Source organism: Pipistrellus kuhlii, unplaced genomic scaffold (assembly GCF_014108245.1).
Source record: "Pipistrellus kuhlii isolate mPipKuh1 unplaced genomic scaffold, mPipKuh1.p scaffold_m20_p_33, whole genome shotgun sequence".
Lineage (NCBI taxonomy): Eukaryota > Metazoa > Chordata > Mammalia > Chiroptera > Vespertilionidae > Pipistrellus > Pipistrellus kuhlii.
In genome coordinates this window covers 239,605-311,693 of record NW_023425533.1, presented here as the reverse complement: position 1 = coordinate 311,693, position 72,089 = coordinate 239,605, and the positions used below count along the sequence as shown (strand labels likewise).

General features: G+C 42.6%; 3 protein-coding genes and 1 pseudogene across 3 annotated transcripts; 2 read left to right on the top strand and 2 right to left on the bottom strand.

Moving 5' to 3' along the window:
- Window positions 1–20,777: 20,777 nt before the first annotated feature.
- Window positions 20,778–22,954, bottom strand: LOC118731887 (tyrosine-protein phosphatase non-receptor type 3-like). The gene is made up of 2 exons (XM_045570463.1): window positions 21,813–22,954; window positions 20,778–21,777 (listed from the first exon to the last, which is right to left on the bottom strand). Exons 1-2 carry the CDS (start codon window positions 22,713–22,715, stop codon window positions 20,989–20,991), a joined length of 1,692 nt encoding a protein of 563 aa, XP_045426419.1. The 5' UTR covers window positions 22,716–22,954; the 3' UTR covers window positions 20,778–20,988.
- A 12,259-nt stretch (window positions 22,955–35,213) lies between these two features.
- ZCCHC18 (zinc finger CCHC-type containing 18) lies at window positions 35,214–36,475 on the bottom strand. The gene is given in 3 exon segments (XM_036460759.1): window positions 35,214–35,454; window positions 35,457–35,608; window positions 35,610–36,475. Coding segments are annotated over 3 exon segments (1,176 nt in total). The 3' UTR covers window positions 35,214–35,296.
- A 7,341-nt stretch (window positions 36,476–43,816) lies between these two features.
- Window positions 43,817–46,321, top strand: SLC25A53 (solute carrier family 25 member 53). The gene has a single exon (XM_036460793.2). It carries the CDS (start codon window positions 43,829–43,831, stop codon window positions 44,825–44,827), a length of 999 nt encoding a protein of 332 aa, XP_036316686.2. The 5' UTR covers window positions 43,817–43,828; the 3' UTR covers window positions 44,828–46,321.
- A 20,728-nt stretch (window positions 46,322–67,049) lies between these two features.
- LOC118731886 lies at window positions 67,050–69,339 on the top strand (annotated as a pseudogene).
- Window positions 69,340–72,089: the final 2,750 nt, after the last annotated feature.

Below are 72,089 nucleotides of genomic sequence, written 5' to 3'. Positions count from 1 at the left end.
TTTTAAAAATTTTATTTTGCTCCAAATATTATATTCTAGAAGATTTTCTACCTAGAAAGTAGAGATTCTATGTTTAATCAAAATACAATAGTTTTCTATTGCCTTGATCAGGCCCTTGATTACTTAAGAAAATAATCACCTGAATCCTAAGAACTAAAGTTTTTTTCAACATGTATTTTAAAAATACTTTTATTGATTTCAAAGAGGATGGAGAGGGAGAGACAGAAACATCAATGACGCGAGAGAATCATGAATCGGTTGCCTCCTGCATGCCCCAAACTGGGGATCTAGCCTGCAACCCAGGCACGTGCCCTGACCTGGAATTGAAACATGGCCTTCTGGCTCATAGATTAAAGCTCAACCACTGAGCCATACCAACTAGACAACCTCTATTTTTATTTGATAGCTTTTTATTGTCACCTTAGGTAAATGACTAATTTAATTTTGTTTCATAATGATATATGATCCAAATGTCCAAACTTCTTGATATATTTTGACAAATTTAAATTATAGAGACTTGACCCAGGAATAACTTTTGGGCTCTGGAAGGACACCTGGAACACCTGAAAATATTGGTTTTCTTTCCTTACAAAACAGAAATATTAAACTAATTAGGCTTATTTGGGGGTGTTGAAATTACATAGGAAGCATTGTAAAAAAAAAAAAAAAATGGCAATGAGCCTTCTTTATGCTGTATTTACACACTGAGTGGCCAGATTATTATGATCTATGAATGCATAATAATCTGGCCACTCCATATATATATATTAGAGGCCCAGTGCATGAATTTGTGTGCATGGGTGGGATCTGGTCAGCCTGGCGGAGGGGGGTGGGGGCCATGGGCAGTTGGCCAGCCTGCCTGCTGGTTGAACTCCACTCCTGATTAAGGGGACAATTTACATATTAGCCTTTTATTATATAGGATATACACTGAGTGGCCAGATTATTATGCATTAAGAGATCATAATAATCTGGCAACTCAGTGTATATGTTATACACGTTCTAGAAATATATGCAAAATGGTGGAAATCTGAGATGTCCTGGCATTAAGATATCTATCATAAAAATTGAGGGACACGCAGAAACTGGTTTGGCTCAATGGATAGAGCGTCAGCCTGTGGACTGAAGGGTCCCAGTTTCTATTCCAGTCAAGGGCATGTACCTTGGTTATGGGCACATCCCCAGTAGGAGGTGTGCAGGAGGCAGCTGATCGATCACTCTCTCTCATCGATGTTTCTAACTCTATCCCACTCTTTTTCTCTCTGTAAAAAATCAATAAAATATATTTTAAAAAATAAAAAGTAAAAAAAAAATTGAGGGACACAAGGAGAAACCAAGATGGTGGCATAGGGTAGCCACCTGAATGAAGCCTACCACAACAAATTTGAATTTAGAACTGGAAAACAGGGGAGGCATTGCCCTGAAGCACCGGACGGCTAGCTGAGAGGAGGCTCTGCCATCTGGGAAGGAGAGAGAAGGCGCGCCGACTCTCAGAAACTGTGAAGGTATGGAGAACTGTGCACACAAAAACGCGCTGGCTTAATCCCGACGTTTGGAGAGGAAGGGCCAAGATTGATGTTGGCGTACTCCTAGTGGGAAAAGAGGCCAGGCCAGGCTGAGTTCTCTATTGGCTTACTCCCGGTGCGTGAAGAGGGCGGGCTGGGCCGAGATTGCTGCTGGCCGACTCCCGGCACTCCCGGTGCAAGAAGAGGCCAGGCCAGGCTGAGTTCACTACTGGCTCACTCCTGGTGCGCGGTGAGGGCGGACAGCTAACGCGCGGCTGGCTTTCTTATTTGAGAGGAAAACAGAATCACTCTATTGCTCTGATAGACGGCCCCAGTCAGGGAGAGGCCAGACTGTCAGGCAGCGGGCAGAGATCTCTCGGAGGTGTGTGAAGCCAGAAGTCATTACTGCAGGACTTGGGGAGGAGCCACTTGGGAAGGAAAACAAAGTTTGTCTGCACCACCCTGAGACTCCGCCCCATCCAAGCTGAGCACAGAAGCCTTCCTAGCTGAGACACTGCTGATCCTCACAGCCAATTGGCTTGGAGATCGATGTTTCCCAATGATAAGCAAGGCTTAACAACAAAACTTCACACATAGCCCACAAAAGGCTACACCAAGACTGTCCGCCGCAGGTAACTGGGAAGGCTGTGCTACTGGGCTCTACCAGAACACCTAATACACAAAACTATTCCATCAAATCAGGAAAACAACTAAAATGCAGACAAAAGGCAGGACACAAAGGAAGGAGATAGTGGAAAAGAAAAGAATGGACATTGAGTTCAAAACCACTGTTATAAGGCTTTTCAATAATATCCTAAAAACAGCCCATAAAATAAATGAGACCTATGAGGATATGAAAAGGGATCAACTAGAAATAATAAGGGATCAACTAGAAATAAAAAGGGATAAACTAGAAATAAAGAAAACATTGTCTGAAATAGAAAATATTATACAGAGTCCTAAAAACAGAATGGAAGATTGCAAGAATCAAGTCAAATATTTAGAACACAAAGAGCCAGAGGACACTCCTCCACAGAAGCAAGAAGATAAGAGAATCCAGAAAGTTGAAGATAGTGTAAGAAACCTCTGGGACAATTTCAAAGGAACCAACATCAGAATTATGGGAGTCCCAGAAGAAGAGAGAGAGCAAAATACCAAGAACATACTGGAAGAAATAGTGACAGAAAACTTCCCCCACCTGGGGAAAGAAATAGACTTAGAAGTCCAGGAAGTCTGCAGAACCCCAAACAAAAGTAATCCAAAGAGGAGCACACGAATACACATCATAATTAGAATCCCAAGAGCAAAAGACAAAGAGAGAATATTAAAAGCAGCAAGAGAAAAGCAGGTAGTTACCTATAAAGGAGCACCCATACATTTTTCAGCTGATTTCTCAACAGAAACCATGCAGGCCAGACGGGAATGGCAAGAAATATTCAAGATGATGAATAGCAAGAACCTACAGCCAAAAATACTCTACCCAGCAAAGCTATCACTCAGAATCGAAGGCCAGATAAAGAGCTTCACAAAAAAAAAAAAAAAAAAAAAAAAAAAAAAAAAAAAAAAAAAAAGCTAAAGGAGTTCATCACCACCAAACCAGAATTATATGAATTTCTAAAGGGGGTTCTTTAGGAAGAGGAAGAAGATAAAGATAAAAATTATGAACAACAAATACGTAACTATCAACAAGTGAAACTAAAAACCAAGGGAATTAAAAAACCTGATGAACAATATTAACTGGTGAATATAATAGAATCAGAGGTATGGAAGGGGAGTGGACTGACAATTCTCGGGGAAAAAAGGAGTGGGGGTGCAGGAAGAGCCTGAACAAAAACTGCACCTATGGATGAGGACAATGGGCGATGGGGAAAGGACAGAGGGTGGGGTGGGAACCTGGTGGAGGGGTGCAGTTGAGGGGGGCGGGGAAGAGGAACACATTTGTAATAATATGAACAATAAAGATTTATTTAAAAAGAAAAAAATTGGGGGACACTGTTAAAACAACTGAATCTAGATAGAGTGTCAGCCTGTGGACTGAAGGGTCCAGAGTTCGATTCCAGTCAAGGGCATATGCCTGGGGTACAGGCTTGATCCCCAGTAGGAGGCTTGCAGAAGGCAGCCAATCAATGATTTTTCTCACCATTAGTGTTTCTATCTCTTCATTTCCCTTCCTCTCTGAAATCAATAAAAATATATGTTACAAATAAAACAACTGAATGTGAATATCAGATTGTGGTACCTGTGTATGATCCCTCATTGCCAAACTTTTGCTATCTTGGTGTCCTTGTATCATGAAAACAGTCTACACCTGAATCAGAAAAATTAAGATGGCTGTAAATTAATGAATAGATGGGGCTATGGAAAGTCCAAGATAGCTGCTTGGTTCCTTGGCATTTCTTCAGTTTTTTTTAATGCTTTCATCCACTATAGTACATTTAAGCTCTACTTCATTCAACTGCCACTTAGTATAGGTTATAAGTATATTCCTGTTGTTGTATGTTTTCCTGGATGAGTTAAAGCTTTCCCCCTGCCACAGGATGATGTCCTCACGATGGCCAAGGAATTGTTAGAAAATGTGTTTCCCACTTGGGATGTGCCTTTCAAAATCTCTAGTGATTTGAGCACCCACTTCACTGTGAAAATCATATGAACCTTAATGAATAGCTTTGCAAACTTCTCGGAATTATGACCAACCTATCACCCTCAGTTATCAAGCAAGGTTGAGAGAACTTATGGAAAAACTAGATTCAGGCAGAACAAGTTGACTATACAGAACTTAATGAGCTGATGAGAAGGGCTTTAATTTTATGACTTCTTATTTGAAATATTGGTGATTTTAAAAATATTTTGTTTTCTAAATATAAGAAATTCCCTCTTTTACACCTTTGTAAGTAGTAATGAGGTGTTTATTTTTTCTCTAATTGACCCCTCCAGACCTTAAAAACTCTTAATGAATGAGTATTATTACTTCATGGAAATATGTTGGCATAGGTTTAAAAAGAATATGTCCTTTTGGAAACTGATTTATTACCAAGACTTTGACTGGAATGTCATGTGTTTTTGTTTGTTTGTTTTGTTTTATTTTTTTATTTCAGAGAAAGGAAGGGAGAGGGAGACAGAAACACCACTGATTAGAGAGAATCATCAATTGGCTGCCTCCTGCATGCCCCCCCTCCCCCCACTAGGGATTGAGCCCACAACCCAGTCATGTGCCCTGACCAGGAATTGAACCATAGCCTCCTGGTTCATAGGTCAGCGCTAAACCATTGAGCCACACTGTCCAGGTTGGAATGTCTTGTTTGAGGAAGGCATACATATGGACTCTAGATGTCACCAGAAAGTTTTAAGGAATTAAGATAGACTTTGGAAGCCAATAAAAGCCCCTTGGAGAAACTGCCTGGTACCTTAGTTACTTGGTTCACAGCAATATTTCCAGGTAAAGAAAGAAGGTTGCTTTACTGAGAGATAGCAAAGGAATAACCTAAAGACAATGTAGGGAACCTATAGAAGTGGAGGAATTCACCCAAACTGATAGGTATTGCAGGCAAATGCTGATGGCAACGATGAAGCTTGGCTCCTTAGTTCTGAGAGGCTAATTAGAGTTCAACCTGGAGATTCCTGCAAAGCAGATTTAAAAGGATCCTATATGATTAATTACTGTTGTCATACTTATGCAAATAACAGGCCAAATTTATTAAAACTAGACTTATACAATGAATTAGTCTTAACTTGTCTATCTTTGGTAAAATGATTTTGGAGTGAAAAAGTTGTTTCAATAGAAACTATAATACATACTTGTAGATATTAGATTCTGGTCTGGTTGTCTTCAAAGGTTTTTGTTGTTGTTGTTTTTTTCCCATGTGGACTAGACTGGATCCTGATTTTTTCTAAAGAAAGTATATGGCTTCAGCCTTCTGAGCTAGTGTTTTATTTTTCTCCCATTCTTTGCCTTGTTTTATTTTTTTAGCCTTCCAATTACAGACTATAGCTAGACAACATAATTTAGGCTTTGGGAAACTCATCGGAACAGGCTACTGGTTGGAAGGAATGTTCTCTGGCAACATAGTAGAATGTGGGAGGCTATTAAAGAAACACAGGAAGATGCTGAGGAAGAGGATCCCCTGTACTCCTGGGAGCCAGTCCAGGATTTCAGACTCCTCTTCAAAAAGCAAGAGCCTCACCAAAGATAAGTAAATGGTAGTAAGGCTGTTGTAGCTCTGGGCCTTGTGCTTCTTTTCTGGTTCACAAAATGTGCCCTCCCACCCCCAGGAAAGCCCAACAGCAGACTTTGGAATCACCTTCCATTGCATTTCAAATCACCTAACCATGGGTGAATGCATCTTAGCCCAGCTTACTTCACTGGGAATACTTGTTAACATAATTCAACCATCCTGCAGTAAGAGGGAACTAAGACTACTACTCCTGGCAGTTATTGGGACAGCCATAGTGCTTTCCGCTTCATGAGGAGTGTTTGCCTACCATTAGACCACTCTCAGAAACCTCATTAAAGGCCTAGAACATCTTGCCACTACTTATGGAGAAGTCTTACAGGAGATTCAAAAGTCACTTGACTCTTTGGCTAATGTAATTCTAGATAACTATCTTCTAATTGAACAGAATGGAGTCGGCACTGTCACTGATAAGACATGATGTCAATAATTCAGGTAAGGTTGAGATCAATATCCAAAAGATATATGAACAAGCCTCATGGCTATGTAGGTCAAGTTTATATCCTCCAGGTTTCAGCAGTTTCACATAAAGCTTATAATCAGGCAAGGCTTTTAATCAGTCCTCTACCCCTCTCCCTCCCTGGCCACTGAACTGTAAAAGGCTGGCCTTTATAGGCCCCTTGACTTAGCATCAAGAGATTTCTTTTCCTTGCTGATTTAGGATTATCTGCACTCCTCAGCAGGAAGTAATTTTAGAAGAGACTTTTGGCCCTTATCTTTTAATATTAAGGTGGATAAAAGTCTATCAGGGAGGACTGAGACAGATTGACCCTCTCTTAAATGGATGGGAATGTTCTTCAATTATTTTTTTAAATATATTTTTATTGATTTCAGAGAGGAAGGGAGAGGTAGAGAGGGACAGAAACATCATTGATGACAGGGAATCATTGATTGGCTGACCCTTGCACACCCCCTACTGGGGATCAAGCTCACAACCCAGGCATGTGATTGGAATTGAACCTGTGACCCTTCAGTCTGCAGGCCGACGCTATCCACTGAGCCAAACCAGCTAGGGCTTCGGTCATTTTTTAAGCCTCTGCTAGATAAGTTTAAAGTTTCTCTTCAGACACTACCCAAAGAGCTCAACTTTGCATTTGTGCTGTTTGGTAGCAGCCCATCACAGGAACCTGGAAAGCAAAGGGCTACACCAGGGGTCGGCAACCTTTAAGACATAAAGAGCCACTTGGACCCGTTTTTGAAGGAAAAAAAAAAACCTGGGAGCCACAAAACCATTGCGACATTTAAAACAAATATAACACTGCATATATTGTTTCTTACCTTAATGCTATATACCGGATCGTGCAGTTAGCTGTCAATCTGAAGAAAAAAAGGATTTTTTCACTTAACAATGTAAAATATATTTTTGCAAATTAATAGCTAATTAAAATATTTAATTTACCTGGTTAATGGGATTTTTGCTCCTGAACCTCAGTGCACAGTGTCTGCACATCAGGGCTGTAAGACGTTACCTTCATTTTCACACAGGCTTGCAAGTTGTCATCTGTGAGGCGTAATCAATGTTTGTTTTTAATATAGTTCATGTTGGAGAAGACCTGCTCACATACATATGTGGAGCCGAAGATCGACAGGACTCCAAATGCATACTTTTTCATGTTTATATAAGTGTTGGGGATGGCATTCCATGTTTCAAACACAAGTTTGTCCTGTTTGGAAGGTTTTCAATATCACTCCATTTATGATTCTGAGCCAGAATGGCCTTCTGACGGGCAACATCCTCAAGAGTAGCGGCCAAGCATTTGAACTTGGACACCCATATATCTTTGTCGGCTATATCGGCCAGTTCCATCTCAAGATCAGGTAGACTTACACCTGCAAATGCAGTTATATTCAATAGGGATGGATCAATCGCCAGGGGAGTGACAGGGAAGGATAATGTGTTTTTTTCCTCTCTGAACTCACAGAAACGTTTCCCAAACGAACTTTGCATTATGGTGATTGCAGACTTCAAATATTCCAAATTTATCGTATCATGACTTTGTTTAAACTCTCTCAAAGAGGGAAAGTGAGACAGTGTACCTCTCTGTAAATCTTTGACAAACACTGTCAACTTGCTCTCGAATGCCAAAACCTCCTCCAGCATGTGCAGGGCTGTGCTTCCTTTCCCCTGAAGGGTTGTATTTAGTGTGTTTAGATGTGCTGTCATGTCTACCATAAAATGTAATTTTTCCAGCCACTCTGGTTGTTCCAAAGGTGAACTCTGCTGGCCAGGAAAGTTTTTACTTCTTCCAAACATGTGACAAAGCGTTTTAGCACCTCGCCTCTGGACAGCCACTGGACCTTGTTGTGGAGCAGGAGGTCAGAATATATGCTTTCCACCTCATCCAATAGCAAACGGAACTGGCAGTGGTTTAAACCCTCTGCCATTATCTTATTAACAATCTGAATGACCACATCCATCACTTTTGTACATTCCGGGGGAAATGTTTGAGCACACAATGCCTCTTGGTGCAGGATGCAATGCAATGAGAGCAGCGTTCTACCCAGAGCCTTCTGCAGTAGAGCCACAAAGCCCTTCTGTGCTCCTCTCATGCTCGGTGCCCCATCAGAAGCCACTGAGACCAGGTGGTTGGTGTTTATTTTTTTGGCACTTAAATAGTCCAGGACAGCCTTACAGATATCCTCACCCCTTGTTTGGCTGTAGTCCGGGGAGGAGGCGGTGCTGCCACAGGCGCTGTAGAGCAAGTCCCTGTGCAGCGCCGAGGGGAAGACGAGAGGGGCGGCGGGGTTGGGAGCCACTAGCAGCACCGCATCCTTGCAGCGTGGCCGCGAAGCCAGGATGTTGTCCATGCTGAACATGCTGGTGGGCATCCCGGAACCCCACGCGGGGCTGGGACTGAGACAGGACCCGGGGTGCTCGGAGGAGGAGGAGGAGAAGCGCCTCAGCTCAGCGTGTGGGGGGTTCGGAGCCGGAGCAAACCAAAAGAGAGCGCCAGTGAGCGCGGCTGCTCCCTCCCCACCCCGCCCCTGCGCCCGCCTCAACAAGTCACCTTTTTAAAAAAAAAAAAAACAATTCATCAGGCCCCCAATATTTAGTAAATTATTTAGTGAGCCATGCATGCCATAAAAATAATTCATCAGGCCTCCCAATATTCCGTAAATTAAATTAAGTAAATTAAATTTAAAAATGTAAATAATAATTTAATTAATTTATTTATTTTTAAAAAATTTTATATATTAGCCACAAATTTCCTACAGTGTACATCTTACAAAAGGACCTGTCTCCCATGCTTAACCAACAACAAAAATTAGTATTAGAGGTAAGTGATACAGCTCCCCGCCCGCCCCCTGCTGTCGGCCCTGCTGGGAGCCGCAGCAAAGGTTCAAAAGAGCCGCATGCGGCTCTGAGCCACACGTTGCCGACCTCTGGGCTACACTCTTTCCTTGCACGGTGGATAGCAGCCCATGGCAGGAACCTGGAAAGCCAAGAAATCTCTGCACTTGCACGAAGAACCCAGCCCTATGTAAGCCAGACACCAGCAGCAGTTCAGATAGCCATATTCTTCATTAGTGTGTGCTTCCTTGATGCATCAAGCTTCCTCCCCTTCTCTATTCCCTCTACCTTATTTTCAGTAAACCTCTTCTTGGGATCTGTTTTGCTTTCTCTCTTGATGTATAGCTTGAAGTGAGGTGGGGCAAGAACCCCTTCACCAGTGACAACACTTGAAACTTCTTTTGCCTGAATTAGAGCTAGGTGCTAGATTTGATTATTAAATAGACTTGACTTATTCCAGCTGTTTTTCCCATACCTGTCTCATGACTAAAGGAATTTTAAAATGAAAACTTCAGGTGTCTGGTTTTGTCTGTATGTATGTGTGTGTGTTTATCTACCTCTAGAGGAAATTATTAAAAGTGTGTGTGTGTGTGTGTGTGTGTGTGTGTGTGTGTGTGTGTTTAAATAAAAAGAGCTGTGTTTATTTGACTTAAAGAAATTAAGCATTTACATAAATTAAGAAATATAGTCCTAGTGAGTTTGGCTCAGTGGCTACAGCGTGGGCCCATAGACTGAAGGGTCCCAGGTTCAGTTCTGTTCAAGGGTACATACCTCAGTTTCAGGCTCAATACCAGGCTCTGGTCAGGGCACGTGCAGGAGGCAGCCAATCAATGTGTCTTTTTCACATCGATGTTTCTCTTTCTGTGTCTCTCCCCTCCCTTCCACTCTCTCTAAAAATCAATGGAAAAATATCTTCAGGTGAGGATTAATAAAACAAAACAAACAGAAAGAAATATAACAGCCGAAACCGGTTTGGCTCAGTGGTAGAGCGTCGGTCTGCGGACTGAAGGGTCCCAGGTTCGATTCCGGTCAGGGGCATGTACGTTGGTTGCAGGCACATCCCCAGTAGTGGGTGTGCAGGAGGCAGCTGGTCGATGTTTCTCTCTCATTGACGTTTCTAGCTCTCTGTCTCTCTCCCTTCCTCTCTGTAAAAAATCAATAAAATATATTTAAAAAAAGAAAGAAAGAAATATAACAAATGTTTTTCAGGATCACATGGTCTAGGGAATTAGTTAATATGAAAACTGACTTATACAAAGGATGGTCTGAAATTAAAACATTAATTAAAAAATAGTTTATGGTGAGTAGTCATGTCCTAGGCTGGTATTTACCCTGACAAAGGTCCATTTTTACTTTTGAATTGCCCTTCAAATACCCTTTTAGGTAATTATCCCACAGCACAGGCAAAAACATAGTCTATTGTCCTTTTGCATCTACAATAATATTGTTGGAATGTCAAAGTAATTTTCCTTTTCCCAGACCTCTCAAAACACAGACACCACTCTGCAGAGACCACAAATCCCCTCATTAGTACTGGCTAGTTGTTGACTGTTAGATATCCTGTACCCACATAAATAAAAGAAGTATGTTATAATTTCACTTTTTATCCAATCCAAGAGGTTTCCCCACTTTGCTTTCTCCAGCCTCCCTAATCTATCATCAATGGATTTTGTGTAACCCACTTAAGTCTCCTCTTTTGGTTGTAATCCATTAAAACAAGGTGCAAATCTGCCATTCTCTTCAATCCATTATTATTCTGGTTCCTGACAATTGTTGACAAACCATTACTTTAGATGTTAGACAAGTTTTAAATTCACCTGCTCTTAACTTTTTTAAAAAAATAAATGTTTATTGTTCAGATTATTACAAATGTTCCTCCTCCCCCCCAATAGGGTTCCCACCCCACCCTCTGTCCTTTCCCCATCGCCCATTGTCCTCATCCATAGGTGCACAGTTTTTGTTCAGGCTCTTCCCGCACCCCCACTCCCCTTTTCCCCCGAGAATCCTCAGACCACTCCCCTTCCATACCTCTGATTCTATTATATTCGCCAGTTAATATTGTTCATCAGGTTTTTTAATTCCCTTGGCTTTTAGTTTCACTTCTTGATAGTTATGTATTTGTTGATCATAATTTTTATCTTTATCTTCTTCCTCTTCCTAAAGAACCCCCTTTAGAAATTCATATAATTCTGGTTTGGCGGTGATGAACTCCTTTAGCTTTTTTTATTTGTGAAGCTCTTTATCTGGCCTTCGATTCTGAGTGATAGCTTTGCTGGGTAGAGTATTTTTGGCTGTAGGTTCTTGCTATTCATCATCTAGATTATTTCTTGCCATTCCCATTTGGCCTGCGTGGTTTCTGTTGAGAAATCAGCTGAAAAATGTATGGGTGCTCCTTTATAGGTAACTACATGCTTTTCTCTTGCTGATTTTAATATTCTCTCTTTGTCTTTTGCTCTTGGGATTCTACTTATGGTGTGTATTGGTGTGCTCCTCTTTGGATTACTTTTGTTTGGGGTTCTGCAGACTTCCTGGACTTCTAAGTCTATTTCTTTCCCCAGGTGGGGGAAGTTTTCTGTCACTATTTCTTCCAGTATGTTCTTGGTATTTTGCTCTCTCTCTTCTTCTGGGACTCCCATAATTCTGATGTTGGTTCCTTTGAAATTGTCCCAGAGGTTTCTTACACTATCTTCAACTTTCTGGATTCTCTTATCTTCTTGCTTCTGTGGAGGAGTGTCCTCTGGCTCTTTGTGTTCTAAATATTTGACTTGATTCTTGCGATCTTCCATTCTGTTTTTAGGACTCTGTGTAATATTTTTTATTTCAGACAATGTATTCTTTATTTCTAATTGATCCCTTTTCATATCCTCATAGGTCTCATTTATTTTATCAGCCATTTCTAGGAAATTCTTGCAAAACCTTATAACTGTGGTTTTGAACTCTATATTCAGTCACTTCTTGTCCTCCATTTCTTTTGTTTGTGATCTTATTTCCTTGTCTCAGCATTTTCACAGCTTCCCTGAGTTGGGAGGATGGCTTTGTGTATGTACTAAGGTATCCTATATGGTTTCAGTGGGTCAGCCTCCCAGTTACCTGAGGTGGACAGTCTTGGTGTAGCCCTTTGTGGGCTGTGTGCAGTCTTGTTGTTATGCCTTGCTTGTTGTTGGTATCACTGGGAAGTGATGATCTCCAAGCCAATTGGCTATGAGGATCAGAAGTGTCTCAGCTAGGAAGGTTTCTGTATTCTGCTTGGATGGGGTGGAGTCTCAGGTGGCCCAGACAAGCTTTGTTGAATCCCGCAAGATTGGTTGCAGGCGCGTGCACCTCTTTGGTATTGGGCAGACAAGCTTTGGATTCCTGTCTGTTCCTCTCTAGGAGAGTCCTATTCACAGCAAATGAGAAAGTTAGCCACTGGAAGGGCTTCTATGCCCTGCTTCGATGGGGCGGAGTCTCAGGGTGGTGCAGACAAACTTTGGTCAGCCCCTCACTACAAGGGTCTGGTTTCTGAGTCCTGCAGTAATGGCCGCTGGCTTCACACACCTCCAGAGATCCCTGCCCACTGCCTGACAGTCTGGCCTCTCCCTGCCTGGGGCTGTCTATCAGAGCAATAGGGTGCTTCTGTTTTCCTCCCGAACCAGAAAGCCAGCCGTGCATTAGCTGTCCGCCCTCTCCGCAAGCAAGCCAGCAGCAAAGTCTGGCGGCCGCCTTTTCGCATGCGCAGTTCACGGCACCTTCACAGCTCCTGAAGCTCTGCGTGCCTTCTCTCTCCTTCCCAGATGGCAGAGCCTCCTCTCAGCCAGCTGTCCAGAGCTTCAGGGCGCTATTTCCCCTGTTTTCCAGTTCTAAATTCAAATTTGTTGTAGTAGGCTGCATTCGAGTGTCTATGCCACCATCTTAGTTTCTCCCAAGACCTGCTCTTAACTTTTATTACAGAAGATCTCTTGTACTTTGTTGAGACCTTCTATAATAAATACTCTCTATATTTTTTGAGCCTGACCATAGTGAAATCTTCAGTTAGGTTTGTTTTTTTGGTTTGTTTTGTTTTTTGCATTTTTTCTTTATTTATTAAGGTGTTATATATGTATCCTTAACCCCTCATTGCCCCCGACTCTCCACTCATGCCTTCACCCCCTGCTGTCTGTGTCCATTGGTTAGGCTTATATGCATTGCATACAAGTTCTTTGGTTGATCTCTCCTTCTTATTCCCACCCTCCCCTACCTTCCCTCTGAGGTTTGATGGTCTGATGCTTGCTTCTCTGTCTCTGGATCTATTTTTGTACATCAGTTTATGTTGTTCATTATATTCCATGAAGGAGTGATATCATGTGATATTTATCTCTCTCTGACTGACTTATTTTGCTTAGCATAATGCTCTCCAGGTCCATCCATGCTAATGAAAATGGTAGGAGTTCCGTCCATTTTACAGCAGCATGGTATTGCGTTGTGTAGATGTACCACAGTTTTTTAATCCACTCTTCTGCTGATGGGAACTTAGGCTGTTTCCAAATATTAATTATTGTAGATTTTGCTGTTATGAACATAAGGGTGCATAAATCCTTTCTAATTGGTGTTCCCAGTTTCTTGAGATAACTCCCATTTGACCCAGAGATCCCACTACTTTATATTTTTTGAAGATAAGATTGTGTTTAAAATGTGTTCATAAATGTCAATCTAAGAAATGCTGGTTATTTATTTTTAGCTAAAGCTGGAATTGTCAGGAAGCATAATAGCAATGGATTGAAGAGAATGGCAATTTTGCACCTTGTTTTATAGATTACAAACAAAAGAGGAGACTTAAGTGTGTTACACAAAATCCATTGATGATAGATTAGGGAAGCAGGGGAAAGCTGGTTGTTTGTGGGTGGGTAGAAAGGTGTGTGAAAGTTGTGGAAAAGTTTGTCCAGTGAGAAAGAACCTGATCACCCCTGATGACTGAAAGGACCCCTCTCTCCTAGTAAGCCATAACCTGCCCAGGCTCTCCCCTGTTGCTTTCATCTTTAGATTGTAGTCTAGACTTTTCTTGATTTCCACCCCTCATTTACATTCCTTGACCTTATCATTGAAAGCTTTAACAGGTCTTCCTGCTTAGTATTTAAGAACTTCTCTCCCTATTTCTAGCCTTCTTAAAAGTCATACAGTGCACAGGGCCCCAAGTCTGGGTGATCCTGTAATATAGGGAAATAACAAAGCAGACCAAATGACCAAGACAGTGGCTCAGAGGAAGCCTTTGTCCCCCCAACTTTTAGCCACACCTCACATAACACCCAAATACACTTCAGGGGAACTTCAGTCCCCATTAGCTCTTGCGGCTTCTCAGGGAGATCCATGGTTAAAATTTCAGGGAAAATACATCCTTCCCCAGGGACAGGTCCGTGATATCTTATGGGGTATTCACAATTCCCTACATATAGGATACATTTACAACTCCTAAACCCCCTCATCCTAGCCTAACCTCCCTACTGCAAGATATCACCAAAACCTATTCGACTTTTGACACAGTATCTCCCCAAGGACAAGTTAGATTAGACTTCCTTCTTTCCCCACTCATTAGTCAAGGGGCCAAATCCCTGGCCAAGACTGGCAGATTGACTTCACTCATCTGTCCCCCATTAAAAAAGTAAAATAATTCTTAACCTTAGTAAATACCTTCTCAGGCTGTGTAGAAGCATTCCCCACTAGGTCTGAAAATCCTCCCAGGTCACTCAATCCCTCATTCAGCATATCATTTCCAGATTCGGCCTACCCACCCCATTGCAATCAGATAATGGACCTGCTTTCATTTCAAATAGCTCAACAGGTCTCCTCCACTCTGAATATCATGTGGAACTTATACCCCCTACCAGTTTCAATCTTCAGGAAAGGTAGAGAAGGCAAATTCCTTAAGTCTCATCTAACTAAATTAAGTCTTGAAACTAAAGAACCTTAAACTACACTCCTACCTCTAGTGCTTCAAACACCCTTCTAGGTAATTATCCCACAGCACAGGCAAACCAAGCCTCCCTTCTTTTCAGTTTATATTTATTGTTAGTAAGGGAGCTCCATCCTCCATTCCCATCACAGTGTCTATCACTCTCCACACACCCCACTAATCATCTAAGCCCCTTTATGTTTTTCACAGTTATGGGGCAATATAAGAATAAGCCATCTCCCATCATCAGCTTGCAACACCACAGTTAACCTAGAACTACTGAACTGTCATTGGTCTCAACTGGTTGGCTACTGGGTCTCCCTAGAAGCCATTGGTTATTTCCTACAACTAGTCCGTTTTACTTCTTATCCAACCATCCAGGCCCAAGGCTTCAACTGCTCCTTTCCTTCCTATTTGCTTTACCCTTGGATAACAGCCCATTCTAGCATTTCCCCACCACCCACTTTCATTGAAATGGAATTTCAGCCACTCATCTATCACCCCTTATTGGTAGTGCCATGGTGACTACCCTCTCAGCTTGGTTCCTAGAACCGGGAAAAGGAACCTCATACCTGTTAGTCCACCTCTTCTCTCTACACCTTTCAGCTTGTCTCTGTGATCAGGGATTTTTCTTCCTCTGTGGGGAAAACACATACATATGCCTCCCAACCAACTAGACAGGAATCTGTACTCTCTTCTATCTTTCACCCAATGTAGATATAGCCTCCCATAATTAGTCTTTACCTGTTCCTGTAATCCATCATATACAACACAAAAGGCAGTCCAGATAATCTCTCTCCACAGCAAGGATTAGAATTTGTACATAGTGGGCTTAACCACTGCTCAATCATATTTTGAAATCTTGTCTCAGGACCTACAAGAAAGCCTAAATGGCATTGCCAAAAGTTTAGTTCAAATTCAGGATCAGACAGACTCACTAGCAGCTGTCACCCTTCATAATTGAAAGGACTAGTTACACTTCCTAACGGTGAAGAAAGGGGGTCCATGCTTCTTTTTATTCTGAAAGAAGAAGATTGTTTTTATGTCTATCAGTCTGGCCTAGTCAGGGATGCTGCCCAAAAATTAACAGAAAAGGCTGCAAAGATTAGAGAATGTTAATCAAATTCATGGGACTACTGGCTAAATGTAAATTGGTATACCTGGCTACTTCCCTTCATAGGACCATTCTGATTCCTCATCCTCATTTTTGGCCCATGTATTCTGAGCTATTTTTTATCTTCCCTTCACAGCCAGTCTCTCAGGGAAATCATGCTGCTGCAACCCTTCACTCTAACCATGAGGAATCTATACAGTATTCCAGCCTACTGCAATCAAAGTTCACCCCCTATGATCTCAATGTCCCCCTCAGCAGGATGTAACTATAGAAGATAAGACCTTTGTCCCTATTCCATAAAACAAAAAGGCTGGAATGTTAGGTCTGATCAAATAATTAAATCAATAGCACCTCCCTTGGGAACTGACCTTTAGATCACTTCACAACGGACATTCCCTTTCACTTAGATCACATTCCACTTGCTAAGACTATTATCCTTCCCCTCAGACCTTCCTAGGATCTGGACTCATGCAGAGAATTCTCATCCAGAAAAAGCCTGCCTAAAATCCTTTAAAATTTCTGACTTCTCATCCCTGGGTGCCGGTGCCATTTTTGGGCTCAGCCCATCTGATATCCAGATGACCTAATAAATTTATAATCCCTTACCACTTTGGCCTCTGAAACTTTCATTTGGTGCTGAACACCCAGGGAAGTCTAATAAGGGGTCTGGTAAGAGCCAGTGCATTCCTCCTTCAGCGACCCTAACACAGATAAACTCACAAAAAATTCTTCACAGATTTGAATGTTTCTTATATTAACAAACCTTAAGTGAAAGCTTTAAATCTTTATTGACAATACCACATGTTTCTGAGGAGGTGGAACAACAGGACCACTTGATGGCAGAAGTGGCAGTTGAGTGAAACTTTGGTAGACAGTTTGGTAGTATCTAGTAAAGTTTCAAAAATCCATGCTCTATGAACCAGCAATTCTACTCCTATATACATATTCTATGTGTGCATATGTACAGCAGGAGACAAAATGTTTATTTAATTTTTTAAAATATATTTTTATTGATTTTAGAGAGAAAGGGAGAGGAATAGAGAGATAGAAACTTCAGTGATGAGAGAGAATCATTGATTGGTTGCCTCCTGCATGCCCCACACTGGGGATTGAGCCTGCAACCAGGGCATATGCTCTGCCCAGGAAGTGAACCTACTGGTTCATAGGTCGATGCTCAACCATTTAGCCACACAGGCTGGGGGGGGAAAAAAAAGATGTTATAATAACATTTTTCATAATTTCCCCAAACCGGAAATGACGCAAATGTGCATCAGCAGTAGGAATGAATAAATAATTTCTTGTAAATTCATAGAATTAAATGCTGTTACTTAACACTGAAAATGATGAACTAATGCTACACACAAAGTTGAACCTCAGAAATATAAGGGAAATGAGCCAGATACAGAAGGATGCATGCACAGTATTTCTATTTATATAAAATTAAAAAACAAAAATAGTGTTTGGGGCTGAAACCGGTTTGGCTCAGGGGATAGAGCGTCGGCCTGCGGACTGAAAGGTCCCGGGTTCGATTTTGGTCAAGGCCACGTACCTTGGTTGCGGGCACATCCCCAGTGGGGGGGGGGGGCGGTGTGTGCAAGAGGCAGCTGGTCGATGTTTCTCTCTCATCGACGTTTCTAACTCTCTATCCCTCTCAATTCCTCTCTGTGTAAAATCAATAAAATATATATTTTTTAAAAAAGAACCAAGCCTTTTAAAAATAATAGTGTTTGGGGATTCATATTTGAGTGGTAAAGCTCTAAAGAAAGGTAAGCAAGTAAAAGTCATAACTGTCACCAGTGTTTTCCTTTAGAGGAAAGATGTTGTGACTGAGCAGGAGTCCACAGGGATTTCAGGAGTTCTGGCAATGCTCTATCTCTTAATCTTTATGGCAGTCTGCTTTATAACTTGTTAGTGCTGTATATTTATATTTTATGCATTATTTGTTTTCCCCTTAAATAAGAATGTTTTAGATCTTGGAGATAATATTAGGATCTATCTCAGGATTATTGTAAGAAGGAAATGAAATCATGTAAAGCTCTTGGAATATTTCTGGCACTTCGTAAGATCTTAAACGATAACTGTTGGGACTGTAGGGCAATGCAATCCTTAATGGCCATTTGTGTGTTTCCCGCTATAGGAAAATAAAAGACCAGGAAAAACTTGTCATTTTGATTTTCATCTCAGACCATATAAGGAATGGAAACTGTCCTGAAGGGACCTGATCATGTAACTGAAAGGGTTAAAGAGAACAAAATGGGGCAGAGAAAGACTTATTGTGCTTAGCAGATATCTTGTAGAAAGCTTGCAGCCTTGAGCACAACATAGCTCAGATAACCAGAAGATACCAAGCGTGGGAGGAACCAAGGACAGACCAGACTCTTACATCAGCAGAGCGCCTTGCAGCCAGAAAAAATTTAATAAAAACCTATCTCTCCCTACTCTCTTTGCTCATGCCTTTCTCGGTCTCAGCCCACCTGCACCCAGCTAGTCAGAATAAAATCTCTTTTGATACATTATGGCCTCATGTCATAGGTGCACGACCCTGCCCCACTCCCAGCCTTTCATTTGGTGCCAAACACCTGGAAAAGTCTAGTGAGGGGTCTGGTAAGATCCATTGCAGCATTCCAGCAACCAGGCACTTGGCACTCAGAGAGACCATTATCATCCGGCTCCTGAGCTCCACTTGTGTCCTGGGAAACCCCCAGCCATACTCCTGAATGGCTGAACTTCTGCTGAACTCACAACACTTATTTGGGCCCCCCTAGACTTTTTCCAGACCGGTCTGGGTTGTGCCTGTGACTGGATAATGGACTTCCCCTTGCTTTGCCTCCTCTTGCATCAACACCAGGCATAAATTCATAGGTAAGTGGCTTTGGTCTGTTTTCCTCCGTCCAGACTGCCCTGTCATTTTGAGTTTGGAGCCAAGCTCCGGGCAGATACTATTCAGCCAGCCCCATGGAAATCCAGCGCTGGTCTGGACAAGTCCTCCAGGGGAACCAGGTTCTCTCACCCACTCTTCTGACAGGAATGCCTGTCCCGAGGGAAGGGCTCTGTCCATTTCTGGTGAATGTTAGGGGGAGAGAGGGATGCCTTTCTCGGCCCTAATTTCATGGAAAGCAGACCTTAAGCCATTGCCAGCCGCCACAGGGAATTTGCAGTCGACCATTCCCTGCACCACATACCTGGGCTGTCTACTTAAAAGCCTTCAGATCCTAGAATTCACACAGGACTTCTGACCTCAGTAAAACAGCACTTTTGATCTCCAAATTATAACTGACCTTGACAATTCTGCCATGGACAAGGCAAGTGGTCTGAGAATCTGTATATCCAGGCTTTTTTACACTCAAGGACACATCCTTCTCTCTCTAACAGCTGCTCTCCCTCACAGATTTTTCCTTCTTCACTCTCAGCCCCCAGGGCATCTCAATTCCTCCCCTTTCTTCACCATTTTTGATCTCACAGACCATCCCCCAGTCCCTGAGCCTAGGGCTCCTCCATCTCAACAGCCTGAAAGCCCACCACCCTACCCAGAGGATCCCACCGCTATCATCCCATCTCACACCTGTTCTGGAGCAGTTTTCAGTTCTCTTCCTCCTCTCACACTAGCCTTTCTCTATAATACAAGTGTCAGAGATGAAAGAAAATTAGTAAAACGTATATGAAAATCTCCCTCCTGTCAGAGTCTGGGGCATGCTGTGGAACCCAGAGTCAAGTCCCTGCCCACCACCCACACACACTTTGAAAACACAGGAGATCCAGATCCGGCTGGTTCCATCCCCATTGGGTAAGACCAGACCTGGCCTGCCCCACCCCCATCAAGCCCCTCTGGGTGGGGGGTGCAGCCTCAGGTCCCCGGGCCTGGCGCCAGGTGGGGGCACATTCTCAGGTCCCTGTCAAACCCTGCCAGCTGGGGGGGTGCAGTCTCAGATCCCCCAGCCTGGCACCAGGGCTGGGGGCATGGCCTGAGGTCCCCTGTCAAACTCTGTGGGGCAGGGGTCATGGCCTAAGGTTCCTTGCCTAGGCCAAGTGCCATCCAGCCTTAGGTCCCTGCTGTTTGGTCATGACATTATGGTGACCTGGCTAATTTGCATATTCCTCTATTATTTAGATAGATTAGCAGAGGTCACCCAGGAAAGACATGAAAACCCAACAGTCTTCCTCTTTTGCCTTACACAGACTATGAGAAAATACACCAATCTTGACCCTATAAGCCCAAAAGAAACGAACCCCCAAGGATACCTTTTAAACATGTCCTTTGAGGTCTCTAATAATAGAGACAAGGAGACCCAAATCTGAAAACAAAGACAAGATCAGGCCAAGGCTAAATCCCAAAGGCCTTTCAGCTCCTAGCCACCACTCTCATGACTCCAAATGAAGTGCCAGTCCTGCAACCAAGAGTAAGTCAGGGGCTAAGCCTCCTCTGGGCCCATGCATCAAATGAAACAAAGAAAGACACTGGATCAAGTCCTGCCCAAACCCGAGACCCCAGCCTGGGCCCTGCCCGAGGTGTGGGAGGGAAGGCCACTGGAAATAAGACTGTAGTCTGGCCCCTCCAGGTCAGACCTCAGCAAGGTCTCCCTCTGGATCCAGTTTGGAGCTCCCAGACCTCCTGGGACAAGCCCTGACAAGACCTCACAGACTTATATCACCAGGACAGAGCCTCGGGTAACAATTGTGGTGGCAGGTAAGCCAATCTCCTTTTTAAATAACTCTGGGGCCGCTTATTCAGCGGATGTGGGAGCTGCCGTGCTCGGCAACATCGGGAGGATCGGGCCAGTACTGGTGACACTTGGTCCGCCCTCGCTCTGTGAGAGTCGTCAACATGACGATGAGTGATAACTTCTGATCCCAGACAACTTGCCAGAATTGTGCACAGGTATGTGGCAGGGATCCCTGAGCGGCAATGTACTTGTTCACGAGGTTAGCAGCAGGAATTTCCATGTTCACGTGGCTCGCGTTAATGTAGTCTTCGTTTCCTTGCAGTAACACTCAGGTGGTGTCATAAGGCAACATGTCTTTGTATCGGTTTTTGTCCAAAATTTGAAGCAGCTTTGCAAAGGTGATGGCCTGGAGAGTTGCTCGAACTGGATCAGCACCGTCCCACTTTCGAGGCCCTTCTTCAGCTGTTCCATGGATGCCTCCAAGGTGTCGGCAACCTCCAGACACTCAGGGAAAATGGCCTCCGGGAAGAGCTGGCTCAGTTCATCTTCAGATTTCATATCCGCAAAGGAGTGGACAGCATTCCTCCGGATGACCAGGGCCAGCTCCTCCGTGTGGGACTCCCTGCTGGCTTTGATGAACATCACCACCTGGTCGTGCGTGTGCTTTGAGATGTCCCGGCCATTGATTAGCACGATTTGATCCCCTTTGTTTAGCTTCGGAATGCAGGTGTCCGCAGGCGACTCTGGGTTTATCCTTGACACCACAAGAGGCATCTTTTGATCCACTCCTCCCTTTAGATTGAATCCAAATTTTCCATCCTCATCTGGCGTGATACGGATTAAGATTAAGTAGCCGTCCTCATTGTCATTCTTGTCGCAGTAGTACTGGCTGGAGTCCTCGGTGGAGCTCTTTTTGGTCACCCTGTGGAAGTCCTCTAAGAACTGCTGGTCCACGCCATCTGGGGAGCAGGAGCCCGGAGCATTTGAAGACGGAGACACAGAGCTGGATGACTTCCAGGTCGGGCAGCTTTGTGCTGGGTTGCTCTCAGATATGCTCTCTTGGTGTGGGCTGGGTTGCTCTCAGATATGCTCTCTTGGTGTGGGCTCTGGTTCTGAGAAACCCCCGAATCGCTGTCTTTCGAGGAGAGGGAGCCCTTGTAGGTGTAAAACACATCCTCAGTTTCGGTGATGTACGTCATCTCGTTGGCGAGGTTGTCCGCGGAAGAGTGCTTTGCCTTTCGGATTTCATGCCCGAGCCGAGGGCTTCGCCAGTTGGGAGTAATAGGAGGGAACCGAGAAGGCAGACTCTTGGTTTCTAAATGCTCCACGGATAAGGATCTCCGCATGGCTGGGTTCCAGACCATCCCTCCAATCACCTTTTTGCAATACTGGTTATTTACAGACTTGGGGTTCCTGGAGTCCAGCGTCCAGTATTGAGACAGAACATTCTTTTCCTGAGGCAGCAGCTTCTTTGCCTGAAAGAACGTATGGTGCTCCACACAGGATTTCCACAAGGTTTTGCAAGACCTGTAATTTAGCATGTTGAAGGCCACAATGTGATCCCTGGATTCAGGCTGCTTTTGTCGCTGATGTATAAAGAACTTTTTGCTTTTGAAAGAGATTTTTAGAATGTTCACCCAAGGATAGAAACTTGTGCAAATATGTTTCCGGTACACAGCAATGCCCGCAGAGGCAATCCTGATCATTAGATCTAAATTGTGCAGGTCCCGGCCACTGTGCAGCTCCACACCATAGAAATTGAGGGTCCGTGCTATGTTAATGAAGCAAGATTCCGCTTCTGACTGCTTCGGCCCACTGTGCTGCTCGTGGAGCGATTCTACCCTCGTGACAAAGTCATCGTTCTGATCTGGTATAAACTGGCTCTCAGAAAGATAGCCCGGGTGGTGGATGGAAGAATTATAGTCTCCAAAATGAGATTGTACTGTGTAGGATGCCAGAACCACCACTGAGTTAAGAGGGCAGGTCAACCTTCCTTCACAAATATCCATCTTCAGTTGTAGGAAATACAAATGCCTGGTTTGTTCTTGCTACAGTGTGTTGGGATCAGGTATAAAAAATCTTACTCAAAAATAAAGGGTGCAGGGGAAACCTTGGGAGAGTCCACTGATTCATCGCCATGCTGCAAACCAAAATATTCCTTTTCGGTCACACACAAGTGGTTGTATGCCATGTCCAGAAGAACTTGACTGGTGTCCTGTTTCTGAAAATAGGTTGCAGCCACCAGGAGGAGGACATTAGGTAACCGTCAGGCCTTTTCCTGCACCTCGGCCTTGTCTCGGTCTCACGTTATCTCTTAGCACATATCTTGCAGAAAGCTTGCAACCTTGAGCACGGCATAGCTCAGATAACCAGAAGACACCAGGCATGGGAGGAACCGAGACTGGCTTGCAGCCAGAAAAAATTAATAAAAACCTATCTCTCCCTGCTCTCTTTTTTGACTCCATCAAAAAATTATTAGACTTAATAAATGAATTCAGCAATGTAGCAAGATACAAAATTAACACCAAGAAATCTATGGCATTTTTATACACTAGTAGTGAACTTACAGAAAGAAAGATTTCAAGAACAACCCCATTTATCATTACACACAAAAAATTAAGTTACCTAGGAATAAACTTAACTAAGGAGGTAAAAGACCTGTACTCAGAAAACTATAGGACACTGAAAAAAAGAGATAGAGGAAGATATAAACAAATGGAAGAACATACTGTGTTCATGGATTGGTAGAATCAACATCATTAAAATATTCATACTACCCAAAACAATTTAGAGATCCAATGCACTCTCCATTAAAATACCAACGACATTATTTCACAGACCTAGAAAGAACTCTCCAAAAATTCATCTGGAATAAGAACAGACCCGGAATAGCTGCAACAATCCTGAGAAAGAACAAAGTAGAGGGAATCTCAATACCAGATTTCAAGCTGTATTACAAAGCCACTGTTCTCAAAACTGCTTGGTACTGGCACAAGAACAGATATATAGACCAATGGAATAGAATAAAGAACTCAGACATCAACCCAAGCCATTATGCTCAATTAATATTTGACAAAGGAGGCAAGAGCATACAGTGGAGTCAAGACAGTCTCTTCAATAAATGGTGCTGGGGAAATTGAACAGATATATGCAAAAAAAAAAAATGAGACTAGAACACCAACTTACACCATACACAAAAATAAACTCAAAATGGATAAAGGAATTAAGCATAAGACAGGAAACCATAACAATCTTAGAGGAATCCACAGGCAGCAAAATCTCAGACATATGTCATAGCAATATATTTATACAGTTCCTATGCAATGGAAAGTAAGGATCAAATAAACAAATGGGACTACATCAAATAAAAAGCTTCTGCACAGCTAAAGAACCCATCAACAAAACAAGAAAGCCAACTGCAAGGGAGAACATATTTGCCAATGTTATCTCACAATGTTTCTTGGCCTGGCTCCTTTCAGCTTGACCTAATATTAGCTATGTATACACAATAAAAGTTTGTTATTGTTATTGTTTTTATTATTTGTTGCCAATACTTCCCAGCTTGCTGTTTGTCTTTTACTTCTGTTAATGCTATCTTTTGGGTTTATGGTGTAGACTCTTAAAAGAAAGATTCATTTAATGTGTACCCTGAGAAGAAATTTATTTGTTGAGATGGATTCCCTATGGTGAACTGAAGGCCCAGATTGTATAAATATTAAGAGCCTAGTGGCCATTTGCTAACAGGGGGTCCTCATGTACTTTGTATACTGGGACGGAACTCTTGGCTTCTCACAGTATGCTGTCTAAGTCAACCACTGAAGGAAACTTTGGCTTCAACTTTTTACCATCAGACTGAGACTGGCCCTGTCTAATCAGAATTGCACAATTTGAATAGCTAATTTACATAAGATGGATGTAATTGATAAAGATTGTCTTCTCTTTGTCTCTGTGGAACATAATTTAGGTTACTACCTGAATGTATGTCTCCTGGGCTGTAGCTCCTTTTTTGCTCAAATAAATGCTTTTTCTTCTTTATTACAGTCTAAAATTAATTCTGGTTTGCATTGGTCTTTTCTTTATAATATCTTACATCACTCTTAATCAGAAAAAAGCTTTCTCCAATCTAGAGATTTAATAAATATTTGTTTTCCTGCAGTTTGAAAAAGGTTGCTTTTGAACATTTGATTCTTTTTATTACTTTCATAACAGTAAAATATATTACTAAAGGATTAGTACATACTTGTATAAAATCTCCACTTATTTCTCAAATTGATCTGGAATTCATATTTAGTGTCATGAGAGATGTCCCGCTTTTGGCGGTACAGCCTCGATTTTTAACAATTTGTCCCATGTCCCTGAGGCGTTTTAAAAAAGTTCCGATTTTTGAAAAGAATGCACGACAAGCTAGGGGATGGCTAGAGACCGGGAAGGGAATATCCGGTTTTTGGTGGCCATGTGGCTATTTAGACAGGATATGAGTTTTATATTATTTTTGTTAATTTTATAATGTTAAACTTTAATAATAACAAATAATTGTTGAGAACTGATTATTGAGAACTGCTTATCAAAGTTCGCATTGTTGATCAGTTGTCAGAATTTGACCACCATTGTTTGGACTTAATGAGCAATGGCATTTTTTGGGATTGGCAACGATGAAAACATTTTGTAACTGTCTCTCAGATGATACACATCGTATTCGTGCTAGTAAGCTAGTTAAACAAGTGATGTCATTACAAATCAGCTATTCAGATAATTTAGGTAAGTAATTTATTCATTTATTTATTTCATAAATATAAATTTTCTTGAATTTAGCAGACAGAACTCATATTATTTATAGTTTATAGTGGCGGCAAAGAGTCTAGCGCCAGCCTTAAAAGTGAGACTTACAACTATACATATTTTTATTTATTTATTGTATTTGTAAATTGTACTTATGTTGAAATTTAAAAATATATATTACAAAACTATTTTTGTGTTCTATGAAAATTTTTGTTGCTCCATATAGACCAAATTTTTAATCAAAACCTCCCCACCCCCGTCAATGGTGTCCCGCTTTACCAATGTTAAAATCTGGTCACCTTAGACAAAGGTAACATCTTTTTTACAATCAGATACTGAAGTTCCCCTAGCACCATTAACTGAATAATTCATCCCTGCCCCTCTGACTTTTGGTGCTATCTCCTCTTGCAGGTGTTAAATTCACAACCATTTGCACCTAAAGCAAAGACAGGAAACAACCTACTGCTCAAATGGAATATGATAATGTAACTGAAGGAGGAATGGGGGGGTAGGAAGGTGGGGGGGGGGAGGAAATGGTTGCCAGGCAGTAGGTGAGTTGCAATGCAGAGGAAAAGAAATAGGAGGTAGAAAAAAGCCTCCATTCTGTCAAACAAGTGTTCCTTAAAGAATCCATCCTTGTGTGAGACATGCAAGCTACTTGCTCTTATGATGTTTGGCTAACCACTTTATGTGCATAGACCTCAGGCTCCTCATGCATCATGTGCAGATACTGGTAGAATCCGATGCAATTGCAGAAAGCCTGTATTTATTTCGGACTAGTCCGAGCTTGTCCCACTTACACCAGCAGCGACGGCATGGCCGGAGAGAGGAAGGATTTAACATATCAATGGTTTTTATGGGGGGGGGGCACTACCTTGGCTGACCTGATTGGTTGGGTTAGGGCTAGGGTCCAGTTACTGGGAGCTGGCCCCACCCTGCCCTCTCATCCCACCCTGCCCTCTCAGTACCTACAACACAGTGTACCTGAGACCTAACCCAAGCAAGGAGTGCATGCTTTGGAGTCAGTTAGTCAAGGTTCTCATTCCTGGCTCTACCACTAACTGGTCCTAGGTAGTTTTATAATTTTTCAGCCTGTTTCCTCATCTGAATATGTGGCAACTAATAATAATATTAATAGTAATTATAAAGTAAGTAATAACTATCTTCTGGGATTGCTATGAGAATTAAAGAGATACTGCATTTAAAAGGTGCCTGGTGTAATGCCCAAGTGTCATAAACCCCAAAGACTACCAGGGAGCCGAATCCGATGCAATTGCAGAAAGCCTGTATTTATTTCGGACTAGTCAGAGCCCAGTCTCACCTACACCAACGAGGGCATGGGCGAGAAAGAGGAAGAACTTAACATATCAATGGGTTTTATAGGGAGGGTGGTGCCGCTACCTTGGCTGACCTGATTGGTTGGGTTAGGCCTAGGGTCCATTTACCGGGAGCTGGACCCGCCCCACCCTGCCCTCTCACCCCGCCCTGCCCCCTTACCCCGCCCTGCCCCCTCACCCCGCCCTGCCCTCTCATTCCCCCCTTGTCTTGAGAATTAACAGGCCCAATCATGGGACCGTATGCACTTCTGAAGGGTGCATAAAGTTCCTCCTTCCCGGTGCCCTGATCTGATATTTTGGGGGAGGCCATGAGATGTGTCCAGTGGAGACACAAGATGACACAGCGGGGTCAGGAGTGTCCAGGGCAGAAGTGAGTCCTCCCCCCCCTCCCTCCCGAACCAGTGTATGGGGGGTGGGGACTCCTGCAGCTGGCCGCAAACAAAATTTCATCAGGCAAGTTGAGTACGCCGTAACTTGAGCTTGAGGGGGTTGTCTCGGTCTCGGTCGATGCTCCATCCGTTGGCGAAGTCTTCCTGGATCGCAGAGGAGTCAGCTGGCCGAACATGGGTGTGGTGGACCCAGGTCGCAACTCCGTCCACTTTGAGGGCGGTGGGCGTCGTCAGCACTACGATGTATGGTCTTTTCCAACGTGGTTCAAGCGTCTCCCAGCGGTGTCTTTTGACAAAGACCCAGTCTCCCGGCCGGTACTGGTGGGGCGTCAGGATGAGGCCAGTCTCGTAGATGGCCTGTAGGCATGGCCAAATGTCCTCATGCGCCCTCTGGAGCCTTCTTAAAGAAAAAGATATTTCTTGGTTTTCAAATTCAGTTAGCAGTTCTGCCTTAAGATTGGGAATGATAGGCGGGGGCCTACCAAACATAATTTCATAGGGAGTGAAGCCTAGGGTATAGGGTGAGTTCCTCACCCGGTAAAGTGCATAGGGAAGGAGAGCCACCCAGTCCCCGCCAGTCTCCATGGTTAATTTAGAAAGGGTCTCTTTTAATGTTCTATTCATTCTTTCTACCTGTCCTGAGCTCTGGGGCCTATACGCACAATGTAATTTCCAATTTGCCCCTATAGCCTTGGCTACTGCCTGTGTTACCTGTGAGATGAAAGCCGGGCCATTGTCCGATCCTATCACAGCTGGGAAACCGTACCTGGGTAGAATGTCCTCCAGTAGCTTCTTAGCAACCATCTGGGCTGTTTCATGCTTAGTTGGGTATGCTTCTGCCCATCCTGAAAAGGTATCTATAAAAACTAGAAGGTATTTATAGCCATACTTTCCCGGCCTTACCTCAGTGAAGTCAATCTCCCAGTGCACCCCGGGCTTTGTTCCTCTGAGCCGGGTTCCTTTTCCACTTGACCCGGCCCTTGCATTTGTAAGCTGGCAAGTTTTACAGGCTGATACAATTTGATCTATTCTGGCGTCCAGCTGGTGAATTTTGATCTTAGCATGCCGGACCAAATCCTTTAGTTTCCGGGACCCTAGGTGCGTCGATTGGTGTATGTGTTTCAACATCGGAATCCCAAGCTGGTCTGGTAGCAGGAGCTTCCCGTCTGGAGCATACCACCAGCCCCTGACTTCCTTGTTTGTGGGGTGGCTTTTGATTCGCTCTAATTCTTCTTGGGAGTATCCGGGCTGATCTGGCAGAACTGGGTTCCCTGGGTCTGGCAATTGCAGGGCCAGTGCAGGGACTGCAGTGAGGGCTACTTCCTTGGCCACCTGATCAGCCTTCTGATTGCCCCTGGCTACAGGATTGTTGGCTTTCTGGTGTCAACAAGGAAGTCCACAGGGGTCCCCTCCACTCTAAGAGTTACCCTGGGCTCGGGGAGGGGGTCCGAACCCTGACTCCCCTAATCACTTAGTTCATCAAGCCCCAAGACCTTTACTCGGTCTCTCTTGCTCCCCTTCCCACTGCCTCTCTTAGGACATTCTTGAGCCCAATGCCCTATCTTCTTGCAGTATGCACATTGGTCCTTCTGCAGTTTCCACTTTCCTTCCCCGGAGGTCTCCTTACCCTTCTTTCGATCATTTGCAAGCTGTCGGAGGCGGAGGTCCTGTTTCTCAGGGGAATCCATAGTGGCGGCCCACAGGATCCTAGCCAGGTCTCGGGTCTGCCTGCGAGCCTGTTTATCTTCAGGGGCCTCCCGGTTATTGTACACCTTTTCAGCCACCACCAACAAGTCCTGCAGACTCTTCTCTCCCAGTCTATCTATTCTTTGCAATTTTCTCCTAATATCTTCAGCAGACTGGTTTACAAAGGCTACAATAACAGCTGCCTTACTCTCAGGAGCCTCTGGATCCATGGGGGTATAGGTGCGGAATGCCTCCATGATCCGCTCTAAAAAGGCTGCTGGAGATTCATCCTTCTCCTGCTGTACGCTGCCTACCTTAGCCAGATTAGTCGGCTTTCTGGCAGCCGCCCGGAGACCCCCCATTAGAGCCTGGCGGTAGACCCGGAGCCTCTCCTTACCTTCTGCTGTGTTGGAATCCCATTCAGGCCTAGTCAGAGGAAAAGAGGTTTCTATCTGAGCTTGGTTGGTGGTAGGATTTCCATCCACGCCTGGAACCAGCTTCCGGGCCTCATTAAGGATTCTCTCCCTCTCCTCGGTGGTGAACAGGACCTGCAAGAGCTGCTGGCAGTCGTCCCAGGTTGGCTGATGGGTAAAAATGATAGAATCCAACAGATTAATAAGTCCCGCTGGCTTCTTAGAAAACTCAGGATTTTGAGTTTTCCAATTATAAAGGTCGCTAGTGGCGAAAGGCCAGTAGTGATGGGGCTGATCGCCCCTCTCATCTGGGGGACCAGTGGCTCGAAGGGGTAAAGTCTTAACAGTGGAGTCTGTGATGAAGGCGGATTGTTCCCTCTGGGCTCTTTGTCTGGTATGCCGGGCTTCCCGCTCTCCTCGTGGCATCTGCTTCCCTCAATGGGGGAGGGTCAGTTTCCTCCTCCGGCACCCTAGGGAACTGATACGGGGGAGGAAAAATTAATTCTTCTTCAGTTCCCCCCTGCAAGACAGAGTAGGGGGGAGCTGATGGCAGGGTGATTTTCTTCTCTGTCCTCTCCGTTCCCTGTAAGGCAAAAATAGGTTTTGGCTCCGAGGGGGGCGGAGCCACAGAGTGTTTAAGCCAAAAGGGTAGGTTCTCCACAAGGTCCTGCCACATTATAATGTATGGGAGCTGATCGGGGTAACCTGTCTTAGGATGAGAGACGACACTCCGAACCCGGCGAATGGTAGGGAGATCGAATGTTCCCTCTGGTGGCCATCTGACATTGAAAGCTGGCCACTCACTTGAACAACAAGTCTGCCATTCGTCCTTCCAGACCTCCATACTAAAATCATTAGCTCTTGCCTCTACTTCCTGAAAATGATTAATCACAGTGCTTAAAGGAGTAATCTGAGTTTGTCCCATAACATCCATACAGTGAGTCCATAAAATAACACATAAAATTACATAGCCCCCAGGAGAAGAACTCCCCACATCAACATTTTCAGTATTATAACAATTCAATACATTCAGTTAAGTTTCTATAGCAAATTTACAAACAAGAGCAAACTGAAACCTTTCCCTATACAAACATACAAACAAACAAACAAACAAAGAACACAGGAACAGACGGGGGGCCCCCAAGAACAGCCTTCCAACTCCGTGGAAGCGGCGCCTAAAACTAACCGACGGCCTCACACCGACTACCTCGTCCTGAGAGGGAATTCTATGTCCCTCCTAAAGGAGGATCAAAACGTCTTTTGATCTCTCCAGCCCGTGGTCTTCAACAGCGCGTCCGCTAGACCTCTCGGGCACTTCCCACAGGGATCCCTTCACACACTTTTACCGCGGCCAGACAGGCTCTCCGGATTCAGAGTCCCTCAGTCTTGGAGATCCCGGACGAGCCCCCATATGTAATGCCCAAGTGTCATAAACCCCAAAGACTACCAGGGAGCCGAATCCGATGCAATTGCAGAAAGCCTGTATTTATTTCGGACTAGTCGGAGCCCAGTCTCACCTACACCAACGAGGGCATGGGCGAGAAAGAGGAAGAACTTAACATATCAATGGGTTTTATAGGGAGGGTGGTGCCGCTACCTTGGCTGACCTGATTGGTTGGGTTAGGCCTAGGGTCCAGTTACCTGGAGCTGGACCCGCCCCACCCTGCCCTCTCACCCCGCCCTGCCCCCTCACCCCGCCCTGCCCTCTCACCTGGCACATAAATAAGTTTTCAGTAAATCACAGTAGTATTGTGGTGATTTTAATTTTTATCCATATTATGGAAGGATCAGGAAGAGAAAGAATGTTCAGCAAAGACTGAGAACTAGGCACAAAAAGCTCTGGGAGGGGAAACTATGAGACCGATGTCTTGGAAACCAAGGCAGGGAAATGTATAGAAGGAAGGAGATAATGCAAAAGGTTATTCAAAGGTTAGTTTCTCCTGACAAAAAAGCTCATTTCATGCCTGAGCAACTAATGAGAATGAAGGAAAAAAGGAAGGAAAATACCTATAAGAAGGCTATCAAACATAAAATTCTCTAAAAGCCGTACATTGGCTAACTCTTAATCTGATCAGAATGCCCTATTGTGCCTTGTCTTCCAAATAAAGAGAATACATATTTCTTGAATAAAGGAAAAGCCAGTTTCACATAAAGTGAAATAAAGTTTCTGGTTTTCATCATTTGAGTGAAATGGTTATGAATTTTTGAAGGACATAGAAAGACGGTTTGAAGGCTAATTTGAAAGATGAAATAGAGGGCTAGAGACCGGGATGCCAGGACACAGGCTTTATTGGTGGAGAATACTCCTTCCGGGCTGCCTTCCAGAGGAGAAAGAGCACACATGCTGGGGTGAACACGCCTTTTGAGGGGAGGAAAAGGAAGGGACCAGGCTTAGGGCACTCAGCACTCAGCTGACTGGTGGTTTCATGTAAGGCACATGATTAGGAATCAGGGGCTTAGGGTATTTGGCAGGTGCTGATTGGTGGTTCAATGTATAGTCCATATAAGGTGCTTTGTTAGGTGCTCAGTTCGGACTGCAGGTGGAGTTTATGTCATTCTCCATCCACAAGTTGGGGGAAGGGAGGATCTATAAAAAATTTTACACAATTTCAAGTTTACACAACAAAGAGGATGGAGAAGGGCCAAAGGGGGATGAATCAGAGAAGTTTTCAAAGCAGCAATCTATACTGAACCCCAAAGCAGCTCCAATGAAAAGGAGGATGGTGGAAAGTGTAGCATTTATTTTTCCTTTTACTTTACATGGGCCCAGAAATAAATTATGATAGCATGGATTGTTTATCTGTGTAAGTTATTCAGTGTGGGAAGGATGTGGAAAATTATTGCACTCTGAAGTAGAAGAGTAGAACAGCATTTCCCTCACCACTTACCTTTTTTTAAAGATTTGTTATTTTTTAATTCTCACTGGAGGATATTTTCTATTGATTTTCAGACAAATGGAAGGGTTGGGAGGAAAAGAGAGTGAAACCTCTGTGTGAGACACACTGATTGGTTGGCTCCCACAGGCAACCTGACCAGGTCCAGGGATGAAATCCACAACCCAGGTACTTGCCCTTGACCAGAAATCAAACCCTCAACCCTTCAGTCCCCTGGCTGACACCACTGAGAATAACTGGCCAGGGCCCATCACTCATCTTTATTTAGGTGCAGGTAAAAGTTGGGGAAGAAGTCACTTGGGAGGACAGCTGGGAAATTAGGAGGCCCAGTGGCTTTAGGAGCCTGAGTGGAGCTACCTCCTGCCTGGGGTGAGGAAGGTGTCCCTTTGGCTTTGGAGAGATGGAGGTCACTGCCAGGGCCCCAGAGGGATGCAGGGAGTAGGCCTCTTTAGCTTTTACTCCTGGCCAGTACTCAGCTAAAGAGTCCCAGGCAGAGGGACCCTCAGTCTCTTGGTCAAGGGGTGAGGAGGTGGGGCTTACAGTAAACATGGAATGTGGGGTGGGGAAGGGGTGATGGCACATCTGGGGAGTCTGAGCCTCTACCCCCCTCCACCAAGAGAGAGTGTAAGTGTGTGGCTTGGAGTGGGGGCATTATAAAATGAGATTGTGGGGTCCTGGATGGAGCAGAAGTAAGACGCCAGGGAGGAGCAGAGGGGTGATTCTAGAAGGAGGAGCCCTTCAAGTCAGGTTCTGGGTGCAGCAGTCCAGGGAAGGCTGCAGTGGGCTTCTTGCAGTACCTGGCTTTTCCCCTCCCCACCCTCTGGGCCTCTGAAGTCTTTGTCCCTATTAAGTGGGCCACCAACTGCTAGCATAACTAGAGCCCCAACATCTCACTCCCCTCAGGACCACAGGATCCAGAGTTTTGTGTGAAACCTCTGGGTCTGTGGTTCCTACAAGGCTTCCTGTCAATCTAAATGTGAGTACCCAGCCTGGTCATCTGCTCCTACCCGCCTCCTCCTCTCTCTTACTCATGCATCTATGCTTCCTCTTCACACACCATCTTTCACTGCAGTGGTTCTTTCAGCTTAGCAGAGCTCCTATTTCCTTCCTGAAAAACGCCCTCAGGTTTGCATTTATTTCACTCCACTCCCTATCTTAAAGGAAATCACCTCCCTACCAACCTTGTGCCGCTCACAAGGAAAGAAACTGATAAAACTGCAAGAAACATGGGACCCTTAAGGACTGAGGTCACATGGCATTTTTAAAATTTTCCATCAGAGGATACATTTCTATTGATTTTAGAGAAAGAGGAAGGGAGAGAAATATGGGAGGAGAGAGAGAAAGAGAGAGAGGAGAAACATTGATTGGTTGTCCCCCATACTAGCCCCAACCTGGGACCAGAGCCTAGGTATGTACATGACCCGAAATCAAGCCCACAACTTTTTAGTGTATAAGATGACACTCCAACGATCTGAGCCATGTGCCCAGAGCACACATTTTTTTTTATCACCCTCCAATCTGAGGCCATGAAATGGAGCAGGTCAGGAAGGTCCTTCTATGCCTTCTCTCTCCTTTTAATGCCCTTAATTCTAAAATGTTGCGTGAGTTTTCTAATTTCCTTTTTTTTTTTTTTTTTTTTTTTTTTACATGCACTGACATCCAGATTGCTTTTCATCCCTCCCTGGCTATTCCTACTCTTGGGTTGGGGTGAAGTAAGCTTGGAATCTTTGGGCTGCTGGTGTCCTCTAGCATGCAACTAGGGTAAAGCTTGGAAGTCCTCCGGGTATCACACTCTTAAGAGTAGCTAGTTTATGTGTAATTAGGGAGGAGGTAGAGATGGTATTGTAAACCCAAAGGACAATCTTGTTGCTGCTTCCAGGCATTGTCCAGAAGCAGCAGTAGCAGTAATCTATGAAAACTACCCAGGAAGGGAAGAACTGTCCCTTCCCAAAGTGAACAGGAATGGAGTCCCTGAAGATTGACAGGAAGCCTGGAACTGCAGAGCCAGAGGTTTCACACAGAACTCTGGACCCTGTGGTCCTGAGGAGAGTAAGATGTTGGGGCTCTTGCCATTTTTGCCCCTACCCCTGTCCCATCATCAGATTTCTCAGATGCATTAAAGAAGAAAGCATTGGGACATTATTATCAAGTGGATGGGGACTTGACTCAGTGACTTAGGAGAGAAATCAATTGTGATAAGGGGCTCTTTGGAAGGTATTCAGTCTTTTTCAGCTTCCCTTTTCTTCATGTCTAAAAATTCGACTTCAGAGTATGATGCTCCTAATTAGAGCTTCTATATTTAGTTTTCCTATTTTTCTTCTATATTCCTAAAAGTAATACCACACAGACATTAAACCTGATGCTTATATATATTCATTGACATAAAAAGTCACCACATATAGCTTGGTGAAAGGATGCACAATATATAATAGAACAGCACTTATATTTGATCACTTTTATGTATACATATATCTGGGTATATAATTATAAGTAAATATCCAAAAGGACATTCATCAAAGGGTTGACAATGGTTATGTGAGTGGAGAGTTTCAGGTGATTTGTATTTTAGTTTTTCTATTTTCCTACATTTTAAAAGGTTTAACCAAGTGTTCTACTCCTATCATAAAACAAATAAAATCAGCAAGGAAATAGATGCAGAGAAAAGACTCTTAAGGAGACAGAAGAAGGAGCAGGGACAGAGGTCAGGCCATCCCCTCCACTTTGTTGGTATCCAACACCTCCTCATCCCCCCAAAAAAACCACTTTGTGGCCGAAACCAGTTTGGCTCAGCGGTAGAGCATCATTCTGCGGACTGAAAGGTCCCAGGTTCGATTCTGGTCAAGGGCATGTACATGGGTTGCGGGCACATCCCCGGTAAGGGGTGTGCAAAAGGCAGCTGGTCGATGTTTCTCTCACATTGACGTTTTTAGCTCTCTATCACTCTCTCCTCCTCTCTGTAAGAAAATCAATAAAATATATTTATTTAAAAAAAACACTTTGTGAATTAATTCATGCAGAAACCTACCCCCATTTTTATCATCACCAGTATTTTTAATATATCTAAGGATTCACTAAGGGCTGGGTCTATCACCTTACTGTAGCTCAGAGAGGTCATTGTTTTCACTGGGTACCTCTTTTGACTCCTCCTCCTCTTCTGTAGGTATCAGCTCATGCAGGGTGATAATCAAGTTCTCAAATACTTGGGCCTTGTTGCTCTCATTGTCACAGGTTTCCTTGGAGTGGCCCTCTTTCCACAATATGAACAATGGGTTGTGTATTTTTGCTTCCTTGCTCTACGCATATCCCCAGGACCATCATTCTTATACCCAGAACTACCACTGGTGGAAGGAGACTGAATCTGGGAACTGTTGGGGGAATCAATGACCAGAGTCTGATCCTGAGGTAGGACCCATAGATGGAAGTGGAGGGTCCACCAAGATCACATCCTCATCTGAGTCACTGAGGATATCATCTAGTTCTATCACATCGCAGTCAGCACTGCTGATCATGATTGACTGGGGGCCCTGAAATGCCACAGGGTTTGGGGCCTTCTCCATGATTAGCTCAGATCTCTTGGTCTGCTTCTGTTTCATAAAATTGTCATTCCAATCTTCCTCTTCCCTTATCATCTTGATTAACTCCAGGAAGTTGGGAAGATGCTCCTGATCATTTGCATATATCCTGAGAAGATGCTTCAGCCTGTAGTGCAGGTCCCCATTCATATCAGCTCCTAAAAGGAGCTGGGGCAGGTGAGTCTGGTTTGCATCTTTCCCACCTATGATCTCTGCCTGAATAGCGGTCTGGAGCTGCACCTCTAAATGGATCATATAAAGGGCTTTCTCCCCTTGTGCCTGCAGGGTGTTAAAAAATTTACCATGGGCAGTGACACTGTTTTCAGGCTCCCCAAACACCAAATTCATTGCGTGCAAGAAATCTGCCACTTATAATAGATTGGGGTTGGCTGCCTGAAGCAAATGCATGACCTCCCTGGCAGGGCCCCTAAGGGTTTTCATCAGGCGCTTGAGCTTCTCCTCCTCAGGCATATTCCAATCTGGCAGGACCCCATTTACTTGGATTAGCTGGTTTTCAAAGGTTTCTTCCCCTTGGGCTGGTACCACCTTGCTGGAAAACAAATTCATGTTTCTTTCTGTCATGTTGACCCTTAAAGGACTAAGACTCCTCCCCAAGGACCTCAATATGGAATGAGCCCAAGGAGGCAAGGGTCTGTTTTGCCACCAGCTATTACCCACAAGAATAATGATGCTAGCCATGACCAAATGATCGATAATCATTCATATATATATATATATATATATATATATATATATATATATAACAAGATGTTCAGGCTTTTACAAAAGCCTAATCTGCTGGAGGAATCCCCAAAGCAATTTTCCTGGGCTCTGCCTTCCTTGCATCTCAATAGGAGCTGTAAAAAAAAGTTGGGGAAAGATCAATAAGGTAGTAGACCTCAGGGAAGCAGCCTGCAGTAGGTTTCTCAACCTTCCTGAACATCCTGCAGTACATTTTATATTTGTTTAATGCCCTAAAATTATCCTTCAGGAAACTGTCCATTACAACCTTCTGGAGCTAGGGGGGTGTCCCATGCTAACAAGGATACTTTTCAGAGCCATATCCATCCCCTCCTACCAATCCTCCAGGAGGGTGGAGAATGAACAAACTGTAGCTTGGAATTCCAGATAAAATAGTGTGTGGAGCTGAATTGGGCTCTCAAAATAGAGTGCAATGGTCTAAGTCTCACAGATTTGTGGTAATAAATAAGATTAAACTCTTAGTCTCAGTTTTCCACTATAGCCCCTTCTCAAAGTTTGCCCATTATTTCTCAGATTCTTACTAGAGCTCGAAAACAAGGGTTTTATTTCACTTCAACCTCTGCAACAGGTGCCCTCTGGGGTTGAATATTCCAGTCCTCAGGCCCTCTAGATTGCATCCTCAAGGCAGGCAAGGCAGGGAAGAAAAGAATCAGAAGCAGCTTAATTCTCTCATTCTGTTTACCACCACCACCCAACCATCCAACCACCCAACCACTGCTGTATCCAGACAGAAAATTCCCTCTCCCATCTTCTGAATACAAGCCAAAGCGATCCCTCCATTACATTTTCCCAAGGAAATCGTCAGCCTACCAGCTCTGCAATCAGCTACACAGATTTCAAGTTCTCATTTGGCTTTGAAGGCCTGACACCTAGAAAGGGAATAGGGGCTGGACCTAATACCAACCAGGATGAAAAGGACCCACCCCTAGCTCCTAACTATCCCTCCTGAAAACGACCCCCCTCCTCAGTCTAGGCAAATCCTGCCCACTAGGCAGCATCCTGTGACACCCCACTTCCTCCCTCCAGCAGGGCTATGTGAGAGCTCCTGCCCCTGCCTCACAGTTTTCCATTCCCCAAGCATGGAGCCCCCAGTCCTGGTGGAGCTTCCCTGAGCCTTTCACCGAGCCAGGCAGTCGCACCCTCTTTATTTACCTGTACTCATCCAGCAGGCAGTGGATGTTGCCCAGTGGACAGCAAGGCTCTGAGGCTCTGAGGCGGGGGTGGGGTAGGATGGTGTTTCCTAGGCACTAAACTACCTGGGGCTGCTAGAAGGAGCTGCTTTGCAAGACCGCCCAACAAGGGAGAGCTGAGTTGAGGCTGCATGGTTCCCACAGCAGCGGAGGCCTCCCCTGCCTATCCGCAGGGCCCTCCCAGCAGCCAATGCGTCTTTCAGCCTTTGCCCATTGAGACAAAAGATCATAATGAGCCTGGCGGCGCGGCCAATCAGTGGGACTCAGGGGCGGCCTCCCGGGTCAGCCTTGGCCCAAGCCATTGCTAGCAAAAGGGGGGAGCTACTGGCGGGGGCTGCAGCACACAGGCGCGAGCACCAGCGCAGAGTCAAGTGCAGCTGGGAATCACCGGACTCTGCTGATTTGCATTTTACCCGTGAGTTTGTGGCTTTTCTCTTCGCTTCTCTTCTTCTACTCCCCTTCTACCTCACTTTTCTTCTCACTCTGCGACTGGATGCATTAAACATGAGGTGAGACAGAAATCAAATGAACAATAAGAGTTCCTCACCTTTGTATAGAGGGAAGGGGGGAGCATTTATTGAGCGCTTTCTACTTGCAGATGCTCTTGCATTAATATTCATTGATTCTTCTCTGCAGCCTTGGGAAGAAGGCAGCAGTGTGCCCATTTAATAGAGATGGGTCTTAAGCGCCCAGGCAATATGGCAGGAAGCACAGAGCTAAGAGCTCATGCCCCAGTCAACATGTCTGATTTCAAAGGCTGCCTCTTGTGAACATTCCTCCCTCCCTATTCTCAGATTGAGGGTTAGTGGAGAAGAGCCAAAGTGGAGATGGGAGAGCTCACTTAGAATTATGTAGAATTAGTTCACAAAAACTTCTTTCCATTTCATAGATAAGGAAACAGAGAGGTTAGGTATGTTGCCTGGAATCACACAGCAAATAAACATCAGCTTCGATTTTGCACCCACGCCTGCTGTTCTCCAAATGCTATTTGCCCAACTGATCTTTTTTACATTGGTGTTCTCAAACCTTATCAACAGCAATCTTGGTGTGCTGGTAGTGCAGAGGGAGGGGGATGAGGAGGCTATAGGGAGAGGGGTTGGGGAAGACATGGGCAACTTTTACATTACCCATTATACCCAAGAGGAAGGTAAGGCAACTTTCTTTCTCTTTTTACACTAAAACAAACTGCCAGGTTTGGTTTTTTTTTTTTAAGTAAAACAGTATTTCTACAGCTTATGCTCCCAAAAGAGATAAAGCTCAGATGTGAAATGACACTTGAAATTACAAGGTGAAGCTAAAATTTGGATCAAATCTCTCTGATGTCACAACCCATGCTATTAACCACAGTGTAGGTACAAGGCTGGCTGTCTCAGGATCATTTTGGAAAGTTCTTGAGAAATGCAGATTCCTGAGACCTACCTCTGGGGGATTTGAATTTACTAGGACTAGGTTGGAGAGTATGATTTATATTTTTAAATACTGTCATTGTTAATTCTGAGATGTAGAGAGGTTTCCGAACCACATCAGGTGAGTAGGCCTGCTGCCAATGTACCTGTCCACAGTATATTTGTCATGAGTTGGAACTCCAGAGCAGAAATTCCTATCTAGGGTCCTTCCTGAAATTATTGGCAAAGAATTTGGACCCTCTCCATCTTTCTGAGTCCACAGCTTGATAGATTTTCAAATAAGTCGGCCACTCAGAAATGGTTAAGAACCACTTCCCTATAATCTTTCTTTGTAGCATCTTCCTCTTTCAACTTGAATATGAGAAAGAAGTGTGAGAAATGAAACACAATTTGATCTGAACCCCAACCATAGCTCTCTGTTACTGATAGAGCTCTTTCATTTCCTGGCTTCAGGACAGGTTGCTAGGTTGCCCTTCTGTGAGCTCTTGAGGGGACCTCTCATTTGCTGGATTTGCCATCACTGGCCACAGAGAAAGAGCAACTCCATGGAAACAGCATGGAGGGCTGTCCAGAGTGAATGGGTTGTGAAGCCAGGGGCTGGAAAACCTGCTCCATTTTCCATGACTTCTGGTTCTTAGAAGCAGGTCTTTACTTCACTTACGTCAATTATGGCTAGAAGGCTTCCCTGTGGTTCTTGGTCTTGACTTCTGATACTTGAAAACAAATGAACAATCTGGTTCCCTTTTACTGCTGGGCTCATCATTTTCAACCTGCCAAGGTACTTCACCTGCTCCTTTCTGCTTTCTATATTTACAGCCCAATACCTAGAGTTCCTTGAAGTAAAAAAATTCAGATTTGGAGATGAAGCACTTTTCATTTGAGGACTATAGACTTTTTCTTTTGGATGGAATAGTGAATGGGGTAGAGAGGGGAGGTAGAAAGCTCAACTTACACAGTCAGGTGTGATGCTGGCAGTAGCTCTTAGGTTTTCTTAGACTCTTGATTCTGCTCTCTGATCCCATGACAACTGACCCTGGGTTTCAGTAGATTCTTCTGTGTTTAAATTGACTTCATCACCAAATTAGGTGATCTGCAGTTGGACCTGGTGAGGGTGAATAAAATAAGATAAATAATAGATCTTAAAGCTCTGACAAAAAATAGTGAAAGAAAATGGATTGTGTAAATGTACTTGGATCTGGTCATTAGAACAAAGTGGGAGTTCTCTGCCCAAGACTGGGAGGAGGATTTGCTAATTTGGCTCCAACTGGGTACAGATCATCCTTATCTCTGGCCTTAATATATGGACTGTGTTTCAATTTTTGGCTCAATTGAGACCATATTTTCCAGTTTCCACAAATGAACGTTAATAGGCCAAAGTTTAGGAAGATAAAAGCTTTCAATTGAACAGTTGAAACAATAATGGTTGCCCTTGACTGGCTGCTTCTGTTCCAGGAACTTTCCATCTGTTATCTTATTTAAGCTTCTCAGCAACCCTGTCAAGAAAGCATGCTATTCCATTTTGCAGATCCAGAAACTGAGTTTCTGGGAGGTTAAGTAAATTGCATAAGGCCACATAGCTGGTTAGTGGAGGTACTGGGACTCCAGTGCAGGGCAGTCAAACTCCAAAGGCCATGAACAGCTATTTTCTGCTGTCTTCCAAACAAATAATTGAAAAGAACTCTGCAGATGACACAGTACATTAGACTGATTTTAGCCTTTAGAACAATGTAGTTGCAATCTTTATTCCTGGGATATCATTTTTTAAACAGAAACTACTAATATAACTCATGCAGCAACTTAAATACCAAGTACTGTGCTAAGCATTTTATATTTTTCATCTCATGAATCCTTCATGACAATAATTTTACAGATAAGCATACTGAGGCACAGAGAGGTAAAGAGACAGAGACTTGGCCAAGGTCATAAAGCTAGGAATTGGCACTGCAAAATTCAAACCCACAATGTACTGCAGTGTGGAAAACAAATATGGCCCTTATGCTAAATCATCTCTCTGTCAGCCACACCTATATCTCCTTCCCATGGTCTGCATTCAGCGCCATGCACTACTTATACTTTTAGGCCACAGTGTCTAAGGGCTCTTCCTCAGCCTAAAATATCTGCCCTCATTCCTCTACTTAATGAGGGTCTGCTTATTGGTTAAGGATCAAGTCAAATGCCCCCCTTGAAGAAAAAAAATTTGGCTGCTCCCTGTCCCAGGAGGAATACATAGCTTTTGCCTTTCTACTCTGTCTTTGATTGCACACTTTATTTTGCTTTCTAGTATAGATTAGCTCATTGTTAATCTGTCTATCCCTCTATATTCCCAAGCCCTTTAGGGCAGGCACAAAGTTCTATTAACTTCCAGCTCCACAGTGTTTTACCCACAGTTATTCACTAGATGATCATACATGCACATGAATACATGTTTGTGAGCTGACCAAAAAACTGGCTCATGTATGCCCTGAATGAATGGACAAATATGGGGCTGGATCCTGGGATGGTTACACAGGCTGTCCATCTGGACTAGTTTGGCCAGGGGAGTCTGGAATCCCCTGGGTTCACTTTACTAGGCTATAAATGCAAGAGACACAGTCCAACTCCAGGCCCAGCCTGTGGTCTTGACTTCAAAATTCATCTTAAGAGGGCAGGCTGTCTGGGATTTTTTAACACCTTGGCATTCACAGAAGAAAAGTCTTTCCCACCTTCAAATGAACATGGAATTGGTTCCACCATACCACATCAACTGGTTCTGGCTGGCCTGAGAATGTCCTGCAGGAGCATTTGCTTTGTGGAGACAGATGTGAGGTCAGGAAGCATCTTATTTTTATTTATTTATTTTTATTGAGGCCACCATGCTATGGATGCTCAACCACTTTATCTCATTTGATTTTATTAATCTTCACAATTACATATTAAAAGAGATCTATTGTCTCTATTTTATAACTGAAGAAACCAAGACTTGGTAAAGTTTCTTGAAAGGTCAGACAATTAAGTGTGGAGGCAGAATTCAGTCTTAGGTTAGTCTGTCCCCAAGACTAGCATCTGAACAAGAAAAAGTGGACTCTCTCCTCACTCCCATTAACTAGGAAAAATTATATTTATAAAATGACAAATTAGATGTTTAAGGTCAGATATGTCTAAATAATTAACCTTTAATCCCTGAAAATGACTGGCGGGGGGAGGCAAAAAAAAATCAGGGATGGAAAAGTACAATTACCTCTATCAGATTCCTCTATCAGATATTTGCCAAATTCCTCTATCAGATATTTGCCAAAATTTTCCCATGTCAATGCCCTGACATGCACAGTATGAGGATGCCTAGAGAGATTTTTACCTGTTTGTTCATTTTATAACTCAGATGGAGGAGGCTACAAAATGTAAATTAATTTCTAAAGGTCACCTAGGAAGTTGATAACAGAACTGGCACTTCAGTTTTCTTTCTACTAAGTCAGCCTGTCTTATGCAGCTAGTCAACACATGTTTTTAGGTTACTTAGGAAAGTATTGGCAGAAAGTGGTACATTATTGCACTCTGAAATAGAAGAAGGAATAGACATTTCCCCCATCATTCATCTTTATTTAGGTGCACGTAAAAGTTGGGAAAGAAGTCACTTGGGAGGACAGCTGGGAAATTAGGAGGCCCAGTGGCTTTAGGAGCCTGAGTGGAGCTACCTCCTGCCTGGGGTGAGGAAGGTGTCCCTTTGGCTTTGGAGAGATGGAGGTCACTGCCAGGGCCCCAGAGGGATGCAGGAAGTGGGCCTCTTTAGCCTTTGCTCCTGGCCAGTGCTCAGGTAAAGGGTCCCAAGTAGAGGGACCCTCACAGTCCCTCAGCTTAGTGGAGCTCCTATGTCCTTCCTGACAAGCTTTCTTAGGTTCTCAGATCCATACTGAGCATTAAATTGTTCCTGAGCACTGCTTCTTTCCTTTTTATAATGGTTCTGACCCAGAGGCAATTCTGTCTGCCCTCCCCCCTGAAACATATGGCAATATGGAGATCTTTTTTGTTGTTATGGCTATTTAGGTCATAACTGGTGCTACTGGCACCCAGTATGTAGAGGCCAGGATACTACTAAACACCCTATAATGTACAGGAGAGGCACTAGAACAAGAAATTTTCTGACCCAAAGTATTAATAGTGTCAAGGCTGAGAACCTCTGCTCTCCCATGCAAGGTTAGGCATGGAAATTGGTAGGTGCAGAGCCTTTTGGTGCTGCATTTCTAGGAACAGCTCCTCTTTCTATTCCTCATTCTAATAGAGGAACATGAAACAGCTACAACATAGGCAAGAATCTACAGAAACAGAGTAGAGGAAGACTCACCACTCCTGAAACTTCTAACTTGTAAAGACAACTTTTAAATGCCTTTCTGCTGTACAAGATAGTGCCACTTTTCAGAAAGAGAATAACAATTTATTATTCTAGCAACTTATAAAATGTGACTTTTCATATGGTGAAAACAGAATACAATAGCTTTGGAGCCCTCTTTCTCCAGTTTCATTCAATCTTAAACTTTCTTTGAATATTAGAATATTTGCTGTGTCAGCAAAACACAATAGAGGTGACTCCATAAAAACTAACTGCTTTTGTTTTACTTCATCCTTAAGAGAGTTCTTATTTCTCAGAAACTGAACCAAAGAGTGGCTTGTTTCCTGAAAGCCTAGTTTCTCGGCACTCTCTTTTGTACTAAGCAGTGAAAATGCTAACTAACAGATTTAATAGTCAGCCTAACCTATTCCCCCCAACTCTTGCCAGTTTATTCCATCTGCACCCAGTTATCTCCAGCATGGGGGAACCGAACCACTCTCCCGGGAAGGAGCTTCAGCACTGGACGCAAGCAGAGACTCCTGGAAAGAAAAGCTGGCATTCCCAGGCCTATGCCCTTGGGGCCATTTCCAATTTTATGTCTACTTTTCTGACCTTTCCTATCTATAAGGTTGTATTCCGGCAACAGATCCATGCTGTGACGGTGTCAGAGGCTCTGCGACAGCTTTGGCATGAAGGCCCCCAATACTTCTACCGGGGAATCTACCCGCCTCTTCTCTCCAAGACGTTGCAAGGGACTCTACTATTTGGGACTTATGATAGCCTGCTGTGCTCTCTTTCCCCTGTTGAGCCACACTCTCTGGGACACCGCTGGGCTGCAGGGCTCATGTCTGGTGTGGTGGAGGCTGTGGCACTCAGCCCCTTTGAAAGGGTGCAAAACGTGCTCCAAGATGGTCGCAAGCAAGCTCGCTTCCCTAGTACTTTCAGCATTCTCAAGGAATTCAACTCTTATGGGCTTTGGGGGAGGCTGTCTCTGGGGTACTATCGTGGTTTCTGGCCTGTCCTTCTCAGGAACAGCCTGGGGAGTGCTCTGTATTTCTCCTTCAAGGACCCCATCCAGGATGGCTTGGCAAAACAAGGCCTACCTCACTGGGTCCCTGCCATGGTGTCTGGAAGTGTCAATGGAACAATTACCTGCCTAGTTCTCTATCCTCTGATTGTACTAGTTGCCAATATGCAGTCCCATATTGGCTGGCAGAGCATGCCCAGCCTGTGGGCCTCTGCCCAGGACATGTGGGACACTCGAGGCCGAAAGGTGTTCCTGATCTACCGTGGAGGATCCCTCGTCATCCTAAGGTCCAGTGTGACATGGGGCCTCACTACCGCTATCCATGACTTCCTTCAGAGGAAGTCTCATTCCAAGAAAGACTGAAAGACTGACTAGCTTCAGGAAGTGTGACCATGGCAACTTTGTTATTATGAGTATTCTCGTGTTTATCTAAATAGCTTACTTCTTTGGCTTAATTATCTAATACAATCATTCTTTAGCATATTTGAACTGTCAGTGCATTAGAGAAGTTCCCAACCACTACCCTGTTGGGAACAGACAAAGCCCAGAATCTTTCCTTGATCAGAAAGAGAAAGTCATTCTTGCCAGTCCACAACTTCAACAGCCCTGGACTTAGGAGCCTATAAATAACTTGTCACCCAGATGAAATGTAATTTCTTTAAGGAATTCTTTGACAATAAGAGGAAAGTTTAAAAGAACTTTAATTAGGCACTTTGAGTTTTGGGACCCCTCTTGTTCTCTGGATCAAACTAAGTGGAGGACCAGGAACTCCAATTTCAAAGAACTAAAGCTTGACTCTTAAGATGGGGATTGCATAGAACTTCTCAAATGGCTAATTTTCATGACATTGTTCACTATACCTATCACCACTATTCTCATTTCTCACAACTATGGGTAGTTTCAATGTGGCAGTTGTATCTGGGAATCCTAAATTAGACTTGCTTCAATTGATTGGGTGCCAAAAGAACTGTTGAACTGGAAGTGGGAGTGGGGAGAGTTGTGGTTCCTGGATGGATAGAAAGAATAGACTTTGAAGAAAGTGATTCCGTTGCATGTAAAATAGGGGAAAACTACTATAGATTGCTTGGGGACAAAGCAATGGCATTGCCTAGAAATCACTTTAGTTTCCCTAAGAAATCCTCACAGATCATTGCATATTTTATTGCTATCGATATAGTCACAATGACATAAATTAAAGATCAGAAATACTAGCCTGTAGTTCAAAGCGATTCAAAATATAGTACTCATAATTTTTAGCATTTCATAACACCATTCTCACTTACATAGATTTCATATACCAGCTAAACTGAACTATTTGTTTTCTCCCCCTAAATGCCCCAAACTTTACCATTGCCATGCTTTGGCCCACACTCATTCTCTTCACATCCAGTGTCCCTTTTCCACATGCCATTCTGCCAAAATCCTTTCAGAATCTCAAAGTCCAGCTTAGAGGCCACCTTTTCTGTGGCGCCTCTTCTGATTACCCACAGCTGAATGTGGTGGTAGTCTCTTGTGATAACATTTAATATATGGCGCTGATTCCATTATGTCACTAATGTCATGTGGCCCTGTGTTCTTGGTGTTCTTCAATACCTCCTACTAGACTGTAAAACTCCTAGAAGACAGGGATTCTTGTACACATTTTAAATTTTCTATTGTGCCTAAGTGCTCAATAATGATTGGATTATTAAATTATCAAACTGTGATATGGTCTTTATCCTCAGGGAGCTGTCTCTTGAACATGAAGACAATGTTACCAACTCACATACTTTTGGGGTGTGATTTTGTTTTCTTTTATTAGTATATTTAGTTTTGTGTTAATGATAATGATGCTGCTGCTGATAATCCTATATAATAAAGAGCAAATATGCAAATGGTTGTCATGCCCTCATGCCATCATTCGGTAATGGCTCAGACACTCAACACTGGGGAGAGCAGAATGGGGACCAGCCAGGCACAAATGAGCTCACAAGAGAGGAATGGGGACCAGTCAGGCACAAATGAGCTCACAAAAGAGGAATGGGGACCAGCCAGGCTACAGCCCAGCACAGGGACAACCCATGTGCCCGATGGTCCCCACAGTCCTGGGTGCCAGTGGCTGCTCCTGTGGCCTGGGAGAAGGACAAGCCGCCCACCCCAGGGTCCTAGGTGCTTGCAGCTGCAGCTCAGGCAAAGCCACTCGCCCACAGTTCCTTGTAGCTGCAGCCAGCCCAGCCACGCTGGCCCAGGTCCTATGTGCCTGCAGCCAGCTGGAGGGAGGAAGCCCAGGTCCTGGGTGCCTGCAACTGACTGGAAGATAGAATCTTGGGTCCCAGGTGCAGGGCGAGGAAGAGGTGGTTAGGGGCGATCAGGAGGCAGGCAGAGGGGTTAGGGGCAATCAGGCAGGCAGGCAGGCAAGTGGTTAGGAGCCAGCGGTACTGGATTGAGAGAGGCAGTCAGACATCCCCCAAGGGGTCCTGGATTGGAGAGGGTGCAGGCTGGGCTGAGGGACCCCCTCCCCCTCCCTGCATGCATAAATTTCATACACCAGGTCTCTAGTATCTATAATAATAAAAGCATAATATGCTAATTAGACCAGATGACCTTCCGGAAGAAGCCAGAGCTGCAAGGGAAGCCCGGGTCTTGGGTGCCAGAGGGAAGCCGGTGCCAGCAGCTGGGGGGAAGGAAGGCCTATGCTTTCACGAACTTCATGCATCAGGCCTCTAGTATGTAATAAGTGACTTTCAACGGGAACATTTGACCAGTTTGTTATTGATGGTATGTTTGCTATTAGCAACACTTTAGGAACTGAAATTTCACTAACAGAAACATATTGCTTAACAGTCTCTTTAATTGCAGCTGGAATTTTGAGGATTTCCAAGATGACATATTTTGTAGTTTTCCCCTATAGATATATTAATGACCTCCAATTGCACATCCATACCCAACTGAATTTGTCATTTGTAATGATGTGATTGTAGATCCTTGTAGTGAGAATTCCTTCACTGAATATCACAAAAATTAGACACCACTGTAGGTGATACGTAATCAGAGAGCATTTGCCAGCGAGGTCAAAAGAAAATGGCTGGTCCAGAATATCTGTCGATGAGTTCCCATGTATGATCCCATGCAGACTGAGATGGGATAGGGTTATACTCTGCCTATAGACTCAAGGAGTAAAAACACAGAGTCTGCACAAGTGACAGCAAAATAGAACAGCAACTAGGCTAGGTCAGAAGAAAGAAAATATTATTTACAAAAATTCATAACTTAGCTATAATTTTGGTTTTTAAGCTGAAAAGGAGAGGATACATTATTGTATTTACCCACATTTTTATGCAAGAGATGCATTTATTTCCAACTATGCTGTCAATTTCCACTTAAGTCACTGCCAGTATATGTCCCTTTTTTCATTTTAAGTTATTTAGAAATCATTTCAAACTTTTAAAAAATTGCCAGCATAACTAAAGTATATAGCACATCCCCATGCTCTTTACCCAAATTTAACTACTGTTAACATTATTTATAGTTGCTTTATTATTTGAGACTTCATTCTTTGCTACACACACACACACACACACACACACACACACACACACATTTTCCCTGAACTATCAGAGTTGCAATTGTAGTATTTCTAGATTCAATGTTTATAGATTCAAATTATTTTTAAAAGACTGTTTTATCTCTATGAAAATGGTACAGTTTTTATAGAATATCAGAAAATCCAATTTCACGGAATATTTTAAAGCTACATTGGTGGTAATTGTTTCAATATGCCTTTATAAAAACTTTAAATTTACATTAGTTATATTAATATTTGAAGCTATGCAATTATAACATAAACACAAATTTACAAATAAAGCATGTTATAATTTAAATATTTTTTAAAAATTGGTTCATAATAAAAATATAGGCAAAATTATAAAATTATATAAACCTATCAACTTTTACCATTTAAATCTTTTGAGAAAAGTTTAAGAGTATAATCGTTTCTAGTAATTTTAAATGTCCATATTTAGTTTTGTGAAGTTAATGTGGTTAGATTTTCTGATGTCTAAAAATGGCTTTTGAACTTGAGATCAATAAAATAAGGAGGTTTTTAAATACTGATGTCTTTAAAACTTATAAAATGTAAAATTTAACACTGAAGCTACTTGGTATAAAAAGTTGAAAGAGCAGAGACCGGTTTGGCTCAATGGATAGAGCGTCAGCTTGGGGACTGAAGGGACCCGGGTTCGATTCCGGTCAAGGGCATGTACCTTGGTTTCGGGCATATCCCCAGTAGGGGGTGTGCAAGAGGCAGCTGATCGATGACTCTCTCATCGATGTTTCTAGCTTTCTATCTCTCTCCCTTCCTCTCTGTACAAAATCAATAAAATATATATTTTTAAAAAATGAATAAATAAATAAATAAAAAGTTGAAAGAAAAATAATAAAATTCCCTGGATAAGCCCTGTGTATTTTTGTCTAAATATAAACTACATAAGCTTTTCTAAAATATAAGGTGAAATAATAAATCATTAATGTATTAAAACTAATGTGTTTTGCTAAGTGAAATAAGCCAGTCAGAGAAAGAATAATATCACATGATCTCACTCATTTATGGAATATAATGGACAACATAAACTGATGAACAAAAACAGATCCAGAGACAGAGAAACATCCATCAGACTACCAAACCTCAGGGGGAAGGTAGAGGGTGGGGATAAGTGCAACCAAAGGACTTGTATGCATGCATAGAAGCATAAACTGTGGACACAAACACCAGGTGGTGAGGGCATGAGTGGGAGGGATTGGGGTAATGGAGGATAAGAACACATATGTAATTCCTTAATCAATAAAGAAATTTTTTAGCCGAAACCGGTTTGGCTCAGTGGATAGAGCGTCGGCTTGGGGACTGAAAGGTCCCGGGTTCGATACCGGTCAAGGGCATGTACCTTGGTTGCGGGCATATCCCCAGTAGGGGGTGTGCAAGAGGCAGCTGATCGATGACTCTCTCTCATCGATGTTTCTAACTCTCTATCTCTCTCCCTTCCTCTCTGTACAAAATCAATAAAATATATTAAAAAAAGAAATTTTTTTAAAAATATAAAAACTAACGTATTAACACAATTATATGGTTTATTAATATTTAATTTTGCTTTTAAATTTTATTTTAAAACATTAAATAGCATTATAATCTAACTACATGTTCAGGATAACTGCATATAATAATGTAACATATGATAGATAAAAGCACAATAAGTCAGGAAATTGTGAAAAGTTTCATGAAAAGAATAAGAAATACTATAATTTCTGTTCAATTTCTCTGTTTCTTTGATACCATCTTCCTTCTAATAAAATCTTCAACACCTTTTCCTCATCCTCAATCCTAGTTGGTGACCTTGATTTTCATTTAATTAAGAAAGGAGCATTCAAAAGAGAACTGCCAGTTAAAAGAACATTTATAAAGTTACTAGGAGCCCAGCGCGCGATTCAAAATCGCATGGCACTGCCCACTCTTGAGTTGCAGGTCAGGCCCTGCCTCGCTCCCAGGGCCCCTCAGCAGCCACTGCCAGTCTGGCCCTGCCTCCCTCTCCAGCCCTTGAAGCAGCCACAGCAGCTGCTGATCAGGCCCTCCCTGAGAGCAGGTTCTTGGAGCCCCTGCTGCCCCGCCCTCGACACTGTATGTGCAACCTCCTCCTGTCTGGTCGGCCCATTGCAGTGTCCTGGTTAATTAGCATATTTCTCTATTTTATATATATATATATATCAGCCCCTTAACGACTACCCAGGACAAGAAGTAGAACACATTGATTACCCCAACCCCTCACTCCTCTTGCTCCCCAATCCCAAGGCATGACATTCCTCTACCTTCCTAGAGGTAACCCCCATCCTGACTATTGTAAGTTCCTTCTTTCTTTGTTTTTCTTTCTTTCTTTCTTTATTTTATTTTATTTTATTTATTTATTTATTTATTTATTTATTTATTGCTTTTCTTTATAGGTTTATCTTCTATATAAGTAAGCAAACCTAAGCAATATAGTTTTGTTTTTACAGATATTTAAACTTTATATACTTGGAATTGTGACTGTCTTCTCTCACTTCACATTATTTGTGAGAATCATTCATGTTGTTGCAGGTAGTGGTGGTTATTTCAATAATGATCAATTTACTTTAAAAAGCCTTCATTCCTTAGAGCAATTTTAGGTTCACAGCAAATTTGAGAGGAAGTTGCAGGGGTTTTCTGTACATTCCCTACCCCTACATATACATAGCCTCTCCCATTATCTACATTTATAACAATTATCACTTAAAATCCAGTTTATATTAGAGTTCACTCTTGGTACACTTCCTATGGGTTTGGACAAATGTATAATGACATGTATATACCATTATAGTATCATACAGAGTAGTTCCACTGCCCACCACTCAAATCCTCTGTGTTCTACTGTTCATTTCCCTCCAGCTTCTGGCAACCACTGATCTTTTTACTCTCTCCATAGTTTACATTTAAGAGAATGTTTATATAGTTAAAATCATACAGTATGTAGCCTTTTCAGATTGGTTTCTTTCATTTAGTAATATGCAATTAAGATTCCTCCATGTCATTTTATAGCTTGAAAGCTCATTTATTTTAAGAACTGAATAAATAGGTGTATCACAATTTATTTATTCACTCATCTACTGAAGGACATATAGGTTGCTTCCAAGTTTTAGCAGTTATTAATAAATTCGTTAAAAACATCTGTGTGCATATTATTGTGTGGACATGTTTTCAATAACTGGATAAATACCAAAGGTAAAAATTTGCTGGATTGTATTAATAAGCATATGTTTAGTGTTTTTAAAAAATTGCCCAACTGTCTTCCAAAGTGTCTGGCTGTACCATTTTGCATTGCCATCAACAGTGAATGAGAGTTTCTACATCCTTGTCAGCATTTGTTGTTGTCAATGTAGGGCATGTAGGGCCACTTGTAAGCTTCCTGCCACAGGAGAACAAACACCTTTGCATTCCAAGCCCACCAGCTCAGCCGCAGACCCACTGATGTCAAAAGTTTCCCACCAGTGACTGCATATAAGGATAAGGATAAAGCTCCAGCTCCTGGGTGCTACCATCATGGGCCCAATGTCCTGGTGGCTCGGTGCTGCACAGCCCTTCCCTTTGGATATCCCATCACCATCTCTTTTCCCTAAATAAGTTCAAGTTTTCTTCATCCACAATATGAGATGGCTATTTAGCATCATCCATCATGTTCGCCTTTCATTTTGGTGGCCCTATGGGGATATCCAGAAGGGAAGTCCCCTTTTTTTCCTTCTTCTCTCCCCACCCCCAATCCCTAGAAACCTTTAGTCATGGGGTCCAACACAGACCAAGGCTTTCTGGACTCTCAAATGCCAGATTATCAGACCTTCTGATTTCTACTTGTGGGTGATGTTAGATATAAAGCAAGCTCCCAAAATCAGGGGTCCTGATAAAACACAAAGGATATTCAGGAGCCAGGCAGCAAGGTACATGTCTTTACTCCTGCAGGGGGGGGTGCTCACCCATATGGTCTGGAAGCATAGGCACACTGCATGGGCAGTCTGCTCAGGCTTTTATTCCTGTGCATGTGACCTCTTGATTGGAGCCAGGCTCACAGTCTTTTTTGATGGGCTAATTTAAAGGGAAGGATTGGCCTTTGCCATTTCAAGATGGGGCGCCAGGGTAGCTGCAAGTCATGATGCCAAAATAGTGGCTGCCAAGGCACATAAATCAAAATGGTGGCTGCCAAGTTACACAGTCCAAAACGGCAGCTGTCTAAACTGTTCTTTGACATAAAAAATTACTTGTTTATTCTCACTTTTTTTTTTTTTGGGGGGGGGGGAGCACTAGGGATCGAGATTCTCAGCTCCCCACAGGGCTACCACCTTCAGGCATGGGTCAGTCACTTAAAAGCTCTAGGGCAGCTGCTGCTAGAAGACTCCTGTGACAGGATAAACAGGGCTTGGAACAAGCAAAATTGCTCTAGGCAGCCTGCAGTCTCAAGCAAATGCCCAAGCAATGGAGGCACATTATGAAAAAGCACACACTCACCCAAACCCTGGCCCCAAACACCCTGCAGGATTTTATTTTGGGGACTGTGAGTCTCAGCATTGCTAATTCCAGTGTTTCAGGGGCGGGGTGGGGTGGGGAAGATAGCTCATTTGCAGGCTGGACCTGTCATAGTAAGCACAAGGTATAAGGAATCCCAGAGCTGGGTCCAACCAGCAGTTTACTAGGAATTAAATAGCAGGGGGCACCCCTCTTTATCCTGGCCACTGGGGGAAGCTGAGTCCCAAACTGAGTCTTTAGTCATGGAAGGATGCTGCCTAGAATAAGCCTCAGCACAAGGAAGGGGGCCAGCAATCAGGCTGGGACACTGGCCATTAATTTCTCCCTCTCATTTGGTGACTCTTCTGCAAACATCCTTATGGCAGTAACACCATGGGCAATTCAACCTCAACCCATATCAAGGATTCACCTCCGGCTTACCTTTTAAAGAATCTTAAGGCCTTCCATTTACCAGATGAAATTAGACCTAAACACTTCATTTTCTATTGCAATATAGCATAGCCATTAATATAAATTAGACATTTAGGAGACCTAGTACCAGAAAGGTACTCTAAATAATAACACCATTCTCCAATTGGATTTATACTGCCACCGCCTAGGCAAATAGTCTGAGATTACCTATATTCAGGCCTTCTTTGAGCTCCATTGCCACCCCAAACTCTGCTCCTCCTCCTGTTGTGTCCTTTATGCCTCCACCTCCAGGCCCCTAAAACCATGAGAAACTCCTAATTTTGCCTTCTCAACCCCCTCCCAAAGGGCAAGCAGATGCCATTTTTAACCCCCCCCCCCTTTTTTAACTACAAAACTGCAAACACTTAACAGTCCTGCTACTATCAGAAGTAAAACTTATTATCACTCAAACCTTAACATATATCTCAAAGGGAAAATGTGGCGGTTTCAAATCCAAGCGGCTAGAAGCCTGGGAACTGCAATCCTGGGAACAGTCTATGGGACTTGCTCCTCCTCTCCCCACCCCACCCTGCCTTTTCTCCAGCCTCATAGGCCTATATGTAATTTTCTAAAGTCTTTGGAAACTTAAAAGCTTTGGAGCATTGCTGGGTTAAATGATAAATATTTCAACAAGTTTTAAGTTTACTCAATTTTAGCTTTTGTTATAGAAAATCTATTAAGTAAATTTGGAACTGTTAATGTAATGTCTTGTGCTTTGTTGAAAATGTGTTTAATGTGTGTTCAAAAATATCATTCTAAAAAATTCTGATTATTTACTTTTTGGTTATCATTGGAAAATTAAGGTTCCTAGGAATTAAAAATTCAAATTAAATTGGAAAATATATGGATTTAATGATAGAATGCATGAGGCATGGAGATACATTTTGAAGAAAAAAGAAAGTGAGTTCTAAAGCTTTATTTCTGAAAGTTGTAAGAAGGTTTGTGAAAGTTTTAAATTAGTCAGGTTCCAGTCCCCTTCCTCCACTTAATTTCTCTTGTCCCTGTCAGGGTGGGAGAAACCTACCTGTCCATTTGTGGAGTAAGTCCTTCATCAAAATTCATCTCAATGTGGAAATGAAAGGTAAACCTGCCCTCTGCACATGTGCCACCCACCCACATGACCATCTTCAGACAACACCTGGGTGATGGGGTCCAATGAGTCAGAACCTAATCACCCCTGATGTTGGAAGAGACCCTTTCTGTCTCTTGTTTTTTGGCTTTTGGTTGTTTTTTGTTTTTTGTTTTTTTAATATATTTTATTGATTTTGTACAGAGAGGAAGGGAGAGAGATAGAGTGTTAGAAACATCAATGAGAGAGTCATCGATCAGCTCCCTCTTGCACATCCCCTACTGGGAATATGCCCGCAACCAAGGTACATGCCCTTGACAGGAATTGAATCAGGGTTCCTTAAGTCCCCAAGCCGACGCTCTATCCATTGAGCCAAAACGGTTTTGGCTGGACTCTTGTTTTTATTTCCCTAGAAAAATTTGGTAAATTATACCTTCATAAGCAATATGGAAGCTTTTATATTTTTCTCCCTACCTTATCCCTTCAGAATTTGGCAATTCTCTCTCTCTCTCTCTCTCTCTCTCTCTCTCTCTCTCTCTCTCTCTCTCTGTATGTGTTAATTCTTGCTCAAGGATATTTTCCCCATTGATTTTTAGGGAGAGTGGAAGAGAGAGGGAAAGATAGAGAGAAACATCATGTGAGAGAAACACATTAATTGACTACCTCCTGCACAAGCCCTGACCAGGGCCTGGGCCAGGGAAGAGCCTGAAACCAAGGTACATGCCCTTGACTTGAATTAAACCTGGGACCCTTCAGTCCACAGGCCAACACTATCCACTGAGCAAAACCAACTAGGGCAGAATTTGGCAATTCTTTTGTGTGTGTGTGTGTGTGTGTGTGTATATATATATATATATATATATATATATATATATATATATATATAATTTTTACAGAGAGGAAGGGAAAGGGATAGAGAGCTAGAAACATCAATGAGAGAGAAACATCGACCAGCTGCCTCTTGCACACTCCCCACTGGGGATGTGCCCGCAACCAAGGTACATGCCCTTGATCGGAATAGAACCTGGGACCTTTTACTCCGCAGACCGACGCTCTATCCACTGAGCTACACCGGTTTTGGCAGGATTTGGCAATTCTTAATGAATAAGTCATGGCAATATGTTTCTTTGCATAAATTCAATAAGATGAGCTTCCAATTATGGTTTTACTAACCAAAAATTTTACTGAAATGTCATGCCTAAAAAAGATGCACCTGAACTTTGGGCACCATTAGAAAGCATTCTCGAAATTAATTGAAACTAATCAAAACCACTGGCAAGAAATGGCCTGGTACCTTCCTTCATCATATGGTTCATGGTAGTCTTTCCAGGTAAGGAATAAAAGATGACATCATTGGGGACCTCAAGAAATTGAGGAATGCACACAAGTCTATAGATATTGCAGGTAACCCTGATGACAACTAGGTGGCTCACCTTCTACACCCTGCAGGGCCAATTAAAGCTCAATCATGAGATTCCAGCAAAGCAGGTTTTTTGTGTTTTTTTTTAAAGCTTATATAATCAATTGCTATTCTTATTATGTTCATGAAAACAATCAGGCCAAACTGAAACTAAACTTCATACAGTAAATAAATTGGTCTTAATCTGGCTCTTTAATGAAAATGAGTGTGGAGAGAACCCAAGATGGGGGCCAACAAGATGGCAGTGAGGGAGATAGTGTGAATGAGCGAAAGGGGAGTGTGTGGATGTGTGTGTATTTGTGAGTAAGGGACAGTTATATTCCAAAGGACTGTTGAGGACTGGCGGACCATGCTAGCTGGACAGCCTCTGCTACCACTGACATCTCTCCAGGAGCAGCCAGCTCTGCCATCTTGAAGGGGAGAGCAGCTGTGACTCGGGGCACAGCCTCACCTCCACCTGGGGAAACCTCAGACACCACCCAGAACCCTACAGCCACATCGGCCAGGGACCAGCTGTTTCACCTGCAAACCCACAAACTCCAAGTCTCCAACCTCTCTGACCGAAGGCTCCTAAAATGTTTGTCCAGGGGGGACAAGGTGGTGGCCTAATAGGCAAATGGGTCCTGCGCCTTCACATGAAGCAGATAGAAGAAACAGCTAAATCGAATAACATCCACACAGAATTGGCAAATTAAACACAGCTGTGGCCAGAAAGGTCAGAGGTCTCCTGGAGAGAGGTGGGATTGGGGATCTGTGCTGAAGGGAGAAACATACTCAGCTGGGACTAGAGTCTCAGAGGGAGACTGTACTGCACCAAATGCACATCACTAGGAGACACATGTAGCACTCAACTGTGGAAGGGTATGCACAGGGCTGCTGGCAGTGGGGGCTCTAGATCTGAGCCCACAGCTGTGGGAAGCTGTGCTCAGAAAGGCAGCCTGAAATTTTGTACCAGCCATGCAGTGCCGGGGGGAGAGAGATGCAAAGCAGCTCAGTTGCTCTGTCTTTATAATTTCCTTGCTTTTACTCACTAAACCCAGTGCATAGGATCTTTCAATTACAAACACTCACCAAGGCTGCACTGTAGGGGAAGGTGGTTCTGTGAAAGGTGTGGAGCAAAATAGGGAGAGGTGGCCAGGAAGCCACCTCTGGAACAGTCCGATCCCTCCAACTCTGTACAGACACTTTTCTCCCGAAGACCAGACTCCTCATAGCAGCATTGCTGTACCCAGCCTTTGAGCTCGGCAGGGAAAAAAATATTCTAAATAATCCCAGGGAGCCCTGGGGACTAGTTTAAGGGGCGACTTGGTCCCAGAAACTAATACAAAAACACCACCCCTTGGAGGCTGTGTCAGAAATAGATGCTTGTGTAAATACTACTGAAAGAAGGTAGAAAAACAAAGTAGGCAGATTGACCCAATCTGCCTGAAACCTAGACTATGGCCTCTGACACAGAGAACAGTGGATTGCTGGGAACTTCCAACACGGTGCTGACTACATAACAGGAAACAGACTTGGCAAACAGAACAGTAGAGAGGGATCTTAAACCAGCCCCCATGGGACATTACAACTCAGCTGAAGCGAACAAACTTCACTACTTCACTTTTTTATTTTTTATCTTTTATATAAGAAACTAAAATTTTTCTCTATTCTTTATTTTATTATATATTATTTATTTTTATTACTATTATTATTATTTTTTTTTAACCTTTCAATTTTTTATTAGTGTTCTACAGTCTATTTTATTTTTATTTTTTATTTTTATTTTTATTTTTTATCATTATTTTTCTCTATGTCATTTTATCCTTTATGTCAAACCTTTCATCCTTTCTTCTCCCTTTTTCATCCTGTTTCTCTTCTCCTGTTACCATTTTAGTTTTTCTCTCTCCTTGCTTTTTACTCCTTGTTAAAAATTTATCTACTTTATCTGCTTTATTGATGCATTACTATTATAGTAGTTTCTGTTGGCTTACTCATATATTTAATTTCCTTTCCCCTGATCCAAGTCTTTGCATCCTTCTCTTCTTTCTTTCTTCACTAGCCATTTTTTTTCCTTTTTTCTTCTTGTTGTTGTTTGTTGGGTTGTTTTATTGTTTGTTTGCTTTTGTTTTTGTTTTTTTAATTTTGAGCTTTTGTTTTTCCTGTCCTTGCTTGTTCTCTTTTTCTGCTAAATAGAGGCCCAGTCCATGAAATTCATGCACTGAACAGGGGGGTGGGGGGGTCCTCAGCCCGGCCTGCACTCTCTCCAATCTGGGACCCCTTGGGGGATGTTAAACTGCCGGTTTAGGCCCGATCCTGGCAGTCAGACATCCCTTTCATAATCTGGGACTGCTGGCTCCTAACAAATTGCCTGCCTTCATGATCACCCCTAACCACCTTTGCCTGCCTAATATCCCTCACCACCTCTATCTGCTGGTCTGATCACCCATAACTGCCTCTGCCTGCTGGCCTGATCACTCCCTAACCACTCCCCTGCTGGCCTGATTACCCCAACTGCCCTCCCCTGCTGGCCTGATCACCACCTAACTGCTAGCTCCCCTGAACTAGCTTGATCTTGCCCCTAACTGTTTGCTCCCCTGCCAGCCAGATTGCCCCTAACTGCTTGCTCCCCTGCCAGCCTGATCTTCCCTAAAAGCCTCTGTCTTGGCCCCTGCCACTGTGGCTTTGTCCAGAAGGAAGGCAGTACAACTGGAAGATGTCCAGTCAACCTTGTCTGAATAGCATATTAGCCTTGTATTAGTATAGATAGCTGAATTAGTTTCACTCACCAAACTCAGGTCTATCCACTCTCTATCCTCCTTTTTCAAAAATATTGAGGTAGATGAATAGATAGATAGATAGATAGATTAAAGAAAGGGGAAATGTTATGTATATAATTTTTCTTTTATATATATTTTAATATATATTTTAGTCATTATTATCTTTTAATTGTTTAATTTTATTTTATCGAGTGTTTTGTTTTTACTTTTCTCCTTATACATGCATTTTCTTTCTACCTCCTGTGTACTGAATCATGGCCATTACACTATTCATTTAATTACTTTACCTTACCTTCTGGAAATAAACTTTACCTCTTCAGATTCAGCTCCCTTCTTTTTTTTCTGGGTGTTTGTTGTCTGCATTTTTCTGGACTAGTTGTTGGTTTTGGGTATTTTCTCCCTATATATGTATATTTCCCCCCTTTTAAAATTATTGTTCTTTTCTCTCTTACCTTTTTTCCTTTTCTCAATATAATTTTTATTCTCTTTTCTCTCCCATATTTCTCTTTTCTCTAGTGATCACCTTTATTGGGGAGGAATAATGGTGTTATGAATACATTTGTGTTTTGTTCCTTCTGTGTCATATTTAGTCAAATTGTACACTGTGCCTTTTGCTCAAAGTGGTAGAGAGTGAGCCACATAACCAGACACCCTGAGAATAGTGAGAATAGGGAGACAGAGAAACAGCCCCCATACAAAAGAAAAGGAGAAATCACCGGAAGAGGAAGGAAATTAAATGGAGGTAAGCAATTTGTCAGAGAAAGAATTCAGAGAAATGGTCATAAGGATGCTGAAAAGGATGGAAGAGAAATTCAACAACATGTGTAAGAATCAAAAGGAAATGAAGAATAACCAAGTAGAATAAAGAATGACATAGCTGCAATAAAGAACAATAAAAAACATCACTAGTAGACTAGAAGAAGCTAAAGACTGCATAAGTGAGCTAGAAGACAAGGTAGGAAACACACACACAAGGAGAACAGACACGGGGGGGAGGGGTAAGGGGAGAGAAACTTAAAAAGCAGGAGGAGAACCTAAGGGAGTTTTGGGACAACATGAAATGAAACAACATCCACATAATAGTGGTGCCAGAAGGAGAGGAAACTGAGCAAGATATAAAAAACCTGCTTGAAGAAATAATGACAGAAAACTTCCCTGATGTTTGGGAGAAAAAACACACAAGTCAAAGAAGCTCACAGAGTCCCAAACAAGATGAACTAAAAAATACTGACACCAATGTACATCATAATTAAATTGGCAATCACCAACAACAAATCAAGAATCTTAAAAGCTGCTAGAGAAAGAAAGTTATCTACAAGGGATTTTCCATTAGACTATCAATTGATTTCTCAAGAGAAACACACCAAGCTAGAAGGGAATCGAATGAAATATACAAAGTGATGCAAAGCATACTATACCCAACAAGTCCATCATTCAAAATTAAGGTGAAATAAGGAGCTTCATAGATAAAAAAGGGCAAAGAGAGTTTATTACCACCAAACCACCAATGTAAGAAATGCTAAAGGGACTGCTATAAAAAGAAGAAATAAAAAGGGGAGAAGGAATAAAGGCATAAAGAATAAAAATGGCAAGAAACAAGTACTTATCCATAATAACCTTAAATGTAAATGGATTAAATGTCCCAATCAAAAGATATAGGGAGATTGAATGGATAAGAAAACAAGACTCAAATATCCACTGCCTACAAGAGTCCCACTTTAGAACAAAGGACACATGCAGACTGATAGTGAAGTGATGGTGAAAAATGTTTCAGGCAAATGGAAATGAAAAAAAAAAAAAGCTGGGGTAGCAATATTTATATCTGACAAATTAAACCTCAAAGCAAAGGCCATAGCAAGAGTTAAGAATGGCCGGGACCAGTTTGGCTCAGTGGATAGAGCATCGGCCTGCGGACTGAAAGGTCCCAGGTTTGATTCCGGGCAAGGGCATGTACCTTGGTTGCAGGCACATCCCCGGTGGAGGGTGTGCAAGAGGCAGCTGATCGATGATTCTCTCTCATCGATGTTTCTAACTCTCTATCCCTTTCTCTTCCTCTCTGTGAAAAATCAATAAAATATATATATATTTTTAAAAAGAGTTAAGAACGGTCTCTTCATATTACTAAAGGGAGCAATTGAACAAGAAGATATAACTCTGGTAAACATATATGCACCCAGTACAGGAGCACCCAAATACATTTAAAAATTTCTGGAAGATATCAAGGGAGAGATTGACAGCAATACAGTCATAATAGGGGATTTTAATACCCAATTGACAGCACTGGATAAATCCTCTCAACAAAAAAATCAGCAAAGAAACATTAACCCTAAATGACTCATTAGATCAGATGGAATTAATAGACATCATCAGAATATTCCACCCCAAAGCTAAAGAACATACATTCTTTTCAAGTGCATATAGGACATTTTCAAAGATAGACCATATATAGGGACACAGGCCAAGTCTCTTCAAATTCAAGAAGATATAAATCATATCAAGCATCTTCTCAGATCACAGTGGCATAAAATTATAAATCAACTACAATAAAAACAATGAAAACATCAAACACTTGGAGGCAAAATAGCATGCTATTGAACAATGATTGGGTTACCAAAGAGATCAAAGAAGAAATAAAAAGCATCCTGGTAACAAATGATAATGAACACACAACAATCCAAAATCTATGAGACACACTGAAAGCAGTCTTCAGAGGCAAGCTTATGCTCTACAGGACTACCTCAAAAAAAGAGAAAAAATGCAATAAATTATATAAACCCACAACTCAAAGAATTAGAAAGGCCCAGCATAAACAGAAGGAAGGAAATAATAAAGATCACAGCAGAAATAAGTAACATAGAGACCAAAACAAACAAGCAAACAAACAAACAGAAAAATACAAAGATCAATAAAAGCAAGAGCTGGCTCTTTGAAAGGATAAATATGATTTCTGAACCTCTATCCAGGCTCACCAAGAAATAAAGAGTGATGACCCAAATAAACAAAATTAGAAATGAAAGTGTTGAAATAATCAATCCCACAGAAATACAAAGAATTAGGAAAAAATACTATGAACAAACCTGTTTCAACAAACTGGAGGACATACACAAAATGGACATATTCTCAGAAAAATATAAGCTTTGAAAACTCAGTCAGGAAGAATAAACAACCATGAATAGCTTGATAATCACCAAAGATATTAAAGCAGTAATAAAAAATCTTCCAGCAAACAAAAGCCCAAATCCAGACAGCTTTATAAGGGAGTTCTACCAAGCATTCAAAAAGAACTAAAATCTATCCTCAGATTACTTAAAAAATTTCAAGAGGAAGGCACATTCCAAGTTCTTTCTATGAAGCCAGCGTTACCCTAATTCCAAAACTAGGGAAAGACACCACAAAGAAAGAGAACTGTGGGTCAATATCCTTGATGAACATACCAGTATATGCCAAAATCTCAACAAAATTCTAGCAAACCGGATTTAGCATTACATTATAAATATCATACACCATGACCAAGTGGGATTTATTCCAGGGATGCATAGATGGTACAATATCCACAAATCAATAAATGTGATGCATCACAGAGACAAATTGAGAGACAAAAATCACACAATTATATCAATCGATGCAGAAAAATCACTTGACAAAATCTAACACCCTTTCCTGATAAAAGTTCTCAGCAAAGTGGGAACAGAGGGATCATAAAACAACATAATAAAATCCTTATATGACAAACCTACAGCTAACATCAAATTCAATGGGCAAAAACTAAATCCATTTCACCTAAGAACAGGAACAAGACAGTGATGTTCAGTTTCACCACTCCTGTTTGAGATAGTACTGGAAGTGCTAGCCATAGCAAGCAGACAATAAAAAGAAATAAAGGGCATCCACATTGGAAAAGAAAAAGTAAAACTGTCCTTATTCATAGATGACTTGATACTGTACATAAAAAAAACCCAAAGACTCCATTAAAAAAAAAAAAAAAAACTACTAGACTTAATAAATGAATTTGGCAATGTAGCAGCATACAAAATTAACACTCAGAAATCTATAGCTTTTTATACACCAACTAGAGGCCCAGTGCACAAAATTCATGCATAGGGGGGTGTGTCCCTCAGCCCAAGCCAGCACCCTCTCCAATCTGAGACCCCTCAAGGGATGTCCAACTACCAGAATCGGGCCTAAATGGGCAATCAGACATCCCTCTCACAATCCAGGACTGCTGGCTCCCAACTGCTTGCCTGCCTGCCTTCCTGATTGCCCCTAACCACTTCTGCCTGCCAGCCTGATAACCCCCTAACCACTCCCCTGCCAACCTGAATGATGCCTAACTGCTCCCCTGCCAGTCTGTTAGTCCTTAATTGCCCTCCCCTGCAGGCCCAGTCACTGCCAACTTCCCTCCTCTGCTGGCCTGGTGACCCCTAACTGCCTTCCCCTGCAAGCCTGATTGCCTACAACTGCCCTCCCTTGTAGGCATGGTCCCTTCCAACTACCCTCCCATGATGGCTATCTTGTGGGAGCCATCTTGTATCCACATGGGGGCAGCCATCTTGTGTGTTGGAGTGATGGTCAACTTGCATATTATTCTTTTATTAGTTAGGATTAGATAGGAGAGAAGCCTGGTGCATGGGTGGGGACCAGCAAGTTTGCCCTGAAGGGTATCCCAGATCAGGGTGGGGGTTTCCTTGGGGCATAGAGCAGCCTGGGCGAGGGGCCTGTGGTGGTTTTCAGGTTGGCCACACACACCCCAGTGACCCAAGTGGAGGCCCTGGTACCTGGAACTTATTTATCTTCTATAATTGAAACTTTGTAGCCTTGAGTGGAGGCTTGGACTTGCCAGGGTGTACTGAAAGCTTGGCTTCTTCCATTGCCTGCTAAACCCAAGCCTCTTGCTCACTCAATGGCCTCAGCCATATTCTTTGGATAATTTGCGTCCTAGCTCCTGAATGGCTGGTGAGCATAGCGTGTGGCATAGTGGAGTGGTGGTTAATTTGCATATTACTCTTTTATTAGAAAGGATAATGAGCTCCCAGAAAGAGAAACAAACAAATAAAATTCCATTTATCATTACATCAAAAAAAATTAAAATACCTTAGAATAAACTTAACTAGGGAGGTAAAAGATCTGTACTTGGAAAACTATAGGACATTGAAAAAGAGATAGAGGAAGACATAAACAAATGGAAGAATATACTGCGTTCATGTATTGATAGAATCAACATTAAAATGTCCATGCTATCACAAAAAATGTATGGATTCAATGAAATCCCCATTGAACTACAAAGGCATATTTCATAGACCTAGAACAAATGCCCTAAAAATTCATGTGAAGAACTAAGTTGGAGGGATCACAATACCAGATATCAATCTATATTACAAAGCCACTGTTCTTAAAACTTCCTGGTACAGGTACTCACACAAGAACAGACATATAGACCAAAGGAACAGAGAACCCAGAGGTCAACCCATGCCACTATACTCAATTAATATTTGACAAAGGAGGCAAGAGCATACAATGTAATCAAGACAGTCTCTTCAATAAATGGTGCTGGGAAATTTGGTCAAATACATGCAAAAAGAAGAAGAAGGAGGAGGAGGAGGAGGAGGAGGAGGAGGAGGAGGAGGAGGAGGAGGAGGAGGAGAAGAAGAAGAAGAAGAAGAAGAAGAAAACGAGATCTTATGCCATACACAAAAACAAACTCAAAATGGTGAAAGAACTTAAATGTCAGACAGGAAACCATAAAAATCCTACAAGACACCATAGGCAGCAAAATTGTAAACATATGTCATAGCAATATCTTTACCAACACAGCTCCTAGGGCAATGGAAACTAAGGAGAAAATAAACAAATGGGACTATATCAAAATAAAAAGCTTCTGCACAGCAAAAGAAACTATCAACAAAATAAAAAGAAAGCCCACTACATGGATGAACATATTTGCAAATGCTATTTCAGATAAAGGTTTAATCTCCAAAATTAACAGGAAACTCATACAATTTAACAAAAAAGAAGATAAACATTCTAATCAAAAAATGAACAAGGGACCTAGATAGATACTTTTCAAAAGAGGATATACAGAAGGCTGAATGACAAGTGAGAACATACTCAAAGTCACTAATCATGTGAAAGATGCAAATCAAAACAACAATGAGATACCATCTCACTCCTGTCAGAATAGCTATCATCAACAAATAAACAAATGACAAGTGCTGGAGAGGATGTGGAGAAAAAGGGACCCTCCTTCACTGCTCTTGGGAATGCAGACTGGTGCAGGCACTGTGTAAAACAGTATGGAGATTTCTCAAAAAACTAAAAATGGGACTCCCATTTGACCCTGTGATCCCACTTCTAGGACTGTATCTCAAGAAACTAGAAACACCAATCAGAAAGGATATTTGCATCCCTATGTTCTTAGCAGCACAATTTACAATAGCTAGGATTTGGAAACAGCTTAAATGCCCATCAGCAGATGATTGGATTATAAAACATTGGTACATTTAATCAATGGAATATTAAGCTGCTATAAAAAAGAAGGAACTTTTACCATTTGCAACAGCATGAATGGAACTGGAGAGCATTATGCTAAGTGAAATAAGCCAGTGGGAAGAAGATAAATATCACATGATCTCACTCATTTATGCAATATAATGAACAACATAAACTGATGAACAAAAATAGATCCAGAGACAAGGCAGCACTGAACAGACCATCCAATCTCAGAGGGAAAGCAGGGGAGGAGGGGGTTAGAGACCAACCTAAGGACTTGTATGCATGCATATTAGCATAACCAACAGACACAGATACTGGGGAGATGGGGCTTGCCCTGTGGTTGAGTATGGTCAGGGGGGATCAATCAGGGAAAAGGGAGACATATGTAGTCCTTTAAAAACTAAAAAAATGAGGATGGAGAGCTGAGATAGGGGCCAACAGGACAGCATACTGCAAAATAGTGTGTGAATGAGATAGCGAAAGGAGAGTGCATGGATGTGCAGGGCGTGTCTCTATTTGTGAGGGACAGTTATATCCCACAGGATTCTTGGGGACTGGCGGACCAGGTTCCCCTGGCCAGGCAGTCACTACTACTGCTGAAATGTGTCCCAAAGCAGCTGGCTCTGCTGCAGAAACCGAGCCATCTTGAAGGGGAGTGCAGCTGTGATCAGAAGCCCAACCTTATCTTCAACAGGAGAGCCCTCAGATATCTCCTGGGACCCTACAACAAGCACAATGCCCAGGGACAAGCTTCCTCAGTTGTGAACCCGTGAACAGGAAGACTCCAGCCTCCCAGGCCATGGACACTTAAAAAGTTTGTCCAGATGGAGACAAAGCAGCATTAAATACGTAAATGGATCCTGCACCTTCTCAAGGAGCACATAGAAGGAAAGGTTGAATCAAATAACACCCACCCATAATTGGTGAATTAAACACTGCTGGTGATGCAATCCTTGGATGGAAAAGTCAGAGATCTGGAGAGAGCTCAGCCTCCTCAGATTTAGCTGGGTGTTTGTTATTTGGGTGATTGTTGTTTGCATTTTTTATTAGTTGTTTGTTGTTGGCATTCATATCAGGGTGTTTGTTGTTTGCATTTTTTGGATTAGCTATTGGTTTTTGGAGTTTTCTCCCCATAAATATACATTTTTTTCTTCTCTTTTTTTTCCTCTCTTACATTTTTTTCCTGTGCTCAATATCAGTTTTGCATTCATTTATCTCCCCTAATTTTCTATTCTCTGATGGTCACCTTTGTTTGGGGTTATTGATATTGTGAATACATTGGTGTTTGGTTCCCTGTACATAGTGTCTTGTTGTATTGTATTTTGTCTGTTTTAGTCAACACAGGAGAGAGAGACCTACATAACCAGATACACAGAGAAGAGCAACCTTGAGGAGACAAAGAAACAGCCCCAATAAGAAAGAAAAAAAGGAATCACCGAAAAAGGAGATAAATGAAATGGAAGCAAGCAATATGTCAGAGAAATAATTCAAACAGTCTTCATAAAGATGCTGAAAAAGATGGAAGACAAATACAACAATATGTGTAAGAACCAAGAGGAAATGAAGAACCAAGAAGAAATTTTAAAAAAATGACATCACTGCAATACAGAACAGAATAGAAAGCATCAACAGTAGACCTGAAGAAATGGATAACCACATCACTGAGCTAGATGACAAGGTAGGAAAAAATACCCAAGAAGAGCAGAAAATTAAAAAAAACAAAACAAAACAAAACAAAAAAAACTTAAAATAATAGGAGGAGCACCTAAGGCAGCTTTGGGACAATACAAAATGAAATAACTTTCCCATAATAAGGATTATAGTAGGACAGGAAACTCAACAAGGAATACAAAACCTGTTTGAAGAAATAATGACAGAAAATTTCCCTGATATTGGGAAAAGAAAAAAAATCACACAAGTCCAAGAAGAACACAGAGTACCAAACAAGATGAACCCAACAATACCTACACCAAAACACATTATAATTAAATTGGCAAACACCTACAACAAAGTAAGAATCTTAAAGGCTGCCAGAGAGAGTTACCTACAAAGGATCTTTCTCAACAGAAACACATCAGGCCAGAAGAGAATGGAATGAAACACAAAGTCATGCAAAGCAAGGGTCTGAATACCAAAATACTGTACCCAGAAAGGCTATCAATGAATACTGAGGGTGAAATCAGGAGTTTCACAGACAAAAAGGGACTAAAAGAGTTTATTACCTCCAAACCAGCTATGTAAGATGCTGAAGGGACTACTGCAAAAAAAAATAAATAGGAGAGAGTTGGTCGACGCCGCCAGTGCGTGATGACGCACGTGCTTGTTTGAAGACATGAGGACACCGGTGGGCCGTAGAGAACATTCAGCTGCCTATATACCTCCCTGGGTCCTACATATTCCTCTCACTGGATTGGCATCAAACCATGCAGCGGAGACCAAGAGGAATGAATGCTGGGCTTATGCTGCTCCTTTCTCAAATCTTTCATGTCGGAATCAATAATATTCCGCCTGTCACCCTGGCTACTTTGGCTGTCAACATCTGGTTCTTCCTGAGTCCTCTGAAGCCACTGTATAGCTCCTGCCTCAGCGTGGAGAAGTGTTACCTAGAAAAAGACTGGCAGCACTTACTGCTCTCCCCCTTTCACCATGTGGACGACTGGCATCTGTATTTCAATATGGTGTCCATGCTATGGAAAGGAATACATCTGGAAAGAAGACTAGGAAGCTGATGGTTTGCCTATGTTATCACCATGTTCTCCCTACTCACTGGCGTGGTGTACCTTTTCTTGGAATTTGCTCTTGTAGAGTGTATGGGTGAGCCCAGCTTCGAAAGGAGTTGTGCTGTAGGTTTCTCAGGTTCATAGGGAGCTGGCATTGTCTTGGTTTCATAGATGGGGAAGCTAAGATTCAGAGAAGTAAAGAAACTTGCTTGAGGTTACACACCTAGTAGCTGGGAAGCTGAGGAGTTTTGTTTGCCTTGAAAGTTCTTAACAACCATTATTTCCCTGGAGGCTTTGTCACCATTTTGGGCTTTCCTGTACCCAACAAATTTGCTTGTTGGGCAGAACTTGTGGCTATTCACTTAATCTCTCCAGGGACCTCCTTCGCCAGGCATCTGGCAGGGATCCTCATTGGACTCATGTACACTCACGGGCCTCTGAAGAAAATCATGGAAACATGTGCAGGCATTTTTTTCCTCCAACAATGGCTACCCAGGACAGCAATATTACTTTAATAATTCAGGCTACTCTGGATCTCAGGATTATTACCCATATGCCAGGCCTGGTTGCCAGGAAGAAGCATCCAGGAACTATGATGCCTACACAGGAGGACTGAGTGGGGAGGAACAGCTGGAGAGAGCACTGAGAGACAGCCTCTGGGACCGAGGAAACAGCAGGAACACGCCCCCTCCTATGGGTTCTGGCTAACACCAAAGGAAGAAATGAGGAGAATGCGGCTTCACGGATTCCACCACCAGTGAGGACGCCGCATCCCTCAGACAGCAGTGGTGTCATTACTGCCCGTGTGGTTCCTCCAAACCCTGATGACTAAACAGAAGCAGAGAGCGGCTATCGTCCAGAGCGCTCAGATCTGCCTTGCCCGTGTGTCTTCCGTGGCCTCAGGAGCCTAGAGTCCCAAGCAGGCTGGTAGGCCTGTAGCTAGCCTTGCTGGACAGCCTCCTGCGAGCGGCCTTCCCCTGGCCCTGCTTTCTCTCACACACAAGGCCAGTGCCTCCACGTAGGGACCAGTTTCCACACTCCATCCCCTCACTGTCCACTCCGAGGCGCCTCTGCCTTGTTTTGTTTTTGAGGACTCTGACCTTCACCAGGAGGTTTGTCTCCACCAGCTCCAGCTCCTAAGATGGGGCTTTATTCCACCTGGCCTGTTCCGTGTTCGACTTTGCAGGAAGTGAGGAGCAGTGCCTGGTCCTCCTGGCATGTTGCCATGGCGACCTCCCAGGACCGGGATGTGGCTCCCACCGCACTGATTCCATCTCCTTGTGCAGGACCCCAGCTCCTTGGCCCCTGCATCTGGGTGGTGCTGGCAGTGCACGTGGTTTGGTCTTGTATTGCTTGGCCTTATAGAGCATCTGACCAGAAGAGCTTTAGTGAGAGCAGGTGGGGAAAGTGCTTGCTGGACAGCCGCCTGCGAGCAGCCTTCCCCTGGCCCTGCTTTCTCTCACAAACTAGGCCAGTGCCTACATGTAGGGACCAGTTCCCACACTCCATTCCCTCACTGTCCACTCCGTGGAGCCTCTTCTGACAGTACATTGAACAACTGGGTATCAGGTGGCACCAGCATGGGGCAGCCTCCCTGGTGGCCTTCTGCAGGCCTTGGGGGGGGGGGGCTGTTTTTTAACCTATCAGCAAAGCAGAGATGCCACATGCAGAGTAGGCCAAGGTGTTGGTGGTATATTCTCTGAGAAATCACGCTTGAGGAAGCCTTTTCTCATCAAAGTGCCTTTTCACTGGCTTCTGTAATAGCCACTCATCTACTTAAGTATCTAAGACACACCCTGCTGTCTGGCCAATCATTTAAGTGCTTCCTAGTGCTTCTGTTTTATGAAAAGGACAGTTGATATCACTGATGTCTTAGTCACTGAGATACTTATTTTTTAAAGAGTTGGAAGCAGCAAACATCTACTTCAATTTATCTAGGATTTATATAAAGTTTTCTGATTATGAAAGTAATATACATGTCCCTCATATGCATAAAGCAAACATATTATGGAAGAAAAATAAGAGGTTATTTTGGGGAGTGGAGCAAAAAGGATTTTGCTTTCTGTTTTTATAATTTTATATTGCTCTTTTAATATTTATATATATATATATATGTGTGTGTGTGTGTGTGTGTGTGTGTGTGTGATCACTTTTGCAATAAGAAAACTGATGTATATCATAATAATAAATCAAGAAATATAAAAAAGAATAAATAGGATGGAAAGAAAGAAGACAGGCATAAATAATAAAAATAGTGAAAAACAACTACCTATCAATAATAAGTATAAATGTAAATGGATTAAATGCCCCAATCAAAAGACATAGGGTAACGGATTGGATAAGAAAACTGGACCTATATATCTGCTGTCTACAAGAAACACACCTCAGAACCAAAAAACGCAAACAAACTGAGGGTGAAGGGATGGAAAAAGGTGTTTCAGGTGAATGGAAATGAAAAATAAAAAAGCTGGGGTAGCAATATTTATATCTGACAAATTAGATCTCAAAGTGATGGACATAACAAAAGATAAGGAAGGCCACTTTATAATACTAATGGGAGCAATCCAACAAGAAGAAATAACTCTGGTAAACATATATGCACCCAATAAAGGATCACCCAAATACATTAAAAAACAAACAAACAAACAAAAAAACTCCTGGAGGATATCAAGGGAGAGATTGACAGCAATACAATCATAGTAGGAGACTTTATTTTATTTTTTAAAATATATTTTATTGATATTTTTACAGAGAAGAGAGAGGGATAGAGAGTTAAAAACATCAATGAGAGAAACATCGATCAGCTGCCTTCTGCACACTCCCTACTGGGGATGTACCCACAACCAAGGTACATGTCCTTGACCGGAATTGAACCCGGGACCCTTCAGTCCACAGGCTGATGCTCTATCCACTGAGCCAAACTGGTTTCAGCCATAGTAGGAGACTTTAATACCCTACTATCACCATTGGACAAATTGTCTAAACAAAAAAAATCAGCAAAGAAATATCCATCCTAAATGACTCACTAAACCAGATGGAATTAACTGACATCTTTAGAACACTTCACCCCAATGCCGCAGAATATACATTCTTCTCAAGTGCACGTGGGTCGTTTTTAAAGATAGGCCATATGTTGGGTCATAGGCAAAGTCTCTTCAAATTCAAGAAGATAGAAATCATATCAAGCATCTTTTCAGATCACAGTGGCATAAAACTGGAAATCAACTACAATAAAAACAATCCAAAAAAATCAAACACATGGAGACTAAACAGCAGGCTACTGAACAATGACTAGGTTACCAGAAAGATCAAGGAAGAAAAAAAAAAACAAAAAACATCATGGCAACAAATGACAATGAAAACAAAACAATCCAAAATCTATGAGACACAGTGAAAGCAGTCTTGAGAAGGAAGTTCATAATTCTACAAGCCTACTGCAAAAACAAAAACAAAAAAAAACAAACAAGAAACAGTGGTAATAAAATAGCTAATGCTACAACTCAAAGACTTAGCAACAAGAAAAGCCCGGTGTAAGCAGAAGGTAGGAAATAATAAAGATCAGAGCAGAAATAAATGAAATAGTGACAAAAGAAACAATACAAAAGATCAACAAAACCAAGAGCTGGATCTTTGAAAGTATAAACAAGATTGATAAACCAAGCTCACTCAAGAACCAGAGAAGAGGACCCAAATAAACAAAATCAGAAATGAAAATCAGACCCGAATAACTGATCCCACAGAAATATAAAAGAATATGAAAAAATACTATGAACAACACTATTCCAACAAAATGAGCAACCTAGATGAAATGGACATATTCTTAGAAAAATGCAAGCTCCTAAAACTCAATCAGAAAGAATTAAAAAATGATGAATAGCCTGATAACTACCAAGAAATTGAAGCAGAAGTGAAAAATCTTCCAGCAAGCAAAAGCTCTGGTCCAGACAGCTTTAAAAGGGAGTTCTACCAAGCATTCAAAAAGAACTAAAACCTATCCTCCTCATACTATTCCAAAACCTTCAAGAGGAAGGCACATTCCAAGCTCTTTCTATGAAACCAGCTTTTCCCTAATCCCCAAACCAGATAAAGACACCACAAAAAAAGAGAACTACAGGCCAATATCCTTGATGAACATAGATGTTAAAATCCTCAACAAAATTCTAGCAAATCAGATCTAGCATTACATTAGAAAGATCACACATCATGACCAAGTGCGATTTGTTCTGGGGATGCAAGGATGATACAATATCCACAAATCAATAAATGTGATACATTACATAAACAAATTGAGAGGCAAAAATCACAGAATCATATCAATCAATGCAGAAAAAGCTTTTGACAAAATCCAATATTCTTTCTTGATAAAAATACTCAGCAAAGTGGGAATAGAGGGATCACACCTCAACATAATAAAAGCCTTATATGACAAACCTACAGCCAACATCTTACTCAATGGTCAAAAACTAAAACCATTTCCCCTGGGAATGGGAACAAGATAGATATGTCCACTTTCACCATGCCTGTTTGATATAGTACTGGAAGTGCTAGCCATAGCGATCAGACAAGAAGAAGATATAAAAAGGCATCCAAATTGGAAAAGAAGGAAAAACTGTCCTTATTCAGAGATGGACATGATACTATACATAAAAACACCCAAAGACT

Bases quoted from the DNA above. Each gene is read 5' to 3' on its own strand.
- LOC118731887 (XM_045570463.1), bottom strand. From the start codon at position 22,715: ATGGATATTTGTGAAGGAAGGTTGACCTGCCCTCTTAACTCAGTGGTG. The intron at 21,778-21,812 runs AGCCCACACCAA...TGAGAGCAACCC, and splicing joins CGGGGGTTTCTCAGAACCAG to AGCCCACACCAAGAGAGCAT.
- SLC25A53 (XM_036460793.2), top strand. From the start codon at position 43,829: ATGCTAACTAACAGATTTAATAGTCAGCCTAACCTATTCCCCCCAACT.